General features: G+C 31.4%; 2 protein-coding genes and 1 pseudogene across 2 annotated transcripts; all 3 read right to left on the bottom strand.

The window, feature by feature from the left end:
- Positions 1 to 22233: 22233 nt before the first annotated feature.
- On the bottom strand, positions 22234 to 23324 carry LOC107944695 (uncharacterized). The gene is made up of 2 exons (XM_016878523.2): positions 22551 to 23324; positions 22234 to 22470 (listed from the first exon to the last, which is right to left on the bottom strand). The coding sequence occupies exons 1-2, from the start codon at positions 23124 to 23126 to the stop codon at positions 22234 to 22236; spliced, it is 813 nt and encodes a 270-aa protein (XP_016734012.2). The 5' UTR covers positions 23127 to 23324.
- Positions 23325 to 33570: 10246 nt separating this feature from the next.
- Positions 33571 to 40048, bottom strand: LOC107950228 (uncharacterized). The gene is made up of 2 exons (XM_016885042.2): positions 39469 to 40048; positions 33571 to 34143 (listed from the first exon to the last, which is right to left on the bottom strand). The coding sequence occupies exons 1-2, from the start codon at positions 39943 to 39945 to the stop codon at positions 33571 to 33573; spliced, it is 1050 nt and encodes a 349-aa protein (XP_016740531.2). The 5' UTR covers positions 39946 to 40048.
- Positions 40049 to 43654: 3606 nt separating this feature from the next.
- On the bottom strand, positions 43655 to 44249 carry LOC121215424 (cytochrome f-like; annotated as a pseudogene).
- Between the last annotated feature and the right edge of the window lie 8947 nt (positions 44250 to 53196).

Genomic DNA, 53196 nt, shown 5'->3' with positions numbered 1-53196 from the left:
ATGAAGTCTAAGATTACATACACCATTATTACTATCAAAATTATTGTGACTTTCACATAATAATCTAAGAAGTATTTTCATTGTGGGTCAATCCAATATAACGTTCTCTAATATGTTTATGCATTTGACTTAACACCTCATTTCAGTGACAACATATTATTATTAATTAATCACGTATATTAACCTAAACATACTATTGTTGTTCCGATTCACAATAGTACTTGAAGAAGGAAAGTTCGAGATTTCATACAATTCTATCAATTAATATATAAATTTTATCTATTAATATATAGTTTATATTATATATATTTAAAATATTTACAGATATCAATATTTTTATTAATCTTATTTTATAATTTATTATTACATATAATTATTTAAATCTGATAAAAAAATTTGGTTTTTCAAGGTATCCACTAGAGCGAGCCTAGTGATTAATCTTTTCCATTCTGTAGGTCAATTAAGAGGTAGACGTTGATCATAAGTTTTAAAACTGCTCTATACTTAAGGTGAGAATTGAACCCTCAACTACTGACTAAGAAATATGATCATTTATTTAATTCAGTATAACAATTTCATTTAATATTATAGAATTATGTATTTCATTCAACTAATCAAACTCGGTCTTTTCTAACCATTATTTGTTAATGACTTAGTGCTAAGTTAGATATCATTGTTTGAACAGACGGCTAAGACAAATCTTGGGGCTCAATCTCCCTATTAGAAGACAATGTGAAAAACATTATACATTTGAGAAAATTTAAATGCTTAATTAGGGGTTCGACCTTTTTGAAAAGGGAATTATAGTATCTAATCCTTTTGGACATTTGGGGATCAAATTCATGGCATTGCTAAAAGCCATGTCACATGATAAATTATGCTCCCAAAAGAAGCAGAATCCAATCCCATCAGCATGTGCAAATTAACCCTTTATAGCAAGTCAATTATCATAGCAAAAAGGGGGAAAACATAAAATGTACTTTTCTTGACACTCTTGTTTTTTTTGGGGTATATTTGATAATTTGGTTCTCAATTGATAACAAACATTCCATTATGAACAATTGAACATAGCTTAAAGGACCCCAAAAATTTGGAAGCAAGGTCCCTATTTGGATATGCAAGTCATATATACATATCTCTCCCCATATATTTTTCTTAAGATTTTTATTTATTTATTGGCTATTATTGTATTCACCTTTGAGCATGTTTGTATGCGACTTAAATCTTATTCCATGCAAAGGCTTCTACAAGTGGGAGGCAGAGCATGTAGGGTTGGTTCGGAGCAGCGAGGCCTATTACCGACCTAAAATTTATATAAACATAAAATGTCAAATGAAAAATGTTTAATTAAAATTAAGGGGTTTTATGGCTAAAAATCTATAAGCATATTCTAAGTATTTTACTGAGTTGGTGTCATGGGTCAAGTAGGCACTAACTTAGTTACGAAATTAATAAAATACCCTCTCATATACAAATTACGTTAAATTGTAATGAGTGTGTTTTTATCTTTTTATATAATAAATCAATAAAATTTGATCATAATGGGATTTAAACTCTGAATACCATGCATAATAAATAACTAGTTTTATCTGTAACGTTCTATACTCAACCTAATATACCGGAACCTATTATAGGGGGTCATAATGTTTACATAATTAACAAATAAAATTTTAAAACTAGCGAAGACCCTTTTGAATATATCTTTTAATTAATTATTTTCTAAGTCAAAGATTTTGACTGAAACATTTGTAAATTACTATAGTTTCTCAAATACTTGTATAAGACATTACAACTTAAATCTTTAAAAAGCAGATTTAATAGTCGCTTAAAAACACTATTAGCTATATTTCCAAAAACTCTTCTAAGTATGCATAATATCGCCTTACAAATAGACATCAAGGCACATTCCTAGTTTGGTCCCTTCTGGCGAACTGATTCAAACCTAATAACATACATTGCAAATAAACACCCATAAGTTCAATAGAGCTTCATGAGTCCTCAACTAGTGTTACTTTTAGCGTTATTGTTGAAACCCTTGACTTTAAGATTCTGGACTTCCTTTCAGACGTTGGCGGATACTTCTTTGATTCCTGATTGGTGGATAATCATACATCAATCTCTATACTTAACCATTTTATACATATTTCGCCCGATTGGCGGATCACAAACTTCACACCATATTTTGAATCCCGTTACACAATTTCTCTATAGATAGTAGTTAGATACCCTTCTCAGAATGATACTCAACGGATGCTACTCTTGACAGATTTCTTTACAGGATCCAGCGATTATCAGAACACCAGTTACATTGTATCTTCAAATCAATTCAGACAAACAAACTTGCTTAGAAGAATATAACATTTTAATTCAAGTAATAGAATCCCAGATGTCTTCAATACATGACCTAAGAAATTTCAGGTTTGGCGGATACTTGCACCACCCAATATTCTAAATACACAAAGTTCCCTATCATGGCAGATCACTATGGCGGATTCCTCAATTGATTACACTGTCGAGAAGTCTATCAGAAAATGCCTCACAGGCTTAACCAGTCCTCACACAAGGCAGACTAACATGTCACCACTTAGGTTTTACAGAATTCGTCATACAGGATTTCCAAGTAATTCGCTACTAAGGCTCTTCCCGTGTTTATTGTCCCAACGGACTAGCTCTGTTCCGTAATTACTGTAACACCCCTAACCCGAATTCCTCGCCTGAACAGGGTTATGAAGCATTACCGGAGTTTACAATTTAATTATCAGACATTTCATTTCATCTATCATTCATATTTGAAACCAATCAAAATTAAAACATTAATGAGCCAATGTTGGCCAAATTAATTTATACATACCAATATAACTAGAATCAAATCATCCAAAATTACCGATAGAACTAATGGATAGTGTGATATATCTCTGACAAGCTTCCAACCCAATCGAACTTCCGATAATCTGTAGGGTAAATAAAAATAAACAAATACGTAAGCAATGAATGCTTAGTAAGCTTGCGTAGTCTTTAATCATATTAGTTCATTTAAAATATGAAATCTATACATATCAGGAATAATCCACTATTAATACCACAATACTCATGCAGCTATATTCAACAACTCACAAGGTGAATAAATCCACAGTATCACTTACATATTATCCCAAGCTTAGTAGGATTTTATATAACTTTAACTCTTCATAATTTCTTTATTTTCATTTGTATTTCTTTACTTTCCACACTTATTCCATATGCATGACACACAAGTCATAAACATATCATTCAATCATGGTTACAAGCTAGTGCATTTAACCAAAGCCTTTTTCGAATTGATCTCATGATAAGGCATTTCATAAGAAATTGCATAATTTAAACCTTACCACTTTTTCATGAGCACTAGTATATTTTCAATTAAATACTTACCAATTCAATGCATTATATAAATAATCATTCAACCAATAGCTTGGCACTTGCCTAAGCATCGAGCAACAACACTGGTTAGTGTACTTGCACATATTACATATAAACTCATCATACATAATTTTTCTTGTATCAACATATTAAAGATAATCATACATTTACATGTCATGATACATATCATTCTCTTGTCGTTTCTTCATAGGCATATATCATTCATTTACATTATTTCGATATTTCATGTACCATCATTTTCATGAATTTCGCGTACATACCGATAATAATTCATTTCAAATTCATATTATCTCACTTCAGAACTTTACCCGTTATATCATTTAAATATCAATGGTTACATTTATTTTAGACCAATACCAATAATAATCTATAAATCTTTCAATTCAATCATATAATTCTTTTACCATTTCTTTTTGAATCGAATAACGGCTTACGGATATGAATACATCGTTCTTTTTGTGCCATAGTCCACTATGGTCTTACACATGCATTGCCATGGCCCTGCCATGGTCTTACGTTCAAAGTGCATAACTCATTTATGGTCTTATCTGTCAATTCATCCTTTGCCACAGAACAATTGTACTCAATCCCGCGTTCAATCAAAGCTGAGTATTAAATTCAATAATATATTTCCAATAATAATTCATTCATTGGTTAATATCATATACTATTAGATTGAGCCATTATTTGTCTCATGAACATTTAGTTCATGCTTTCTATTCACATATTAATATTCAATTCACATTTTCAAATTATATCCCATAATCACATTTCTTTTCAATGGCTCAACTGATTCATTTCGTTCAATTTAACTTTTCAATTAATTAACCCTATTAACAGACTCGGACTTTGACGGATACACGAATCCAACCCAAACACACAATACGGCACATTGTGCCTAAAACGGTACATAGTACCTGATCAGTATACGACACATAAGTGCTTGAAACGACACACGAGGTGCTTGATACGACACACGAGGTGCCTGGTACGACACATAAAGTGCCTGATTGGCAAAGCCGATAAATCTCGTACTCTTCCAAATCCTATGGCATGCCAACTATATCCGACTCAGTCTGATTAGTTAATAGGGTATTTCAATTTCACAATCCAATTTTCACCTTTATTTCAAGAATTCATTTTCAATATCAACTATAATTTTCCATTCACTATTCAAAACACAATTCAATACCAACACATACTTTTCAAATTCACATTTCAATTCAATTTCACTTTTTCACTTTCAATCACAATTCAATTCAAATTTACTTTTCCATTTTCAAGTCAATATTCATTTCAATTCCACACATATATCCATTATTCAATTCAATTTACTAAATTCAGTTCAATACTAACACATATACATATATATTATTCATCACCAAATAACATTCACTTTAATCAAAATTGTACAGAATATAGTTTATACGAACTTACCAGGCTAAATTGCAGAAATACCATAATTTAGGGACATTTTGGTAATTTTCTATTTTTCTCGAATTTTCACCCAATCTTGATCTAAATTAATATTTCATTCAATTTATTAATTTAAATAATAAAAGAACCCATTTCATGCAATTTGATCATTTTTTGACATTTTTACAAAGTTGCCCCTAAAGTTTTACTTTTTATTCAATTTAGTCCTTGAGCCTAAATCATGCAAATTAACTATTTTTAATGCAAATCCATGCTAAAAAAATATTTATATATTTATTTTCCTCCTCCTCCTCCTCTCCATTCCACATCCTTAATTTATATAACATGCTTATAAATAACATTATTTATGATTTCACTATTTACTTATAAATTTATTCAAAGCTGTCCACTTGAGTCATAGTCACTAAATTATTTATATCTTAAGCTACGAAACTACGAATTAAGATCCGCTAAATTCCTATGAAACTAGACTCACATATATTCTCACCATAAAATTCACCTCTATTCCACTATTCCACTATCTGACAGTTCCGACCCCTCTTCACTAAAGAATAATTATCTCATTGTACAGGATTTGGATGATGTTCTCGTTTATTTCTATTAAAAATAGACTCATTAATGATTTTAAAAATATAAATTTAAGCCCCTAATTATTTTTATTCAATTTTTTATGATTTTCTAAAATCAGAACAGGGGAACCCGAATTCATTCTGACCTTGTCTCACAAAATTTATTATATCTCATGATTTACAATTTCATTACTTACACCGTTTCTTCTATGAGAAACTAGACTTAATAAGATTTAATTAAATATTATTTTCATCCTCTAATTCAATTTCCATAATTTATGGTAATTTTTCAAAGTTAGCCTATTGCTGCTGTCCAAAACTGTTTTAGTGCAAATGTTGATAACTAAATTTATAACACATTCATTTCCTTTCTCTTCAATATTTTCCATCACTTCCACTTATTTGCCTTCACTAACATATCAAGAACATAGAACCTTATATAATAAAACCCTACAATAACATCAATTTCATACTTTTTCAATAATATCAAACTCAAAATATATTGAAATCTTGATGTTCTTACCTTGTGCTATTGATTTCAATCTTTAACTTGATTTTTTCTCTCCTCCAGCTTCTATTTCTTGAATCTAACTTGATATTCTAGCACCCCATATCTCCTTATTATTTTTCTCTCTTGGGAGCTATGGAAATTCTTTTGATTTCTAAGTGAAAATACTAAATTTTTGGTAAAAGGACCAAATTGTAAAGAAAGCAAAATTTTCTTTCTTCTCTTCTCTTCTAACGTGAAATGCATGGAAAGATGATGAATTCTCTTCATCTTTCCTCTCTTTTATATGAATCATTTAATAATAAAATAATACTAAAAATCTTAATAAAATATTAATTAAATAACATTTATCTAATTAATTAATTAAAAATATCACCAATATCATCATTACCTTCTAGAGTTCTCTCTCTCTCTAATTAACCATTTTGCCCTTTATAATATTTTAAAATTCCATCCTTGAGTCATCACTTAATTTGGTAAAATTACGATTTAGTTCCTCAAAATTCTTCAAATTTTCAATTTGGTCCTAATTCATCCATTTTTCTTAATTTCTAGATTATTCCACCCTTAAAATATTTTCACTATTGGTCCTTCAAATTTTTCATATTTACACTTTACCCCTCAAATTTTGAGTATTTACTCTTGGTCAACAAAACATTTCTCACTTTTGCGATTTAATCCTTTCTTGAATTAATATGCCATAATATACTTCCCAATGTTGCCATAACTCAAAATTTCCCTTTTTGTCACTTTATTTCCTTATTTTACTATATCAAGGATACCTACTTTCTTACTGTAGTAATTTTCGGGGTATTGCAATTACCGTCCCGATAGACTAACACAATGGATGCCATGGAGCCTCACTCACATGGTCTTACACCTCATATCATATTTATGGATGCCATGGAACGTCACTCACATGGTCTTACACCTCATATCATATCTATGGATATCATGGAGCCTCACTCACATGGTCTTATACTATCTCACCTTCTTGACGTATTAATATATGAAGTCATGAGACCTCAACCACATGGTCTTACACATATTGTGTTTGCCCGCAAGGCAGAGATGTGATTAACCAGTCGGGTTTATAATATAATTGCCCTACTGAAGGCTACACGGACAGGTTTTCTTCTCACATTTTTACAAAACATAGACCTGTCAGTACTAGAATCGTGTAACAGGAAGGTATTAGACAATGACTATACTCATGCCAGCAACAACAACTTATATCACATACATCCAGACTCCATGAACTAACTCATTACATTAGAGATACCTTTATAAATCTCATTCATATTCAGGACAAAATTATACTTTCTAACACATAATTTCCCATACATGCATACCACAACGTCATATCATGTTGCACATTGTTCACTTAATTTACATACTTGCAGATACTTCTCAAAACACACACGAACACATATTTACATCACTATACAAGAATACATACTCCAACCATATCATAACTGATAGCAAGTTAATTTTTAGCTAATTTTTTAATAACATGCTACTAAACTTGTGTATTTCTTATCAGGGACGAAATTGGAGTACCAAAATTAAAAATAAAAAATAGGATAAATTGGAACGAAAAACAAAGAAGAGAGCCAAATTAAAGAATTGAAGAATTAGTGGTTGACTGATTAAAATCAGATTTTTTTTAAATTGTCAAAATTCTATAAATAGTTTAAATTTGAATTTTAGTTGATATCTTTAAGAAAAAAATCTTGCTAAATTTAGCATGTTGAATGTGTATAAATACTTAGTGTTGGTGGCATGAAAATACACACTGGAATACACTTGGAAATTGAATAAATTCATTCCTTTCTTTTCTTTTACGCGTTAGTGCTAAAGTGCATACATTCTGCCATTTTTTCCATTTCACTATTTTGACTAAATTACTTTCTAAGTCCTTTTCCCTTTCCACTTTCCACCATTTTCATTTAAAATCATTTTCATACACCAACTAAAATCATTAATCTCATGCTTAACTAATTCCCTTTTAGCTTTAGCCTAGCTATCGCTCCGACAAAACAATCGTGAGATATGAACTCGCACTAAAAACTTTTCAACACGGTATTCGCTATCTCTCTGGAATACGGGATAGTACAAATTTGTCTCTTAAAATTAATTCAATTTCAATTCAAAAAGTGCACGTTGGGTTGTAGTTGTTTAGTGTATAGTTGGGAAGTCGAGTCGATCGTGCTGTATTCAAATTCTCGCGAACAAATTAGCGTGTCTAGTTGGGAAAAGACCAATTGGATTCTTTCAAGGGAGATAGTAATAGGATTTAAACAACCCACACAATTAAGGCTGTTGATTCGAGTTGGGTTCTTCATAACGCAAGGCTACCGAGGTCTTAAATTGCAAACACGTGTATTGTGGTTAGATAATCAGTAAGGGTTGGTTTGCAGGTCGTACTGGAATCAACTAAGAAAGGAAGAATTGGCGGTTGGGACGTTCTTGATCGCTATAACCAACTTATCGCTTCGAAGGGAAAATCTATTTTTAAGGATCGGTTCAAGTTCAGAGTGGACTGAGGTTGAGGCTAAGCTTTAATATAATTAGTTCACCGATTTAATTTAATTCATTTAATTTTATTTTGTTACCATAATTCTATTTTTATTTTATTTTATTTTATTTTATTTTCTCTATCAACTAAATTTCCCCCTTTTGTTTATTTTACAGCTCTGAACGCACAAGTCGAGGGCATGACAGCTGCCTAGACTCAAAAATCTGGTCACAAAAACAAGAAAATTAGGAATCCCAGTCTCTATGGGATCAACCCTACTACTATATACTACTATTTAATTAAGTTAGAACATAGGAATTTATATTTTGTGGTTTCGGCGCTCATCAATAACCAATATAATATGACATGCATGAGTTAGGTCTAGAGACTCACCTTTACCTAAACCCAGAGCTTCTATTTTGATAGTCCTTCTTGATCCAGCAGTAGCAACTGCTTAAAAGAACATGGAACTTCCATTAGAATCCCCATTTATAGTTAGTTTACTAACGTTTCAACTGCGTGCGACCTCCATGCAGGGCCTTTCACTCACACCATACTGTTCTTACACCTTTCATCATCCTCACTCATCAACAATCATAACATACAGGGCTATAAGACTTATCAGAATGTTGAATCATCCATTGATTAAACGAGGTCTTAACCCTATCTTATGAAAGAAGAGAAGATAACATTTAGGTTAAAAGAAAAACCAAAATGTAAAGTAGAAAGTAGAGTCATCATGAATGTCTTCCCTCTTTACTAGATATAATTCCCTATCCCCTTACTGTGGACCTTGACAAGTGACGATGCCTACCTAACCAAAAACTTCTGATTTTCCCACCAAAAACTAGGGGAAGGTAAAGAGAATACGACAAAGATCTACTTTACTGTTGACCAGTCATGGAGAGGGTCAAATCAATCCAAGTGACTCCCAACTAACCTTGTCACTTGAACCAACTTGAATAGTGCTCCAGTAAACTGAGCGTACTATACTATGGTTGTGACTCGCATATGGCATGATCTTAAAGAGAATCAAGTCTCTTACAACATTCTGATACACTTGATAGGCTATTAGTGCTCAACCAAAACTCTGGGCATAACATTTCTTCACTTGAAGATACCCTGTAACTAAATCCTTAGATACCGCCAACGGGCAGATACTTTAGCTCTAATATGAGCCAATATCCTAACTCGTCATTAGGCCAACAAGGTGGCCAATTATGCTACCACAATGTGCCAAACAGTTTGCATACATACTTTACTAACCTTTTTAGGATTCGTCGCCTTTGGGGTGTGACATTATCATTGTAACCAAAACGTCAATTGATTTTTATGTGAATTTTTAATAAATATATTTGTTATATAATTAAATCTTAAGGGTCAAAAAGCCTTTAGTAAAAAATAAAAAAGAAAATCAATTAAGTAAGGTACACCCAAATGGGTCCTTATTCACCTCAAAAAATCATGTTACCTCTTTTGTTAACGGAAATTGGCATTAACAGGCTGTTTTCGCTAAAGGAACTACTATGCGCATGCCACATGTAAAATTGCAAAATTAAACTTTGAGATGGAAATTCACTTAGGGTGCGTTTGTTTATGGTAAATCATTTTTTGGAAATTGTTTTCCCAGTTTTCCAGTGTTTGTTTGCTGGAAAACATTTTCCATTTAGAAAATAAATTCTAAAACACTGGTAAAATGCCTTACATTTTGGGAAATTGTCTTACCGTTTCAATTTCTGTAAGACATTTTCCTAAAGCTCTCAAGCAGATCTAGTAAGCTCCCTTCATTCATTCTTCTCCTCTCATTCATTCCTTCGAATTTCTGTGAGAAAACTTCCCTGAGAAAACGTCGACAACCGATTTTCCAGTAAGCTCCCCCACTCTCCTCGCTATTGATTATTGCTGTGGTTTTTTATTTCCTCAGTTCCCTCCTCTCCTTACCCGTTCAAATTGCCGATCCCAACGTTCTCAAATTTTGACCACCAATTTTTTTTTGCTATCTCCACTCCAATTTCCCTCAAATCTTTGGGAAATTTTTGGTAACCTTATCCCTTACATTATTTCATTTTTTATGGTTTTATTTTCAACTTTTAATTTCTGGGAAATTTCAACCTGTAAATTGTGTAAATTTTGCCAAGCTTTATGCTAAGAGCTCTTGCTGTGTAATGGGGATTACCATAAAAAGAAGAAAACTATGAAAAAGATAGGGTTTTAGATACCCATTTTCATAGTTCAATGGAAAATGCAAACTTGTGCCTGGTTTTATTTCATAAGAAAATGTTAGTGCATTGTTGAGTAAGTTACATTGTTAACAATGATTAGTTTGTAAATTTAGGGTTTTAGAATTTTATGCAAGTAAATTGGGTAATGCAAGAATATGAATATATGTGTTTAATTGTTTATATTCACGGGGTTAGAGAATTCGGGGAGTAAATGGATGCTGATGCCTTACCATGCTGTTCAATTATTGATGCTATGTTGGAATGTGAATAAGCTTGTAGTATAATAAAGGTTTCTGTGAAAATAATTACAAATATTTGCCAAGCTTTGGGTCTATTTTTGTTAATGAAGTACATATATTGTACTAATTCCTGCAAACTGTATATTGATATACATTGTTGTATGGCAAAACAGGTCTCTAGATGATGATAAGTGCTTATATCGTAAAAGGAGATATTAAAAGTTGCAAATGATGCCTTGAATTCATCCTAAACAGAGTAATAATAAGTCTCACAAGATTTTGTTCTAATTTTTAGGGTTTGCAAGATTATTACTTTCCAATATATAGCTTCCCCTATCATACAATAGAAATTAGTAGCTTAGATACATGTCGAGTATTTTAAGTCAAAAATACATAAATTGCCTTGTTTGATAGCAACTGGTTGACAAGCAAGAAATAGAGGGGCCTGACTTGAAATTCAGGGTAATAATAAGTTAGCTAGTGAGTGTGAGTAAATTATGGGCTAAGGAATTAAGTCATGTCAGTGAAGGTATCTTATTTAGTGTGTCTTTGGATGGATGGTGATTGTGGTTCGGTGAAATCTTTTACCTTATAATTACAATAATTAATCTCATCACTACCTCTATTTTTAACTTCATTGGAAGTAAATGTACCGTCATCCAAAAGCACACTTATTTGCCTTTGTAGTAGCCATGCTCACCTTCACCTCTGATATACAAGTATTGAGAATTCTAAGTTAAAATTTTATTGTTTGAGTTAGAGTATTTTTCCAATGAAAAATTAGAGTTGAGGTAATTATTTAGTTAAGTATTTGTAATAATAAATTTTAATTGAAACTATTGATATAGTTGTAATTTTCAAAAAGAGGCATCACCATTTTTAATAATGTTTGTGCAATAAAAAATAATACTTTGCCAATGTACCAAATACTAACTCATATATATAATCAAATTTCTGTTAATGTATATTTTTTATAAATAAACAAATTTCTATTAATGCATACTTTTTTTATAAATAATATGTTAAATATTAAAGTATTGCATGAATATACAAACTGGTATGAATCAACTATAAAGTATATCCATAAAGTTGGTAATCTTCTATTCTTTCTCATATTCGTTTTATTTTTGGTAAAAGGAAAAAAGTGGAAAAGGGTAAATAAAATATATAATGAGGGATTAATTAATTAATTATTGATAAAAGATAACCTAATAATATATAAAAAAATCTTGCACCAATCAAACTCATGATTTTTAAATGAATTCCATTCAAATTTCCCAAATTTATTTATAAGCCCTAAACCTATCATGATTCAACATATTAGTTACAATTCTTTCACAATTTCCTACAAGAAAACTCATTTGTCATGCTTTCATTTTCATATGCTTATCAAATATAAGTATTGTATTAACCAAATCATTTATTGAAGTATTGTATTAACTATGATCAATGTATTTATTGAAGTATTAGTACAAAGAAAGTAGCTTTAATTTCTCAAAAAATTATTATGCAATTATAATTAGCTTGATATGTATGTATGCACTTTTAGTCATGGTAAATTTTTATGTAATCTTATGAAAATATTGCCTCTTTTTTGTAGTGATCATATATTTGTGTGGCATTATTTTGTGTAGATGGATCATAATCAAGATCAAAATGCAATTGTCGGAGTCGTGGCTTCAGTTTTAACTTTTGGGGCTGTTTGGATTAAAAAATTAAAAACTAGGAAGGAAATTGCTTCTCACCCTCGTGTGAATCGAGATTATGAAAGAGAAAATTATATTAATAGTATTTTATATAGTGGTGACCAGCATTGTATTGATGTGATAAGGATGAGACCAATCGTCTTTTTTAATTTATGTGATATTCTTAGTAGGAATAATTTGTTACAATCATCTAAATTTGTCAATATTAAGGAGCAAGTAGTTATATTTTTACATATAATTGGTCATAATGTAAGGTTTCGAGTGATTGGATCTAGATATTATAGATCAACTGAGACAGTTCACTGTTACTTTAGGGTTGTATTGAGAGCTATTTTGAAATTTTATAAACTAGTTATTAGATTACTTGATGAGTCAACTCCTAGTGAAATCAGAAACAATCCAAGGTTTTATCCTTATTTTAAAGATTGTATTGGAGCATTAGATGGAACTCATATTCGTGCATCTATTCCACTTAGCATTCAAGGAAGATTTCGAAGTCGTAAAGGGGGGACGACACAAAATGTATTGGCTGCCATTACATTTGATTTGAAATTTTTCTATGTTCTAGCTGGTTGGGAAGGTAGTGCACATGACTCTCTTATTTTAAGTGATGCACTTTCACGCCCAAGAGGATTAAGAATTCCAGAAGGTAATAATTATCATTAAATACCAAATAGTTCTAGTAAGCTCATAATTTATTAGTATTAATTATGTATTGTAAAATTGTAGGTAAATATTATCTTGCTGATGCTGGATATTGCATTCGAAATGGATATATTACCCCATATCGTGGTGTCCAATATCATTTAAAAGCGTTTAGTGCTCAAAGGCCTGAAAATGCAAAGGAACTCTTTAATCTTCATCATTCATCATTACGAATCACTATTGAACATTTTTTTGGGATTTTGAAGAAACGGTTTCGTGTATTAGATGCTAAACCATTTTGGAATTTTCAAACTCAAGTAGATATAATTTTGGCTTGTTGTATCATTCATAATCATATAATGGGAGTTGATCCTAGTGATTTACTTAATCAAGGATTATACGAGGAGTCTGAGTCTGATTTGATAATACCAACTCTTACGGAGCGAGAAGAAAGAGAAGAAGTAAGAGAATGGTCTGCTAAGAGAGACGAAATTGCACAAACTATGTGGACTGATTATATGGCTAGAAATATTAGGTAGGTTTAGGGCTTAGGGTTATTTTTTCTATGTTATGTATGTTTTAGTATTAAAATTGTTTTTTTGTTAATGTTAGTCGGATAATGATATTGAAATTTTAGTTTGTTGGATTTTGATATTATGTCTTGAATTTGTTAGATATTGATTATGTTTTAAGCTTGTTGGATGTTGAAATGATTGACAATGACAATTATTTAATGTAGAATGGGTAAGGGCAACAAAGAAGGGACCTCCAAGCAATTCAGGTGGACAAAACCGATGGAACATGTTTTCCTTGAAATTCTAGTAGAGGAGGCCCAGAAAGGAAATAAGCCTTCTAATACTTTCAAAGCAGTTTCTATTAATCGAGTTGTCGAAGCTATTTTTGAAAGATTCCAAGTCCAATGCGATGCGAAGTATGTGGAAAATCATTTGAGGACTGTAAAAAACTAGTGGCAGATTATATGCAAAATTCGAGGTGAAAGTGGTTTTGGATGGGATGATAACATGAAAATGATCACATGTGATAAAGCGACATATGATGCAGCAGTGATGGTAATATATGTATATATGTTAAATATATTTCAATTGTTTTTTACTTGTTATTCTAATTGTGTATAATATCCAACAGACACACAAGAAGTATGAACCATTTTTGAATAAAAGCATTGATCATTATAATGAAATGGCTTTGGTTGTTGGCAAAGATATGGCAACAGGGAGTTTTTCCAGAACATTTGCTGACATAGATTTGGATGATGGTAATGAAGATTCAGTGTTTGTAGACTACGACAATGAAGAGACTAAATAGGTAAGAACAAATGTATCTTCATCTGGCACATCCAAACGTAAAAGAAAAAATGTTCAAGAAAGTGTCGTTAATGAACAAATTAAATTTGTGGGTGAACAACTTGGCAAAATTGCTAATGCTTTGGAACAATTTACTGCGGATAAGACACCACAACTTTACGAACAAGTGATGTCGATAGAGGAAGAAGGATTTGATGATGACTTATTGTGTTCTGTGTTTGATTAACTAGTGAGTCATGAATTCGAGGCCAAAGCTTTTTTAGTTAAAAATAAGAAGCATAAAAAAATTTGGCTTCAAAAATTTTCTCAAGGTTAAAGATATTGATACTTTTATGTGGTATAATATTAGTTATGCACTTGGACAATGTTGTTACTATGTGGTGTACTACTAATTATGCATTTGGATAATATTATTAATTTCTAGTATTAAATGTGGTTTTGAAGCTAATTTATAATTATTCAATACTTTTTTTTTATTTTTTTAACACAATTACAAATAATTTATTTGATATTGGTTGTTTTCAATTTATGACGGTTAATATTGTAGCTTAATAATTGAGTATTATTATATATTTAATTTTATTTTATTTAATTATAAATAAATCATTGCAATATATGTAAAAACAATTTAAAATATAAAAAATTATTAATATATATATTAATATATGTAAAAATAACTTTTCCGGAAAATATTTTCAGGAAATCTGCCAAACAACAAAAAATATTTTACACAGATTCATCCAAACACCAAAAAATATTTTCAGTAAATCATTTTTCAGAAAAGTAAATCATTTTACAGAAATCATTTTCTGAAAAACATTTTAAACAGACCCTTATTTCCAACTATTGGAAAAATATAAAGGTAAAGTAAAAACCCAAAATTGATACAACATATCGAATCTAAAAAAGGGTCTTCAAACTTCTAAAAGAATTCCGAAAATTTTGCAGACCTTAAATTGAGAAAGTGTCAAATATTGCATCCGAAGAAAAAATCTAGTAAAATTTAACTTGCTTAACCTTTCGAAATAGTAGAAAATTGGTATTTTCTAAATCATTAGGGTTTGGGTATTTTGAAAACACTGAGTGATTTTGTTTTGTGGGTTACGATTCAAATTGGCTGTCATTTAAACTTTTTTTTTAAAAATTTTTTTGTGTTCTATTCTTTCGTTTGATTGGGTCATTGGGTTTTTGAATTTCCTGTCTGAAATTTGGTTTTATTCCTTTTTGTAAGGTTGTTGAAATGAGTTCTTATTCTTCATCATCACAAAGCAATCGTAGCAATGTCCACTATCGAATTTCTTGGGAGTACGAGGGAGAAGATGTTTTATGCTATTGTGGACAGAAATGTCCCTTATGGACGACATGGAAGAGGTCCAATAATGGGAGAAGATTCTTTAGTTGTCCAGACTATAAGGTGTTTGATTGTGGCTTTTTCCAAATGGCATGATGAGGAGCTAAGTTCTTGATTTATGAATTGAAAAAAGCAACGAGGAGCTAAGAAAATATTTATAGGGAAATACAATGCATTATAACCCCTTCTTAGAACCTACATCAACTAACAAATCTTGCATAAAATCCCAGCGAACTCTGTCGTAGAAACCTTATTAAGGTCAATTTTTATGGCCATCCATCCCATCTTTCCTTTTCAGATACGAAAAGAATGAACCACCTTTTGAATTATCAAAATGTTATTTGTGATATTATGCCCAACCATAAAACTCGCTTGATCCGGTTGTATTAGTCGCAACATAGGTTTCTTGATTCTATCAACAATAATCTTCGTCAGCACCTTACAAAGCATTGAACAAAAGCTTATGCGTCTAAATTGAGGGATTCCCTCTGGGTGAGAAATCTTGAGAATAATTACCAAGAGAGTTTTATTAAAGAAAGAATTTATGCACCCATCCTCAAAAACATTTCGAACCCATTTGACAAGTGAGCTACCAACTATATCCCATTGGGATTGGAGAAAACACTTGGAGCTTTAAGGGGCGTCATGTTAAAAAGTATTGTCCTTACCTTATTTATGAGAACCTCACCCATTAAAAAATGTTCGATCAATCTCATTAATAGATGGGAATTTACCTTGAAAGGGAAAGCTTCCTTAAATAAGCCCTCAACAAAATACAAATTCTTAAAGAATGAGATAGCTATCTTCTTCCTCATAGCTCCTCACCATTAATTTTCAAGGATCTAACCTAATTTTGAATTCAACGAGACACAGTGCGCCCATGGAAATACTTGGTATTTCTATCACAATGTATTAGCCAGTCACATCTCGACTTTTGGCGCAAAATAAGTTCCTCTTGATCCAAAATGTCCTTTTTTCTAATTTGCAAATCCCCTTTAAGTCTTCCTAGAACCTGTTTTCTTGTAGCAAATATATTCCCAAAGGTCTTCTTGTTCCAAAGCTTAACCTACTCAATGAAGTAAGCAAGTGTATCCGGAAGTGAATTAGAAGCCACCCATTCGTTCTTTACAAGATTAGTGAACGACCGATGGGAGAGCCACCCAACAAAAAACCTGAAAGGTAGCTCATCTTTTTTATTGTCACGATTGCCAATTTCAATCAAAATTGGACGATGGTCCGACTTTATCTTTAGAAGGTGAAATACAAAGGTGTCGGGGTTGAAACGTGACCAAATTTCATTACAAATTGCACTATCTAACTGCTCAAAGGTATCTTTAATCCCCAAATCCTTAAGTCCATTGCAAACCATAACATCCTGAAATAAAGTACAATCCCCAGAAGACATTCAAGCCCCCCTGCCATCACTACTCAATATCACATTGAAGTCCCCAGCTAATGACCATGGATCCTGCACATTCTCAACAAGCAAATTTAAGCATTTCCATAGATGCCTATGTTTAGAAGCATTTGGACTCCCATAGACAACGGTTAAGAAACAAAAACCACTCCTATTTGGCAACGAAACTTTCATATGAATGAACTAAGTATGATTATAAATAACCTGATCTGACACAACATTAGACCATAATGCCTACATTTCGCTTGAAAATCCACTCGCCTCAACTCGATGAGAGAAACACATGCCAATTTTCATTTTAGGGTTTATATTTAATGCATCGATATTGTATTAAATATAAGGGTAAACAACACCATTAGTCCCTAAACTATGGGTAAGTTTTCGTTTTGGTCACTTAACTAAAAATGTTACAATTTGATTACAAATGTTTTCGATTTTTTGTCATCCGATTGTTAAGTGACACTTTTTTAGTTGGTATAATAATAATTTTAGTCCTCAATTTTTATATTTCCTGTCAATTTGATTTTCGATTCTATATGAAAATTATAAAATAAAAACTCAAAATTATTTAAAAATAGAATTTAGAGAAAAATAAAATCTCAAAAATATTACATGCTTCCTTGATGTTTCTCAAAACCAAACTAGTATTACAAAAGCTTGTGAAAATGATTTTGACAAAAGAAGTACAAAATATACCATAATTTTTTTTTCAGATTGAATGCAAATTTTCAATTCATTTAAATGTTTCAAAATCCAAATTGTAAAAATAAATTATATTTTGAATTCTCTCCTTTCTTATAAGGAAAAAAGCTATACCAAGAAATAGAATAGGTAAAAACAAAGAACCAGTAATTTTGCTTAATGTTTTTTTTTTCTATGTTTTCTTAAATAATGGATATTGGATATCTCTATACAGATAAATACAAGGAGAAAATTTAGAGGGTTTAAAAACAATTTTCCCTTATTCTCTCATTTTTTTTGTTTTTGAAATTTTTATCTACTTTTATTTAAATTTTAAAATTTTTTAATTTTTAAAAAGAATTTCAATTTTTATCATTTTATATACAGTCAGGTTCAAATTGACAAAAAAATATAGAAAATGATAAATAAAATTGTTATTATATTAACTAAAAAAGTGTCACTTAACAGTCGAGTGACAAAAAAAACTATTTCCAAAAATATTAGTGACCAAACTATAACTCTTTAGTAACTAAAACGAAAATTTACTCATAATTTAATAAATTTAATGAATAATGGTACAATTTACCATAAATGTAAATGTTTTTTGAATTTATCGACTATTAGTGAATTATGTATGGGCATATGATAATAAATTTAAATAAATATTAAAAAGATTGATAATTGATATTTGTGGACATGCCATCAATCTTACAGATACATGAATGTAGGATCCATCAATAGTGAAGGATGCTAACATTTTCTATTTGACAAGTCTACCGACAATCAAGTCTAATCTACTACTTGGCATTAAAAAGGAACATTAGCAGCAAGCAGACTGTTTAGAAGGCAAACAAAGACAAGGCCAATGTGATATCTGCAGCTATTTCTTGATTTGGTCTGCAGTTTGGACTTAGCTACAAGGCAATAATAATTAAGGGACCACTTCCTTTAATCATTTATATATATTATGGGGTCAATGAAACAGGCCACTGGCCCTGTTTGGAAGCCTGGAAAGTCATGGAAAATTGTTGGGGTCAACTAGATTCCGAGATGATTCTATGAGATTAAGAGATTTTTTTTGTAATGCTATGTACTGCTAATCCGTTGAGCGGATTATGCCCTGGCTTGCATTAACTCGAAAATTTGACTTGATTAATTTGAATTTGATTATAAAAGTTAATGAATTGATTTATCTAGCTTTGAACTTGGATTGACGTAAATTCAGATTGATCTATTCGAAATGACCATAATAAAGAACTTGAAATGATCTGAACAAGGACAGACTACTAGAACTCAAAATAACCCAAACCTTAAATGATTCAATTGAAAATTTTGAGTTTCAAACAGGAGTGAAGCCATAAAATTTTTCTTGGGAGCCCGAATTTAATTGTAAATCTTTAAAAGATTGAAATGCAATTTTACTATTGTATTAACTTACAATTATAATTTCATCTCAAAGCCTTTTGTCTGCTTTCAATCTCAAATACAAAATTAGTTGAATTTGAAATTAACCTAAATTCAAAATAAATTGAATAAAAAATTATCTAAAAATTTTAAAACCAAATTGATTCAATCCCGACCCAAAACTAATCTAATCAGATTTGGCATAAATTATGATGTCTTTGTTGAAAGCTTAAATCTGTACCATTGTTGAAAGATAGTCCGGTCCTCCCTTCGTCACCATCTAGAAATTAAGGGAAAGCTTAGCCGATATCTCAGGGGATGAATCCCTTTACAACGAGCAAGATTAGAAAGAAAACACGAACATATTGCCAGTGGAAAACCATCCCACTGAAAGAAGTTTGCTCTAGTCAAAGCAGCACAAGCCAAAGTGTGCGTTACCCGATTAGCAAGCCTTCGAACCCATTGAAAGGGTAACATACTAAACTGCACCCTAAACTTAAGACAGTCAGGTAATAAAATTCCCCAATCAGAGCGGCAAGCATAATGACCTGTTAAAGCTTGTACCAAACGGAAACAATTGACTCGATGATGACCGTAGCAACGGGCAAAGAACGAAGCCATGGTAGTGCTTCCCTAACCACCAGCACGGGATTCAAAATTGCACCCAGATGTCCTGTGCAACAGGGAACTAACTCACCACGCGAGTCTTGGAGCACAGTGCCCAGTAGTCTGCCTTAGCTGCACCTGATCAAACAACACATTGGCCTCCCTCCATTCCTGCAAATAAGCATTAAAAAATAGCACTGTACAAGCCCAATTTAGCCCGTACTAGAAAATAAACCAAATTATTAACAGTCTATTTACAAAATTTTAACCCAATTTTAACCCAAAATCACCAACCCAAACCTAAACAAATCAGCCCAAGTAAAACCCCAAACCCAAACCTAAAATATCTACCCATTACAACTAGAAACCCAATGACCTAGCCCAATACCCCTAACCCAACCAAATCCAACATGGCCCAAATGGCCCAAAGCAAAAAAGGTCTGGAAACCCTAGCCCTAGGTGCGCCGCACCTAGGGTCTTCAGACCCTTGCCCTGCCACCGTCGCCTCTGACTAGCGCCGCACCTCTGCCCACCTGCTCCGACCGCCCTGCAAAATGAAAAGACAACACACAACAAAGCAGACAAAAAAAGAAACAAGTTGTAAAGCAAAAACAGAAAAAGATAGGGCCTTGTATTTTCGTCTATAAAGCCATTTTTGAACAGATTGTAAAAGGGGGGAGATAGTCGAATAAAAAAGGAAAATATCAATAAAAAAATCAGAAGGTTTACTCATATCGCCATTTTAATTTTTGTTTCATTATTATCCTGTTTTTCTATTTTATTTTCGTATCTTTACACAAAAAAAATAAAGCAAAAAGAAAAAGAAAAAAAAAGAAAAGGGGAGAAGAACCTACCGGAGTCAATCGGCGTCTTTGTCGTCGGAGGCTCCTTCACCGGTGCCAAAATCGATCGTTGAGAACGTGAATTCCCCCTTTTCCTTTATTTTTTTGGTTGTTTTGAGACCAGATCCAGATTCAGGGAGTTAGGATCTAAAAAAGGGACCCTTTTTACTCTTGCTGGCCACCGTGCACGGCGACGGCCGGGGTGGTGGACACTGGTCGGACTCCATGATCAGGAGAGAGCCTTAGGGCTAGTTTGGATGGGCGGGGTGTTTACCTCCGGTGAGGTTAAAAACAGCGGTGGCGGTGAGATTAGTTACTGTAGCGGTGAGATTGGATACTGTAGCGGTAAGATTAGAAACAATGGTGGAGTGTGTGTTTGGATTCAAACGCAACTGTAGCGGTGAGGTGAGAATAAGAAATGACTATTAAGAACATCATATTAGAATTGATATATAATATAAGTTTTTTAAATTGTTTTACTTTTTTAAAATTATTAAAATTTGTGAATTTATAAATTCATTTAATAAAATATTAAAATGTATCTTCCAATATTTTAATGAATTATATAATTAATTTAAATTATTTATTAGATAAAATGATAATTATTTTTAATTTTTTATAGTTAAATATTTTTTTATAACAATGATAAATATTATTTTCAGAAATAGTAACATTATACTTGGATAAAATTTTGAAGTATCTAAACGGATGATTTTTAATAAAAAAATTTATACAAAAGACATAACAAGTTTCATTAAAACTAGAAATTAGGTTATGATACAAAATGTTTTTACAAATATGGATTCATTAAACTAGTTGCAATGGTTTCCCTTAACATCGTGATTTCAAGGTCACTTTCTCTGTTAGAAGAACTCGATTCACCTCTGTCAAACTGGCTTGAAGAGACTGGCATGTCGGGTATATTCTCAAATTCTCGAAAATCCTCATCATTTGACCAAGCATGTTTTCGAATGTAATTATGCAAAACCATTGTTGCAATAACTATTAAAACTTGCTTGTTGAATGAATAACTTGGAATATCTCTTAATATTGGCCATTTTTTTTCCACACTCCAAATGTTCGTTCAATCACAGAGCGTAACGAAGAATGTGCATGATTAAAGATTTCTTTTTATTACAGATACTTGATGATTACCTCGACGAAAATTAGGTAAATGATATCGTTCCCCCTATATGGACCTAGAAAACCTGCCATTTGTGGATATCCTGAATCCACAAGATAATATTTTCCTACAAAAAAGTAAAACATAATATCAAAAGTTTAAAAATAATTTTAATATTTTAATATTTTTTTATGTAAAAAAGTAATTAAAAAATTAAAGTTCAACCTGGTGGAGGGTGTGCAAACTTCAACTCTTGTTTTCTGAGTGCTTGCAAAAAAATTCTACTATCATGTGCTGTTCCTTCCCAACCAGGAAATGCAAAAATAAAGCACATGTTGAAGTCACAAACTGCCATAATATTTTGAGTTGGTTCACCTTTCCATCCGATATAAGGTAGTTGACAAGAAGGCGAAATGTATGCTTTTATGTGTGTTCCATCTATGGCCCCAATACAATCCTTTAAAATAAATACAAGTAATAAGATAAAAGTTAGAAATAATTTATATTTTAAAAATATAAAGATTGTGTAAATATTACCTTAAAGTGAGGCCAATATCTTGTATCATGTCGAATATGGTTCGGTACCTCCTTGAATTGACCTTCAGTGGGTTTAATCGTGTCTATTCCCATTCGAGCAAATATATGCAACATATCAGTAAAAATTCGACTAACAGTTTCCCCAGATCGTTGAAATTGCTCTGTTGCATTTGAATTTGATTCTCTATTTCCAAGAATGTACAATGATAATGCTAACTTCTCCATCGCCGATACTTTCCCATTCTTTAAGCCATAATTTGTTTGCAAATCATGCAACAAGCTGTGAAATATATCTTTTGGCATCCTAAAACTATTCATGCAACGACCATCGTGCCCATTTAATACTTTGTCCACCCACATTTGACCTGTATAATTTGAATCCATACGCGGTTGCATAGTGAAATAAGTTTCATGGTGTACCAATACACTGCTTAACACATATTCTTCCTCTTCATGATAATTGTTGTTCTCAACTTGGGTAACAATTGTGGCTATTCTTCGTTGAGCTTCTTCACTTAATTCAGGGGTATCATAATTCATATCAAAACTATTATACATATTGTTAAATTCATCCATAACCTGAAAAAATAATCAAATGAAAATAAATCCTTTAAAATCTCGTGACATTCTATACAACACAGAAACTTGATTAAAAGCATAGCATAAAAATACCAAGCATAAAAAGTATCATACATTAGTTTTACATATAAAAAAGTAGTATAGTTATATTACAATAATAATTCTAAGGAGCTTATGGTGGAGGTGGTTGATGGTATGGTTGGAAGGGAAATGAGGATGTTGCTACCAAGTATGAAAATGATGCAATTGGATTTTGTTCAGCATACTCACGTCGAAGCCACCAAACCCTATCATCTGGATCTAAGTTCAAAAACACTTATCGTTTCACCGGTATTTGGAACATTTTGGTGGCAAAATAGTACAGTTCATCTTTTTTTTGGAATTTCATCTCCCAAAGCACGCAAAGCATCAATTGCATTTGAAATAGTATATTGAGAGTGAGGAAAAATAATTTCATTCACTGACTTCCTTGGACTAGTCATACTCTCACACAATTTCTCAAGCTAAGTAGTTAATGTATTTCTTGATGATTTTCTACTTGAACTTGATTTTTTCCTTTACCGTGTACAGCCCCAAGTGTTTGCTTTCTTCGATTAGGAATTTCATGAGAAGGGTTTGATGGTACCTCATCAGGAGGAATACATTCATTCTCGTTACTATGCTCATCTGAATCACCAAATCCCTCATTAGGTGCATCATCTCCCATAGGAACCCCACTTGGAAGAACACCAGACGAAGGTGCCCATGCGTTCTCTCCGGTGGCTACAATGCCACCAAACATTTGCCACATTAACTCATTCAATCGTGGTTCAATTAATTTCTTTTTAAATCCTTTAAAATCAGGATTTTCCTACATAACATGTTAAATGTTAAATGTTATACTAAGATTTTTATAATTGTAAATTATTAATATCAATAAACTTTATGCATTAAAATAATGATAAAGTGAACACTAACCTGTATTTTTGTAGACCACCATTCTTCTGTAGCATCGACCGTCTTTTTAGATGGACACCATCCAATACTTGTAGATTCCTTAAGCAACTCCCTCCATAACCTCCATTCCTTTTTTAATGTATCCCACTTATTTTTCAATTGAGGTTTTCCATAATTTTTTTGTGTTTTTACTTGAAAAAGAGCAATGCCATTTTCCCATCCTTTTGAGTTTAGATGAGTTGTCGGTCTATTACCAGAATTGACTTCATTCACGCAAAGTTCACAAAATATCAATGTCAGCTCATCATCCCAAACAGCTTTTGTTGCTAAGCTACTATCTCCCTCCACAAAATTTCGTGTCTTTACCATCTATTGTCATTGATATACTTCAGTCAATGTGCTAGCATTCACCAAGAAGCATAGAGCAAATATATAGTCTATAAGTTATATTAGACGTCTCCCAATGCTAATCTTTATCTAGCCACACCCAAAAAAAACTGGCACCTTAATTGGAAAAAAAAACTGTTGTAGTTTCTTTCTGGATTTCTCTTTTTTGATTGTCTATAAATAGATACATGTGTTGTTATGGCTTTTATAGCCGAATATATTACATAATATTCATTTTTATTTTCCCTATATTTTTGGGCTTGTAAGATGGACTTATTTATTTTTTAATTTATCTGTTTTGTTTTGTTTTGTTTTGTTTATTTTTTAATCAAATGTTCTTGGACAAAAACTCAGGTCAAGCCAAAGTAATTACTTTTGAAAAAAATCAAGTAAATCACATTTTACGAATTTTAAAAAATTAAATATTGTATATATTACATAAACCATGAATTAAGACCACAAGTAATGAAGATTTTGAGTAGCCTGCTAGAGTTCTCTATTTATATACATAATAAAACAACTGTTCAAAGAATTATATACATGATAAAATGATAATAATTTTAAAAAAAATTATTTGGGTTGGAGAAATTTAAAAAAAATTATTTGGGTTGGAGAAATTTTGATTGAATCAATAAGGTTAAAAATTTGAGAATTTTAAAACCTTAAGTTCGAATCCTCTAATTTAAATATTATATATGTGGCTCACTACTAGATTTATTTGGGACAGATAGTGGCCTTAATCTCTCTTGGCTAAACGGGAGAATCTAGACCATTTTATAATACGAGAAAAATGCATACATGCATTACAATAGTTAGGTATAAAATAAAGAGTAGCTAAGACGATTTTGAACTTGAAAATAGAAAGATAGTAAAAACTTTTGTAAAAAAAATAAGATCTTTTCAAAATAAACAAAAAAATTACATAAGCAGAAAATTTTCTCTCTTTACGAAAGATAAGTTATAAGAATGGCTAAATATTATCAATCGAATTAATTTATTTTGAGTCGGCTAATGAAGAAAATACTTATGTCTCTAATCCTGTTACAACAAAAAGATGGAATAGAGAAGGATGTAACAGAGTAGCAGACTTTGATTGAAAGATTTGTCCTGAAAATTGAAAATTTTTATAAGGGGAGCTCCTCTGACATCTTTGCCTAAAAGGGGGAGAAGTAGCAGCAAATGTTCAAAATGAGGATGGTGATTGTTAATGATTGTTGCTTTATGCTTTGCCAGAGTCGATCTAGTGTAGCAAACGATAGATACGATAGATGTTGATTTGTTGCTTATCTCGTGTTCTCTTTATGCTACTTTTTGTGGTTTTTGTTGATACTAGATGGGACTTGTGTGGATTATTTGTCATGCTCTATATTTCTTGAAATTACTTTGGAAAGTGTGTGTATGCTTGGTGGACAATGTGATGACCAATCATATTGACAAGGGAAGTGTATGGTCGAGCATGGTTCTATTTCTTAAGGGGAGATATATTCTAGTTTTCGTTGATTTGTTCAGATTGAGTGTTAATTATTTGTTGTTGATCTTGTCAAAATGTCAAAGAGGGAGATTATTAGAACTTTGATTGCTTCTCTTGTTTTATTTCATGTTCGAACAACATATAGAATAACAATTTTGTATAGTCAAAGTTTTTAGTGTTGGCATGTTTGACTTTTTAATTACATGGCTTTTGCTTTAATTTTATTTAGCAGCAAATGAGGAGGTATGGACGTTGAAGATGGGATTAATGAGATTATCTTTTAGTCTATTGACTTGGCAGTGGTTTTTGGCCAACACTGGCAGTGTTTTTGCAGAGGATACTTATTGTTGGTTGGTTGTTCCAGCAACCATATATTAGATCAGTATGTTTTGTTTCTAAGTTAAGTACTTTTGTTTTTAACTTGTAAACTTCTGCTATACATGCATGCTTGTGAAGTATTATTTTGTTAGTTCTTGGTTGGTTGTTTACTTGATTGAATCAGCTTGAACTTTTAACATCTTCCTAGAATAGCCTTAAATTTTGAAATATGAGAAATGCTCTTTAGTGATCTTAGATTATGAAAGAAAGCCAAAAAGTAATCTAAAACTAAGTTCTTATTGAATATTTTTGATTAGATGAAAAAAGTTTGGTCTGAAGCCATTTTATTTTGCATTCAACATGTCAGCAACTGAATCCGCATCCATTCTTCTTACTACAAGTAGTGGGTAAATAGCTCTCCATGTGTCCAATGCATGTGAGAGGTAGGACAAGTTGTAACCTGTACTACCACCTTGCCCTACGTGTCTACCTCACAACTCAAATAGAATAAAATTCAGCCTATACAACTACATGGGAGCACTTATGACTAAAAAGAAATGCATGACTCGGCCTATAGCTTAAGTTTAGGCTAAGCCTTTCTCTAGAATATTGGGAACCTTAAAACCTTTCTATACAAGCTTTTGTTGTTTCGTTTGTTTAGTTGTGCTTTGTTTTGTTTTTGATAGTTTTAGTTTTTAAGGGTTTGAGACATGAATACAGTATTGCAGGAGATGTTTTCTTATTTGTTTTCTTATTTTATCAGGTCTCTTTCATTAGATAATAATGCTTTAATTATGTTGATTTATATAGGTTAGAAGGGAGAAAATCAGTGAAAGAATGAAGTATCTTCAAGATTTATACCAGGGGGTAACAAAATCACAGGGAAAGCTGGTATGCTTGATGAAATCATCAATTATGTTCAATCTCTTCAACGGCAAGTAGAGGTAAAAAAATAATGGAGAAAGAACATATGGATTTGTGTATGAACACAACAATTCTTTTTCATTTCTAGTAATTACTTAACTACTTTAAGATTTTGTCCTCCATGTGAGGACATATTTATTTGTTGTTATTTTCTTAGCTTAGAACAAGATGAGAACAAGATGAGAAGGAAAAAACAGAAACTACTTTGATACAATTCAAACACATATATAGAGTAGAAAAAGAAGGGTTTTGACTTACCAGATCAAAGTTGAGAACAAGATTAATAGGATGAGTCGAGAATATGAGCTTCTTTGAGCATGCTGTGAGTGTCAATTGAAGGAGTTGAAGAGCAGGGTTTTCTGCAGATTAGGAAAGAAATTAATTTAATTTTCAAGGCTAAAATGGTAAAATAATAAGTAAAAGTAAGGGTGTTTTTGTCTGTTACAGTGCCAACAGCTCAGTAAATTCATCCACTGCTGCTGATTCCTCCAGCTGAAAATCAGCTGACCAGTGTGGTAGAAAAGAAACCTCACTGCACTGACTATGTAAACCAAACAACTGCTGCAGTGAGTTTGGCACTATAAACGCATCTCACTGCCTGTAAACTTGAAACCAAAGGAAACCTTATTCTTTTTTTTTTTTTCTGGAAGAGGAAAGGGAAATGAGCATTTTTGTAAAAGAAATTACCTTTTATAGTGGTATTGAAACGGCACCGTTTCATTCAGGGTCTTTAGGTACCAAAACGGCGCCGTTTGGCACGACCCGTGGGTGACCCAACCCTTACCCAGGAGGATCCGCGTGTTTTTGTGACTAGGGTATAACTGCTACCCTAGTACTTCCGCTTTTCTTTGCGTTTTCAATTGAATATCTTTTACTTTTGCAATTTCACCCCATTTTTTTGTGTTTTCAATTCGGTCCTTACTGAAACGTTACGTATAGAATGGGCCGGGATATTTACTGATTTGGTCCTTTCTTTTCTGTGTGTTTCATAATTTGATACCCGCACAATATTTAGTTTCATTTTCTCACCCTTAAATTTAGTTCTGATTTCGATTTAATCCCTTTAGTATTTTTTTAACTATTAATTTTTGTTTTATTTATATTTTCATTTATCTTTATATATATGTATACGTTATTTTAATATGGGCTATTATTTTTATTATCATATATTATTATTAAAACTAATATATTATTAGTATTAGTATTAGTATTAGTATTATTATCAATATTATTGTTATTATATTTCCATTTATACTTAGTTATGAAAATTTTAAATATATTTGTCTTATTATTATATTATTATTATTACTCATATTTTTAATTTTATAATTCATATATATATATATATAAATCCATATACCTATTCATATTTTATTTTTTAATTTATATGCATATATATATGTACATACTTACATTGTTTTATTTTATAATATACATATTTATATCCTTTTTTGTCTTTATGTAATATATATACACACATGTGTATTTTTATATATATGTACTTATGTTTTCATACTTTATAATTCTTGTACATATACATATATATGTGTGGATATACATATTTTCATTATATATATATACCTACCTAGTTTTTGTATTTTAAATTTTTTTAATTCATACATAGATTTTTACTTTTATAATTTTATTTATTTTCGTATTGTCATTATTGTTTTATCTTTTATTTATTTATTTATTTATTTATTTATTTATTTATGTGTTCATCATTATTTTTATGAAATGTTTTAGCCCTAGTTGTTTATTATTTCATGTATAATTGTTTTGACATCTTTTATTTATTTATTTATTTATTTATTGTTCTGTTGTGGTCGCTTATATTATTTATGCTTACATCATCAAATTTATTATGGTTTTATTACGCATATTAACATCGTGTTTTATTTCTACTATTTCGTGTTAGATTAATTTTATTTGATGCATAAATTATGATTTTTGAATAAGTAAAATTTTGTGTTTAGATTCGAAATGATTGAGCCCTAACGTATTGGGTTTCAATTTTTTTCGTTGAATCTAAATAATCGAGAATGCTCTTTAATAAAAAAAAAACATAAAAAGCTCATTATCGGGAATTCAATACGTTGTGTCCTAACGCATTGGATATGACACGTTGTTTTCTCGAAATGAGGATTTTTCTAAAAAATAATAAAGGCAATATTCAATGTTTAGAATTCTGAGAAATTGTGCCCTAACGTATTGGGCTGCGATTTTGTTCATCCGACTTAAAAAATTGAATATGCTTTTGAATTTTATTGCATGAGATTTTTAAAGGACAAGCTCATTTTTGAGGATGTGAAATAACATGCCCTAACTCGTTAGGTATGACATTTTCTCTCTCCGAAATGAGAGGGTCTTAACATGTAATTTGATTTATACAAGTTTTTAATACAAGGATCGTATTTTCAAATCTCTTTAAAGTTTTCAATCTTCAATGCTAAGACACTAATTAATCAACTGGGTACCAATTTTGGGCGTTACGAGGGTGCTAATCCTTCCTCGTACGTAACCGACTTCCGAGCCCTTTTTTTGAATTTCGTGGACCAAAATCGTTGTTTTAATAAAATTAAATTATTTATTAAAAACAACCACTTTTTAAGGTGACCCGATCACACCTTATCAAAAAGGATTGGTGGCCACTCTCATTTTCGTTTTCATTTTCAAAATCCAAGTCGACCCTTTTTTAAAAAAAAATTGGTGTCAACAAGCACAATATGAGAAACAAGCACGTCTTTTTGCTGCCAGTAGAGCAGGTTATGATGGTACCAAATACTCCAAAGAATAGTAAGTAACCGATCCCTACCTTGCCCAAGTGCATCATCAAATAATGTTCAACAAAGCCAGTGATGGTAGCCTGCGACACAGAGACACCAACAATCTGCCAGACCTGGATAGCACGTGTACAATGAAAAAAGACGTGCTCCATATCTTCAAGCTCGCCACAGCAGATACAGTCCAGGGAGATAGCCAACCCTTTCTCCAACAAAAGAGCCTTACAAGGAACAAAATTACATAATAGACGCCAAGTGAAATCTTTAACCTTTAGAGGTACCATGTTGTTCCAAAGTCGAGACCAAATGCCGGATTGCAGCCATATGCCAATTTAAATTAATAACAACCATCGTGAGTGTAATGCCAAATAATACCATCAGCAGGAGGATACGGTGAACATCGTAGGGCGCCATTAATCCCTCGATCAAGTCCCTATCCCACGCCCAACCATCAGTGCTCAGAAGTGCCATTGGTTTCATATCTAACATACCTGGCAGAGGAATAGAGTCAACAAAAAAATTATTGTTGTCACAAAGCCAAGGGTGTTTATAAACTTCAATCATAGCTCCATTACCAAAACGCCAACAAGATCCATCAATCAGTAATTGTTTAGCGACAATGATGGCTTTCACTACCACCAAATATAAATTTCTCACGCTCTACCTAAATTAAATTGTAGTATAAAGAAGCAAGGCGATGGACTGAGATTCCTAATATTATTTTTGTGCTACCAGATTCTAATGTCGTGGCAGCTGCCATACCCACGACTTAAAATGTGTTGTGCTAAAAATAAAACGAATGGGGTTTTAATTTATTAGAGTTAAAAATATAGAAATAAATAGAACAAAATAACAGTTGAATTATAAATGCAAAATAAAATTAAATAACTGATATTAAATTAGATAATCAAATTTTTGAATTCTTAGCCTTAGACTCGGAATACTCCAAACTCGAGTCAATCCTTGAAAGTGAAATTTTTCTTACAAACGATAAGTTGGTGATAACAATCAAGGACGCCTTAACCGTCAACTCTTCCGTGTGTATAGTTAATTCTGGTACGCCCTGCAAACCAACCCTTACCGACTATCTAACCACGTAGCACATGTCCACAATTTAAGATCTCGGCAGCGTTGCGATCTAAAAGAGTCCAACTCGAATTAACAGCCTCAACCGCATGGATTGTTTAAATCTAATCACTATCTCTCTTGACAGAATCCAACTGGCATTTTCCCATCTAGACATGCTAATTTGTTCGTGGGAAGTCGAATGCGAGAGACGGCCGACTCGTTTTCCCAACTGTATGCCAAACAACTCCAATCCAACACGCACTTTTTTAATTGAAATTGAATTAAATGTAAGGAATTATTGTAACTATCTCATATTCCGGAGAGAGAATGAATATCATGTTGTAAGGTTTTAGCATGTGTTCATTTCTCATGATTCTCGATTGGAGTGATAACCGGCCTAAAACTAAATAGAGATTAGTTGAACATGAAATTAATCATACTTAATTGGATTATAAGAGTGAATTTTAATGAAAGATTATAGGTGAAGAAGGGAGGGAACTAAAAGGACAATTGCACCAAAATATAAAAAATGGCAAAATGTTCAAATGCTACGTACTGACATAAGAATATGCTAATTGCCTTTTCAATTCTAGTGTATCCCCTCATGCCACAATTACAAGTCTTTATATATACCTTTCAAATAACTAACTTCACATGATTTACTCCTAAAATCATGCTTATATTAACAATCTACCACAATATCAAAATTTCTAAATATATAATTTGTCAAAGTCAAAAGTCTTATATTTTTTGTTAGCTCAAAAATAATTCTACAATTTTCAATTTATCCCCACAGCTTGTTTTTGTTCTAATTTAGTCCGATTTTGTTTGTTTGTGAACTTCGACACTCTAATTGCGTCCTTGATAAAATTTAAATTAAAAATCACAAGCTTAATAGCATTCTATTCAAAAATTGACAAAAATTAGGTACATTAAATATATAAAATTAGCTTGCTATTAGGCAACAATACTCATCCAAAGAAGAGAAAGATTTGATAAGAAAGAGTATCAATTCAGAGATAAATCTCCAATCCAATTTAGACTCGCCAAGTTAAAATAGTTAAAATCAAGAAACCCTATACCTCCATACTTCTTGGGAACACAAAGATTATCCCACGAGGCCCAATGAACCTTCCATTGATGACCATTGCTCGAACCCCCACCAAAATGAGTTCATCATACTTTTTGGAGTGACATATATTGATCGGAAGTAAAAACACGCTCATACAATATATTTGAAGTGCTTGAGCCACAATTTTCAACAGAACTTCTTTACCAGGACGGGAGATTTGTTCTTCCAACTGAACAGTCATTTCATTAATCTGTCTCTATGAACGAGAATACCTACTTTTTATTTCTTCCCACCAACTAGAGCAAACCATGATCCAAAGGGGAACTCACTCTCAGCAAAGCGCAAATCCTGTCTCTAACTAAACATATTGTTCGATTTCTAAGAGTCAACAGCTTACCTCGAAGTCGCTTCAAATGTTGATAGAACATTCTTAATTGTTTGACATTCTAAATCCATGACAGTAAAAAGGAAGAAGCTATCATCAACAAACAAAAAATGCTAAGTAGATGGCCCAATCTCCTCTGCTTCCCTTAATAAAAAGCTAAGACCTTCTGTGCAAAGAATAAATAAGTACAGGGATAAGGGATCCCCTTGCCCAAGTGCACGGTTGGGAACAATCAGGCCTACTTCATATCCATTAAACATGATAGAATAAGTAATCGTTATCACACAGAGCATAATCCAGGTTACCCACTTCACATCAAAACTCATCTTTTCCAATATAAATCATAGCCTCAATTCACTTTGTCATATGCCTTGCTAATCTCCGATTTCATGGCCACCTCCCTTTTGTTACCACGACCCTTATGCCTTAGGTGATGAATAGTCTCAATCTTATCAGTAGAATGATTTAGTGTTAAGTGATATATATAAATAAAATGATATGATATATGTTGGACTTGGAATGTTAAAATCCAAGTCCAATCCATCTTTTAAACGAGGGGTGGTGTTATTGGATGGTAAGATCTTGACCCTAAAAAATGTGAAATTATGTTTTTAACATTTTAAAATTTATAAAATTATGATTTAGTATACGGAAAAATTGTACATTAACTTTAAAATATGATAGTATTTAATTTTAATCTTTTAAAAATTATAAAATTATAAAATTATATTTGAACTCCATGAAAATATAATCCTTTTAGACACTTGATTTGGATTGTGATGAGATGAAGTTCAAGGCATTACCAAAAGTCAAAATCCATGGAACAACACAAATCATGCTCCCAATATAAGCAACCATTCTACTATTTATAGAGAGGAGAGAGAGAGACAGAGAGAACCCAATCCCATCATCATGTGCAAATTAACCCTTTTATATAGTTAGGCAATTATCACAGCAAAAAAGGGAAAAGAAAAAAAAACTTTTTCTTGTTAATTTGATTCTCAATTAATGACAGATATTCAATTAAGAACATAGCTTATATATTGATCCTAAACAATTTGTGGCATTTTTCATTACAATAAAAGAAGGATTCAATATCAGCAAGCCATAGGGGGAGGATCAGATGTGTTATCATCAAGCAACATTTCAGTGCTTTTCTTGAAAACCCTACTTCCAAACAACAAAAATCCCAATGCATGGCCAGCCACTGCCATTAAAAACACCCCACCATTAAAAGACATGACAGCAAGCATTACCAAATAAGCAAGACCAATCCTAATGGCATGCAACAATGTTTGCACAACGCCAGCCAAGACATTGCTCGACCCTTCCCCTAGCAGCTTGATCAGTCGAGAATGCGAGAGCCATTCGACGAGGAACGCAAGCACGAAGATGAATATTAAGGCTAATGCATACATGCAGGCACCTCGCCTGCCGGGCCAGCCGGAGAAGAGGATCTCGGTAATGTTGCCCCAGAAGAAGGTCATATGCATCATCATCATGTTGTGGTGGTGCATACCAGAGGTTCCATTGGTTGACTGAGATGTTGGTGCCATGCCTTCCATGCCATGTCCATGATTCATTGTTGATATATATGTAAAAGAAATTGTTCTGATGGAAATTTTGAGTTCAAAGACAAACGTATAAATATTTGTTTCAAGTTTAGATTGGTGTTAATAAGACCAAAACTTTAGAGGTTTGGGAAGGTTAAACGTATAGTATTAGTACATTATCCTTTATTGTACTATTCGATTTTGTACTACAATTTAGTTCAGTTCTTTTAAGATTTTTTTGTCCCTGCAATTGCCAATTTCTACTTAGAATTTTCTTCCCAAAATAATAGCATTGACCCAATTTATTTTGAAAATTAAAGGGTAATTAAGTACAAGAATAGACACCTAATTATCAGTTCATTTCATTTTGGTCACTCAAAGATTATTATTATTTTTATTTAGTTACTCTTATTGTTAACCAGTAATAGAAGTCTAATATGGGTTTTGTTAATAAATTTAGCCCATACATTCTATTAATTTGATCCTAAATATAAAAAAAAATCAACAAATTTAACCTTCAATATTTGCAAATTTTATCATTTTAGTTCTAATTCTAAAAATTATAGAATATATTTAAAGAATCTTTAAAATATTTTTAATTTTATATTTATTTTTTCTTATTAACCATGCTCATTTTTTTTCATCAACTAAACATGTCAAAAACCCATAAATTAAAGCTATTTATTTTATCAATCTCTTTTGATTTAGTTCACTTTTCCCTTTGCTACATTGTTCGTCTCAAATATCTAATTAAAACCCAAGAAAGAATCTCAAAATTAGGATCTCTTTAAATATTTTTTATATTTTTTTATAATTAGGACTAAAATTATGAAACTTGTAAACATTGAAAGATAAATTTGTTGAAGTTTTTAGATTTACTATCAAATTGATAGAATGTGTAAACATTGAAAAGTTAAATTTATTATTAACCCAATAAACAAAGCCCATGTTAGATTTCCATTAGACAACTAACAGAAGAGTGACTAAAATATATAATTTTAAAAAATTAAATGACTAAAACGAAAAGTTGTAATGGTTAGATAATCGAAATAAAATAAACTAAATAATTAAGTGACTATTCTTGTTATTTACTTCTTCTTTTTTTGAATAATCGTTCTAATCATATCTGTTATTTTTGATACAATGTCTAGAACTATCCATAGTCCCTCTCCACCCTATAAATAGTAGGATGTGCTTCAATGCATTTGAACCCACATATTCCTTTATTGGAAACAATGTCCATGTCAATCGAGTTAAGACTCAAATGACTTCCTTAAAATTTTAAATGGTAAAAATCATTTTTTTAACTCGATTAAATCTTAGCTCGATTGTAAAAAAAAAACTTTTATTTTTATCATTTTCATTTTTACAAAGTATTTTAAATGAAAATAATTTTTTTATTTTCTAATTTCTATATATTTTAAATGTTTTCCATTTTCCAAGAAAAAAAAACAAAAATGGCCCTTGTTTTTTGAAACCAAACGAAACCTTAATTTCTCTTATGTTTTGACTTATTAAATTTTTAAATAAATTATATAATATTTATTATAAATTATTTATATTAATTTAAACTAAATTACATAGTATTGATTATTAATTATTTATATTTAGCCAAAAACCAATCGATAATAGCAATGAGTATATTTTTATGTTAGAAAGGAAATAGCTTAACAACTATGAAATAGAGTAGTTAGATAAAATTGCATAATATGCTTATTTTTCTTATTAAATTTATTAGTAATTATATTACATACAATAATTTAATTTTAAGTTTTGTTACCTGCTTGGAGAATTTTCTTTTGGTTTTTTATAATAATTAATATTGTTCTTAGAATTTAAAATTATTTAGTTGTGTAATTATATTTTATATTACCAAAGATGATATAGGGAATTACAATGTAATTACACTCTGTTAGCTAAACATATCTATAGAATTATATTTTGTTATTATACTTTCGTGCAATTACTTTATGGTATCCAAATGTACCCGTTGTAATAAACTATGTTTGTTTCTATTTTAGGCAAAATAATAAATTTAGCTCCTATTATTTACCTTTCTTGTTACTTTAGCCCTAATTCTTATTTTGTAGGTTAAGGGTATGAAACAAACAAATTAAAATATTATTATTTAATATTTAATTAAAATATTTGTTAATAATAAAGAATAGCACTATATTTAATTTAATAAGAATAATTTCGTAAATCATTATTATATTATCGAAAAAATGTTTATTAAAGTACATGATGTAGCTTGAGAAATGCTATTTGGAATTATTTGCTTACAAGAGCAAAGCCAAAAAAAAATTGCTTTGAAGGATCAAAATGAATAATAAATAGTTTTCCCCCTAATGAGCATTTTGTTATTTTTTAATGTACATAAACTTTGGTGCTCATTTTAAAAGGATAGGGATTAAAATTCAGTTTACACTATAATATAAGGACTTGTACAACACTATTTCCATGTGGGATAAGGTAGGTTGTGGTCCGTATTCAATTTATAATCTCTAACCATAGCAATTAATATCTGACCACATACATTTATGAAATCACAGCTAAAAACCACAACCCAAAGCATAATTAATTGATGACCTTAGTTTTTCTAAAAAGTCAAGAATTGGGGAATATGGCAATGGATATCACAAGAGAAGAGAAGATTCAAGAATGAAGGAGAAATTCATAAAGGTCCAATTCTGCTCTCAGTCCCTATACTATTCATACATTTTAAATTTAGTCTCCTTTTAATGTCTTACAACTTAGTCCCTCTATTTTTTTATTTAAATTGGATTCTGTTGTGTTTAAAAACAATTTACTTACATGGCCAAGTTAAAGCCGTGTCCACTCTACTTCTTTGAACCAATTAATGTTGAAAAACTCGAAATTGAAAACTTTATAATCCTATATTCAATATATTCATTTGCTTCTTTAACGAAAGTCCTTTCACGTTATTATTAAATAAAAATAGAAGGGTTAAATTTTAAATATGCAGAATACAAGAACTGAGAGCATAATTAAACCATTAATAAAAGTTGAATTTATCACTTTGACAAATTAAACCACCGCCCCGTTGTTGCTCTGATCAGCACACGGCAGTACGGCGTGCACCTTGCCTTTTGCACACACATTTTAATATCCATGGACGTAATAAGGAACATCAAATATGTATTTTTTTTTATAATAATATATAATAAGATAAAAAAAATGTGTAGGGGTGTTTAGTAAACAAAGTTTTGGGTCTTTTTTAATTGATTTGGGTACAAACGGAGGATTGGATAGTCAAACCCTTTAATTGTAGTGTTTGGTGAATGAAAGTTTGCAAGAGCTTATTAAGCTAAAACTTCCAAAACAAAAAACGTAAGGATGGACAACTTTTTCCTAGTTGATTGGGAATGAGATACGTAGAATGACATATCTAACTATGTTTACTCACTAATTAATTTCCATAATGAATGTTTATTTAAATAAAAAATACTTTGCAAATAAGGAACTTAAGAAATTTATTTATTTAAATTTTTAAAAATATTGACTAATTAATTTCTCATAATGGATGTTTTAATTCCTTGATAAGAGTGTTTTATTTCAATAATTTCACTCAATAAAGACAAAAGTATTATAAATAAATAAATATTCAATAATAAAATGTGTCATGCTTTTATTTGTCATTTTACACATATTAATTTTCAACTATCAACTAAGTTTTTTTAAACATTTTTAAATAAAGAGTTAATAAAAGCAATTGGTAAAATCAATCACTACAATCGACAATCAACAATCAATTATCATCCAATTGTCAAACAACGTGTGTGTATATATATATATAATATCCCACTAGCGTAAGTGGTATTTCATGACAGCAACATCTTAGTATACACAGATAAAAAAGGAATGCAAAGATTTTTTTCCTTAAAATCATTGATTGCCTTTTGAGTATTTAGGAAGGTTGCTTTAATTGATGGGTTTCTTTGAAAGTACCATTTTTGTTCATTTTGGGTAAATAGTACATGTGTTTTTGTTTTTTTATTCAACAAGTTAAGTTTTTTAAAAAATAATAATAAATAAATAAATCCTTTTTAATCCTTTACCATGCCATTTGCATGCATGCATGCTCATCGGCAGCATGAATTATAAGGTAGAAGTTCATTACGTTTCTTCCCATGAAATTTAAAGTTTGAAAGTGCTAACAAAAGAATAATATGTTTCTAAAAAACCAATTGAATACTGAATGTTAAATTTTTTTTTTAAATGTTGCCATTAATCAGTTATATAAATTATAGGTCTAATTCTGTTTTCAGTCACTATACCTTTACCATATTTGAAATTTAGTTCTTTTACTTTCATGAATTTAATCTATTTATTCTTATGTGTATGAGTTTTATAATGTCTAACGAGTGGGAGTTATCCAAAGATCGGGCAGGATGTCAATTGAAGACATACACAAATCTTTTTTTTATCGTAACTAAAGCACCACCACCAACAGATAGTGACTAAACCTTTCATTGTGGTTATTCTCCGATAATGTAAACAATTAGCAATGAAACGTGCTCCATTTTTATGAGCAGAAATCGAACTCGATTATATAGATAAAAGCACATGGTTATAAATAGTAACATGTATGCAACATTTGTGCATAAAAACAAGGTATCTTAAATAGTGGTGCCCACTTGCAAAATGCAAAATATCATGATATTAGAGAAAATATCTTAAATGCAACCCTAAATATGGATGGTACACATTTTATTGAATCCTTGATGTGAAGGTAATAGATAGAAGAACCACCCATCAATTGCATTCATTGGACAATGACTTGACCCGCAACTTCCTGCTAATTCCATCCAACAAGGAACCCAAACCCTAATGACTTCACCTGTCATCAAATCATAATTAGCGTTGAGTAAAAAGTGGTTGGAGTTGAAACTGATTTAATTAAATGTAATGCTTTTTGATCCCTTCAGTTAAGTTGATTAGGTTAATAAAATCGATTTTATAATTAGTTTATTAAATTAAAATTATTGATATTTTTATGCAATTAATATTTTAATGATCTAATTTATCAGATTTATAGTCTATTTATATATGTCAAATTTAACTATAAATTAAGGCTTTGAACTATTCCATCAATATTAACCTACACAATATTTTAGATCGGAATTGATTCGAAAATTTATATACATAAAAAAAATATAATTATATTAATAAATTCAAACCGGCTATTGCACTGTCTCGACCACAGCCTCATGCTAAAGATAGGAATCAATAATAATCCAAGGATATGAATGGGTAAAATGTACAATCACTGGTTATTAAGCAATCTTTTTTTTTTTTTTTGTATCAAATGAAAAACAAATACAGAGCAAAGCACAGATTAAAAGATAAAAACAAAAATCTAAAACCATAAACATCAATCCTTTTAGACCCAAACCCGAAAGAAATAAACCCTAATATTCAACAACTCATAGGCGGAAGATCGGATGTTTTGGCGTTGGGGACGGTGGCGGAAGGTTTGTTAAAAACATGACTGCCAAATAATAAAAACCCCAGAGAATGGCCAGCCACGGCGGCCAAGAAAACGCCACCGTTGAAAGACATGATAGCCAACATCACCAGATACGCGAGTCCAACCCTCAGAGCATGCAACAAAGTCTGAACCAGACCGGCGGTCACGTGGTGGGTGGAACCGGGTTTCACCAACCGAGAGTGAGAAATCCCCTCCACCATGAAAGCAAGCAGGAAGACAACTATGAGGGCCAAGACGTACATGCTGGTTCTGGTTCCCGGCCAACCGGAGAAGAGAATCTCGGCGTCGCTGCCCCAAAAGAAGGTCATATGCATCATCATCTTATGGTGCTTCGTCATGTTCATGCCGCCATCTGATGTGTTGTGCATCATCATGCCATGCATATGGTCATCATTCATGCCCTCCATGGATGAATCTTTTTCTCTCTCAGTTTGGCTCTTGAGAGTGTGGGCCTGCTTGGGAGCTTGTGAAAATGTACTGTTAAGGCTTTAATGAAATGGCAGTCTCTTAAATATCTGCTTAGAGTAGCTGTTATTGGAATCTGATCGTACATTTTTTACATACACGCTGTAATGTGTAGTACATACGCTCAATGAAGAAACCTTCTCAATGGAGTACATTAATTTTATTTTGGGATTTTAATTTTTAATTTTTAATTTTTAGACTTTATAAAATTTAAAATTCAAGTTAAATTACTAACATTAAATTATATATATAAATTTATTTTTTTAAAAAATTTACTTATTAAAATAAAATATAAGGTAGACTGTAAAAATAATCACTTTTGTTTATTTTAAATTATATTTTAGTCACTTACGTTATCGTTTTGTTACGAAGTGATCACTCTACCATTAAGCTCCGTTACCTCCCTAACGGTGGTCCTATATGGCAGTCCAAGTTAGCATTTAAAACCCATTTGGACTGCCACGTAGGACTGTCGTTAAGGAGATAACTGAGCTTAACAGTAAAGCGACCACTTCGTAACAAAATAATAATGTAAGTGACTAAAACGTAACATTTCAAACATAAATGACTAAAACGAAATCTAAGGCAAACAAAAATAACTATTTTATAGTTTATCCTTTTATTTAATAAAGATTCAAATAACAATAGACCGTTTTTGGTGCGAAAAAGGATAGATATTATCAAATCCATTAGTACTACTCCACAATTAATATATTTTTGTCATACTATTAATCTTGATCCGCTATAAATATATAATTTCATTTTTTTAGTTATTTTCATATTTTTATTTTTTAAATATATTTATTCAGTTTGTTATTTGGAAAAGAATTCTGGTCACTTTACCTCCTATATTTTCCTTCAGCTTATCAAGTTACCTCATCTATGTTTTCTGTCTAAAATTACAGGCTGCCATGTATCAAAAGAAGCAAATATTCCTTAAAATTTCCAAAAGTGTCATAAATTTCATTAAAATTGCAAAAAAAAAAATCTACAAAAACAGAAAATTTTAAAATTTTCTTCATGAAAACTTTATAATTTTCTAAAAACCCTAAAATTCTAAACAAACAAGAAAATTACATTTTTTTTGAAAAATATTTTTAAAAATAATATATATAATTATTAAAAATGTATTTTAAAATGCATCTAGACAAATGCACGTCTAAGTTCGCCCATCAAAATTACTAAAAAGTATCACGTTTTCTATCTAAATTTTCCACCACATGTAAAAAAAACTATATTTGATTAAAATGTCAAGGAAAAATTAAAATGTCCAAAAAAATCTAAAAACTTTGAAAATTCTAAAACTACAAAATTCATAATTTATTTGCAGAAAATATTAAAAATATTTTAAAATGCAGAAATAAAAGAATAAAAAATACCCTAAAACTCCATAAATTTAGAAAATTATAAAGAATTGGAAAATTCTTAATTTTTTATAAAATTATTAAATTTATTTTTAAAATACCAAAAAAATGTAAAATATAAATAAAAGATTAAAGATTAAAAATTAAAAATTTTATAAGTGCTATTGAAAAATGCAACCACAATGAATACGAAGTAAAAGATAGTTTCGTTTCAAGTTTAGTAATAAGATATATTATACTTTTAAAGAGAGAATACAAATATGAACCTTGAAAACGAAACATTATTAGGAGAAATAACGACAAATCCCAAATATAAATAATAAAATGAAAATGCTTCCAGACAATAAAAAAATAAAAACGAATCTGTTTCCTCACCGCATGGTAATTTAACTTCGTGAAACCAGAAAAATTGAAAACCCAAATTTAGAAGGGACCAATTAGTAAACACAATATACAGTACACCACATATTTTTCAATTTTAAACATCCTTTCACTTATTTAATTAAACACCCATAAATATTTGTGGCTAAAATTGTCTTTTAAGTCAGAAAACAATTTCTCATTTGGTATTTTTATTAGTCCCTGTAATTTGTAAAAGTTGTGGATTTAATCCCTATACTTTGATTTGGTCAATTTTAGTCCCTGTACTTTTTAAATTTTAAAATTTCAATCATTACCAAATGATAACTGTTAAATTTATTAGGCTAAGTTTTGTTATTTCCAAAATTTGAAGCTCCAAACATATTATCATATATCCAATGCCATTTCACCTTGTTAAGTCCACATATTACTCACTAAAAATTCAATTGACAACTGTCATTTGCGTCAAGACTGGAATTTCAAAATTCACAACTTAGAATGGTCCAATTGAAAAATATGGGCTAAATCTACAATTGTACATATAGCACATAACTAATAATTGAATTTAAACAAACAAATTTAACATAACAACTACTACTTAGGTAAGGACTGAAATTTCAAATTTCAAATTTCAAAAAGTACAGGGACTAAAGTTGACCAATTCAAAAAAGTGCAGGGACTAAAATAGATCAAGTTAAAGTACAAGGACTAAATTTGTAATTTTTGCAAAGTAAAAGGACTAATAGTAGAATTAACCTTTTCATTTCTTTCTCATGTTGGTACATGTAGGCGCGTTCGATCGAATCAAGTGAAAAAATTTCGAGTTAATCGGGTTAATGAGTCTTATTTTATCATCCTAACTCGATTTGGATTTTTTTTTCAAATCGAGTCGAGCGAAATGAAATTCAAGTTGAATCGAATTGAGTAAACTTGTTCGGGTTAAATTAAAAAAACTAAATTAAAATATTATTACAGTATAATTAATTCCATGTTAGACCACATAAATTTGAAATAACCCTATACATTTAAAAACTTTTTCAAAGCAAAATAAGAAAAAAAAAAGATACTTTAGTATGATAAACTTGAATAATTAATTAACTTATTTATGTCCAAAATTACTATTTTAGAATATTTTTAAAATTTTAACTTTCTTTATATATTCTTTAGATTATTTAAAATTTTAAAAAAATATAAATTTTAGAATTTTTATAAATATTTTAAGTTTTAAAAATTATTTTGAATTTTTAAAAATTATTTTGTAATATTTGTTGGGAGTGACCAATTTGCTCAGTTTCAAAATTGATAGGGACCAAAGGTATTTTTACACCAATCTATTAGTCAAATTGTAAAATTCAATTTAACTCGATTTACTTATTCAAGTTGACTCGAAAAAATCAAAGAAATCAATTCAATTAACTTGAAATTCGAATTTCTTTTCGATTGAATCGAGTTTTGTTCACTCATTTCACGTGTCTTTACTCTTCATTTTGATTTAATTAACAACCAGTTAAATTCCCTGGTGAGTCCCTATACTATAGATTGAGGACTAAATTAGTCATTCTAATCTATTATAAAACTGAGTAATTTAGTCTTGATTTAAATAAGTGAAATCTTGAATGAAAGTAAATTTGAACTTTGAAAAAGAAAAAAGAAAAAGAAAAAGCTAACTTAAGTTGTTTTAAAAGAGACCTACAAAATCAACATTCTTAAAACACAGAAAGACTAAAATGTTGGTGTTTGCATGTCATTTTAAAACACTAGAAGTTAATATTTTATTTATTTACTTCGAAACTAAATGCACAAAAATAATTTACTCACTTCATGGTAAAAGAAAAAATAATGTACTCTTAAATATATAATATCAAGATAACTTAATCATTAATAAGTTGTAAATATCTAAATTCTGGAAATATCAATTTTTTTATTATTATTTACTTCCTTTCGTATGAGTGTAGTTAATGCATCCGTCTCCTTTTCATATGGTTTTGCTTACTATATCTATTATTGTAGCATTATAAATTATATTGTTACTTTTGTTCCTGTTGGGATAAATTTGGCCCCTTCCCTTATTTCTGCCTACGTATATGGGATATTTTAAGAAATGAACATTCTTATTACTAGTTGGATCTGGAGAAAGAATAGAAAATGTGATTTCACTATATTTTTTTACCAAGAACCAGACCTATCACAAGAATACTTTTCTTAGTGGAGCAATAGTGTTGAAAAGACAGATTGCCTATCTTTTCTTTCATCTCGAGTGAAATACAATCAGGCAGGGCTAACTCAAACCCCTCTTGTAAAATAAGAACAATACCCACATTCAAGGCCCCTTTCTTACCATTAGAAAGAACTTGTTTCAGTTGCATACCATAAGAAATTCTAACAACCGCTTCAAATACAGTATCAGGAAGTATCACTTGTGGAACCTCAATATCCACAGGTTTATTCGCTAAATGGCAATTGGCTATAACTGTAGTATTATGATTCCTAATCTTTGTTATACAATGTTTAGAACTACCCATAGTCTCACTCCAACCCTTAAATAAGATAATATAATACGTTTTAGCACACTTGAACCCACGTCCTCTCATACTAACAGCAATGTTGATGTCAACTGAGTTAAGACTCAATCAACAAGAATGCTAATTTATTATGCCTTTAAATGCATAATGAATAAATGCTAATTTATTATGCCTTTAAATGCATAATGAATTTGAATTGATAAATATATATATATACCATCAATAACTTCCCAAATCTCTAAATTAAAATATATTACTCATTTAAATGTATTTAAAAATGTATCTTGTAAATGGTTGCATATTGATACTAATTAAACTAAGATTTAGCGAAAATTAAGGTTTCCATGAGTGGCATCAGTGATTAATATTTCTATATATTCTATCAATTAAATGGGGTTTTTATATTTTTTTTGTTTCAAAATAAGATTATGAGTTTTGTTGATGTGATTTCAATTTAAAAAAAGATGAGCAACATTCAATGATGGTAAATGAATCGAGTTATTTTCATACTTTTTCTCCAAAGTGGAAAGAGAATCTTTTGTTTTTCTGGGCTAATTTCATCATTTTCCTCAAATTATAATTTAAATATCAAATTGGTCCTTAACATGGACCAAGATGAAAGGATAGGCAAGGTTTTTGCCCCTTTGTTTTTTTTTATGAAGTTTTTGCTCCTTTGTTAAAATACTTTTAATGCTATTTAAAAATTAACCGCTTAAAATTAATACTTACAGGTTTTGTTTAATATTTATTTTAAATAATTCAATAAATTTAATTTTTCACGTTAACAAAATTTATTAATTTCATGCTTAAACAGATATAATTAAATCTAAATCTAAATTAATGAATATTATATATTATGAAAAGTAGATCATATAATATTATTTATATATTTTGAAGAAAAATATGTATCGATTTTAGATTAATGATTAAATTTAATTATGATGATTAAAAAATAATTGTTGAAATTGAGAACGAAGTCTACTCGCGTGGCAATTTTTAGGGTTTTTTCTCCTTTTTTTTTCCTTTCGTCTGCACAAATTCGCAAGTCGACAAGTATGCCTTTCTCTCAATCTTTTTGAGCGCTGAAGAGTTTTGGGTTTTTTATTTCATAAAGAGTCGAATTATCAATGGAGGAAGATCTAGTTAATTTAAGTATTGGCGATGAAGAGGAAGACTCGTTACTAGAACAAGATGAGGAAGAGGGATATGAAGATAATTTTTGCATGTGTTTGGTGGGAAAGGTCTTAACTAATGGGACAGTTCACTTTCTATCGATGAGAGATGTCCTGGTTGAGTTATGGTACCCAATTGAAGGTGTCTCCATTATTGAGATTGAGGAAAAAAAAACTCTTTTTCGGTTCTACAACGAACTGGATATAAAAAGTGTTATTGATGGTATGCCTTGGTTCTCTAATAGGCATTTGATTATCTTCCACCGGCTGGAAAAAATGAAGGATCCAGTACAAGTCCCACTGGTTTTCACAATTTTTTTGTGCAAATCCACAATTTACCGATAGGTTGTATATCAGAAAATATGGCAAGACAGATGAGAAATTTCATTGACCTTTTTTTTTTGGAATATGATGTAGTAATTATCTTTAAAGGAGTAAGGAAATTTATGTGCATAAAAGTATGATTAGATGTTTGGAGCCCGCTTAAGAGGAAGAAACGTATTATTTTTGGACAAGATAAATCAACCTATGCTAAATTCCAATATGAAAAGTTGTCATTATTCTGTTTCTTATGTGAGAGATTAGGGTACAGGAAAACCTTTTGTCCAATCTGTTTAACATTGGGTTCATAAGAGGTGGTTTTTTGTGGTACATATCCCTCCGAGCCTCGTTAAAGAGGACTACCCTGACGGATAGCCAACGGATTTAAGAGGAACAGAGGGGTATGGTAAGAATCGGTTATAGTGAAGGTGATCAAAGGGAGAGTAGGCAAATAAAGCCTACTATAAGAAATAAAGTTAACAAATCAAGGGTGAAAGGTATTATAGCGAAATTAAGAAATAAAAGTATCAAAGACCAACAAGCAAGGATGGCATGCATGAATAGGGTGGAGTGTCCTACTGATCTCAATAAAGTGGAAGATGAAAAGGGAGATGTGGATGATCAACCTATCGGGTTATTAGAGGGCAAGAAAAGACAATGGAAAAATGATGGTGATGCTACTAACAAAAGTCCAATGGAAATAGATTCAACTAATTTTATATCGGTAGCCGCTAATAAGCCGCCCGACCGGTCGCAATGAAAACCTTAAGTTCGAACGTTTGTGGATTAGGGCAACCACAAACGATAAGGCGTCTCAAAAATTATTTGAGACAAGTTCGGCCTCAACTTTTGTTTCTGATGGAAATAAAAGTAAGCTCAAGGAAGATGGAAAGGATAAGAAGATCATGCGGGTTTGTAAATGGGATTGATGTTAGTGTGGAGGTTTCAATGGAGATTATCATTAGGGTGGAAAGATAGTCTTAATATTAGTCTAAAAATTTTTTCTAACTCCCACAACGACGTGGATGTTATTAAAGACAACGGGGGAGCAAGCTAGAGGTTCACTGGATTTTATGAGGCTCCAATTGAAAATCTGATGACAGATTCATGGAATTTGTTAAGATGTCTAAATGAAGAAGCCCAATCACCATAACTTGTTATGGGTGATTTCAATGAAGTAATGTTCTCTTTTGAAAAAAGAGGAGGGAGACTATGAGAAGAATGTCAAATGAAAGCATTTAGGGACATAACAGAAGAATGTGATTTAAGCGATCTAAGTTTCCAAGGACAGTGGTTCACTTGGGATAAAAGGGGTTTGACAGCTAACAACATAAGAAAACGTCTTGATAGAGGAGTGGCAAATTCAGAATGGTGAGCACGTTTTCCAGAATATGTGGTATATCATCTAAACCATAGTTTTTCTTATCACTGTCCAATGTTAGTGGATACATCCGGAAAAAGGAAAGAATCCCAAGTAAGGAAAAGAATTCCATTTTGATTCAATGCTAATTGGATTTTAGAGGAGGATTTTAAAGATCAAGTTAAACAAGGTTGGGCAATAAACGAAAAGGATCTTCCAAAAAAACTAAACGATTTGGGATTGTTTTTAATGGAATGGAGCAAAATTAACAAAGATAGATGCATGCTTAGTGAAGGGAGAAGCTGAATGCTAAATTAAGTTGTTTGAATAATGATAATCCAGGCGAAAATAATCTAAAAGAAATCACGTAGGTCAAATTGGCTTTAAACATGGAAGCTGATAAGGAGGAATTATTTTGGGAGCAACGTGCTAGAGGCAATTGGTTACGAATGGGGGATCGAATACTTCCTTCTTTCATGATTTTGCATCTTATCGTAAGCGTAGAAATACTATCAAGGGGCTTGAAGTTTCAGCTGGAAGATGGGTGGAAGGAGATGCGAAACTTCTTGATTTGGAAACAAATTATTTTAAGGAGCTGCTTTCATCAAAACCCGTTTCCAGTAGTGAAGTACTTACGAGTAACATCCATTCATGTATATCAATTGCTATCAGTAACGAGTTATTAACCAGGTTTAAGAAGGAATAAATAACTGAAGCGGTGAAGTCAATGGCGCCAATTAAGGCCTCGGGAAAGGATGGATTCTCCACTTTCTTTTACCAAAAGTGTTGGCATATAGTAGGAAGAGACGTCAAATTTTTTTTGAAAGTTTTGAATAACCATAAAGATTTAAGAGATGTTAATGATACCTCCATCGTGTTGATACCCAAAGTGAAAGCACCAAAAAAATATGTGGTTTACAAAATTATTGCAAGGGTAATTGTTAATAAGTTTCGAAAAGCCCTTAATAGTTGTATAGATGAAACACAATGAGCGTTCGTGCCTGGAAAACAAATTACAAACAACATTTTGGTGGCTTATGAGTTGCTGCATTCTTTAAAAAAGAAACGACAAGGGCACGAGAATTTTACATTGAAGCTTGACATGAGTAAAGCCAATGATAGGGTGGATATTTTTGGAAAACATGATGAGAGGCCTCGACTTTTGTGAAGGATGGGTCACTTTGATAATGAGATGTGTTCAAAGTGTTTCCTATTCAGTACTATTAAATAAGGGGCAAGAGGCAGTTTTTAAACCCACAATAGGGCTTAAGCAAGGCGATCCATTAAGTCCATATTTATTTATTAACTATACAGAAGGATTTTCAAGACTGCTCAGCCATGCAATGAGGGATGGAAAGATTGGAGGGGTAAATGTGGGGAGAGGAGGGCTTTCAATTATGCATTTATTCTTTGCAAATGATAGTATACTATTTGGAAAGGCTTCATTGGAAGGGGCTTTGGTAATGAAAACAATTATCAAGGACTATGAAAATATGTCAGGATAATTGGTGAATTTCGACAAGTCATTGATTTACTTTAGCAATAACACAAGTGAGGAAGACCAAACAAGAATAAGTAGTGAATTGGGTGTTAGAATTTCAAATAATCCTGAGAAGTATCTTGGATTACCCACGATGGTAGGGAGAAGGAAAAGAAATGCGTTTGTCGACTTGAAAGAAAAATTTATTAAAAGGTTTAAAGCATGGAGTGTTCGTAACCTTTCAATAGGAGGAAATGAGATTTTTATAAAATTCTTACTATAGGTTATCCCAATTTATACTATGTAGTGCTTTATATTGCCAATTTCTTTATGCCAAGAATTTGAAAGTCAAATTTGTAAGTTCTAGTGGCGTAACTTGAAGATAAATAAAAGGATACATTGGTGCACTTGGAATGCTATGTGTATCCCAAAGACGCAATAGGGAATTGGTTTAGAGAGTTATCAATTTTTAATAAAACCCTTTTAGCAAAGCAAGGATGGAAACTAATTACCAATTCTACCAGTCTGTTAGCACAGGTAATGAAAGCTAAATACTACCTAACGAGTGATTTTATGAACGCTGGATTAGGATCTCACCCTTCTTTTACCTAACGAAGCATTTGGGGAGTACATTTATCTTGTAGGAAAAACTTAGATGAAGAATCGAAAATGGCATATCTGTGAATATTTGGAATGACATATGGATTCCAGGGCCTGGAGATGGGAAAATTCAGATTCAAAATATTGATGTTAGATTTACAAAGGTTGTTAATCTTATTAATGATGAGAACCATACCTGGAAAGAGGATATAATTGAAGATCTTTTCACAGAGGAACCAGCAAAAAAGACCCTAACTATCCCACTGGTGAACAGCTCCTTTCCAGACAAGCTAGTTTGGAGAGGCGATAGTACAGAGGAATACTCCGTTAAAAGTGGTTACAAGTGGTGTATTACAAGTAATCAGAATGGGACAAGGCAAACAATTATTTACAAGACATAGCCATAAAAAACTTTTACATAAAGCTATGGAATCTCAAAATCCCAGACAATATCAGAATACATATTTGGAATGTATTTAATAATTTTCTGCCTACATTAAGTAATTTACAGCAAAAAGATTAAGGGATGAGGCTCTTTGCCCAATTTGCAAGACAGGTTCTGTAGCAGATTGGATTGGTAACCTCGCATGTCGACATTAGTTAAGAATGGAAATTCTGGTTAGCATCTATTTTTGAAAAGAATAATAATGAACAGAGTATACATATAGCCATAATTTTTTAGGCAATTTGGTACAACAAAAATATATACTACCATGAAGGAAAGAGAGAAAGGGCAGATCAGGTCGTAAGTTTCATCAAAGCATATTTAGAAGAGTTACTCATTTTAGAAGAGATAGTAATATATCAAAATGACTTTAGAGAAACAAGATGGGAGCCCCCTGAGAGAGACACTAAAAGTTAACTTTGATGCATCCTACCAACAGCAAATACAAAGAGCTACCGCATGAGTAATTATAAGAAACAACCAAGGCATGATCATGGGGGCATGTGCTTACCCAATAAAAAATATTCAAGATCTAATAACAGCAGGAGCGTATGCATGCCTTCAGGCTATTATCTTTGTCGAGGAAATGGATTTTGACAACCTATGCGGTAAGGGCGATGAGCTTGCGATTCTAAAAAAAATAAAGACCCAAAAAAGTGATAGATCAATTACAGGTAATATAATAATGGAAATAAGGCATAGAATTTTCAATTTTAAAGGTTTTAACTCCCGTTTTGTCCCAAGCTTGGCGAATAGAGCAACCCACGAGATGGTAAGTTGGGGATGACAGTGTGAAAGCCCGAGACACTAGATGGAAGAAACCCTTCCAGAAAATAAGGATATAATCTTAAACGAGCAACGAATGTAAGATGGGGGTTATTGTTCTAAGTCCAGAGGGTATGGCCTCTATTTTCAAGAGAATCTTCGATGAGCTCAGTGAATCGAAGGACCAAGGAAATGAAGAGAGAACTAATTCAAGAAGTCTAAGGGATTTCCACTCCCACATATGGGTTTTCCGGTGCATCGGAGTGGACGAGATGAATGGGTAGACTAAAAGGTTTAGGGAATTTGCTTTTTCTTTTCTTTTCTAAGGGATTTGTGATAGAGGGTTGCGTGCGGACCAAGATCGAGTTGCCAAGTCATGGGAAAACTCTTACGAAAACTATCGACACTTAGATCTGAAACGAAAACAGAAAATAGAAAATTAAACTTAAAAGACCAAGAAAACCAACTTGAAATAGAATGATACTTGGGCGGCAAGAAAGGATGAAGAAAGAACGTTTCTTGATGCCAAAGAATGTTGCAAAACAGATCCTTGAAGCTTGGAATGGCTGGAAACACAACAAGAACAATTAAACCAAGTTAATCAACAATTCGACACAAACAAAAATAATTAAAAAAGAACAAACAACAAAAAAAAATGGATAAAGTCCTAAGAAGCCTTGAAATCAAGAAAGATTTCACAACTCCCTTCAAACGGCTCTAATCTTCCCTCCAATGTAAAAACACGACAAGAAGAAGGTTGAAGATGGCTCCCACAATCAAAAAGATTGTTAAAACTACTTCTAAAGAAAACTCAAGAGAGAATTCTTGGAGAAACTCAAAGAGAGTTTTCACTCCACAAAAAAAATCTGAATTCAATGTATCATGTATAAGAGTGGCCGGTCAAGCCATATATATAGCCTCCTAACTACTTTCCTATCCCTACTAGGAAAACTAAAAAAAAACCCTAATTGTTGCCTTTCAAGGGAATTTCGTCCAAGGCTTTAAATGGGCCTCTTGGACTGAATTCTTACATAGAAATTTATTCATAAAGTCTAAAAATTAAAACTAAGTATTTAAAGAATTAAAATTTTACAAATTGGGCCACTTTGACAATTTGGCCTGATTTTCAACTAAGTCTAATTTAAACTTCTTGGTTGGGCTTGGAACATCTTATTGGGTCGTATCTCAAGAACTTGGGCTTGTAATCCGTTCTCTCCCGAAATTGGTTCGTTGATGCTCGTAACTGAGATCCAATGCGTCTTAGCTGCAAGATTCAGTTTCTTGGACCAAGATTTTCAAGATTTGAAATCTTGATTTTCTTGATTCTTGAAATCGCTCAAAACAGCAAAATTGGACCAAGATTCGGTTTCTTGATTTTCTTGAAAACAAGAAAGTGAATCTTGATTTTCTTTTTCCTTTGTCTACGCATCTAAGGCCTTGCTAATGAAGTCTTCAACGGTTCCATTTAGTTTCATACTCATTTGCCTGGCCTTTGACCTCGTTATTGGGCCTTGTGGTAATTTGAGCCCATCATGTTCTTGAGCTTGAGTTGGGCCTTTGTGACTTGTATCAAATTTTTTTTTATTTAAGAGTCTTGGTTAACGTACTTTAGGGTATCTCGAGGCACTGCCCATTGCACCGTTTGTTTTGCTGACAGATGGCTGGCATGGTAAAACAGTGCTGAGGTTTTATTTTTTCATTTTTGTTGTTTCCATTGTGTTTAAACTTTTAAGCTTCTCTAATAAGATTGCATCAGGTGTTATTTAAAAAAAAAATTAATGGCTTAAAAGACAACTCAATTTAATCCTTTTTAGCTTTAAATAAATTGTTTTTTTAATTTTTTCCCTTTCCAAATTTTAATTATCAATTTAAACACAATTTTTAAAATTTTGTCCTTATAAATTTTTTAAATATTTGTCGACTCATTAAAACAAATTTATTGATTTCGTCCTTAATTTTTAAATTTTAAAATGTTCTAATTAAATCTTTAAAGTATTAATATTGGAGTATTTTACTAAAAAAAGCTCATTTCCAACATTATTTACGGAAATGAGTCACTTAAAACATTATTTACCAAAATGGGCCGAAAAACTCAAAACGCGCCTACATTAAAGCATTTTAAGGGGTAATTTCATAAAAGCGCCTCCTTAAGGGAGCATTTTTGCCACGCCAGTGCGTTTTTGCTGACATGGCGAAAGCGCTCCCACGAGGGCACGTTTTAGCCCGTGTTTTTGCCCCAACGATCACCTCCAATGAAAATTTGATTGTTGAGGCCAACGGTCATGAAAAAAAATTATAAACCCCCATCCATTTTTTTCACACAAAATTCCTCTCTAAATTTCTCAAAAAAGCTCTCAAAGCTCTCTAAATTTTTAATTTTTTTCTAAATCAATATTATTTTTTATAATTTCTAAAAAATTTGATCGTGTTAGCAACAGCCCAAGAATTAATTCGTCTCGATTATAAACATATCTCCGTCGACCAAATGAAAATGGTAAAGGTTAATTACAATTTTTTAATATTTTTTAATATTTTTTTCATTTATGTAATTTTAATTAATATTTTTTACAATTTTTATAACAGTCTGTAGATCAGGTGTTACAATGTTATATTCATAATATGTTTGGTCCTCTATCACTGTTGATAGAAAATTACTTGAAGGAAGCGGGTTTTTGGCACATGGCCAATATAGGCTGGGGGTGTAAGTTGGACCCGAAACTCATCAGCACGTTCATAGAGAGGTGGAGACCTAAGATGCACACATTTCATCTTCCATGCGAGGAGTGTGCCATCACTTTGGAGGA

Source organism: Gossypium hirsutum, chromosome D03 (genome assembly GCF_007990345.1).
Source record: "Gossypium hirsutum isolate 1008001.06 chromosome D03, Gossypium_hirsutum_v2.1, whole genome shotgun sequence".
Classification (NCBI taxonomy): Eukaryota; Viridiplantae; Streptophyta; class Magnoliopsida; order Malvales; family Malvaceae; genus Gossypium; species Gossypium hirsutum.
This window is presented reverse-complemented; position numbering and strand designations above follow the sequence as displayed.

Bases quoted from the DNA above. Each gene is read 5' to 3' on its own strand.
- LOC107950228 (XM_016885042.2), bottom strand. From the start codon at position 39,945: ATGGAGGGCATGAATGATGACCATATGCATGGCATGATGATGCACAAC. The intron at 34,144-39,468 runs TGAATATTAGGG...TCTTATTAACAC, and splicing joins ATCTTCCGCCTATGAGTTGT to CAATCTAAACTTGAAACAAA.
- LOC107944695 (XM_016878523.2), bottom strand. From the start codon at position 23,126: ATGGATGAATTTAACAATATGTATAATAGTTTTGATATGAATTATGAT. The intron at 22,471-22,550 runs GTAATATTTACA...TTTATTTTAAAG, and splicing joins GATATTGGCCTCACTTTAAG to GATTGTATTGGGGCCATAGA.